The sequence below is a fragment of the Liolophura sinensis genome, chromosome 8, assembly GCF_032854445.1.
Source record: "Liolophura sinensis isolate JHLJ2023 chromosome 8, CUHK_Ljap_v2, whole genome shotgun sequence".
Lineage (NCBI taxonomy): Eukaryota > Metazoa > Mollusca > Polyplacophora > Chitonida > Chitonidae > Liolophura > Liolophura sinensis.
The window spans coordinates 17,532,163-17,604,251 of NC_088302.1; the positions used below are offsets into that span (position 1 = coordinate 17,532,163).

Genomic DNA, 72,089 nt, shown 5'->3' on the forward strand with positions numbered 1-72,089 from the left:
ATGTAAAATGAAGACCGCAGTACAAATAAAAAATAGGACACGATGCATTAGGTTACGGAATAAACTCTTTTGTCCTGATTTCAATCGTTAGATATTCACGAAAGGAAAGAGAAAACACCTTTTCCGCTCAGCAGTCATAAGATAAGAATTACTTGAGCGTTAAATTGAGAGCTGAGTTTTTGGTCGGGCTAAGGGTGAAGGTTGATGATCCACAGCAGGCAAAGTTCTATTGCTGGAATCATTCTTTTGCTCTACGCTTCCAGCGATTATACCGACTGCCCGAATCCAGATCAAACATTGGGCGAAGAAACGAAGCTGAGTTATTTCTACTCGAACACATTTTGGCTTTCACCTCTCTCTTCAATGTGTCTCTTAATTTTATTTGAACTGTTCGCGCTACTATTCATAGCCGGAAATGACATGGAATCAGAGCGAACGAGTTTTCCAAGAGCGTTTGATTCTCAGCACGTTATTACGTCGACGACAAGGGTTTTTTCAGGTTGTCGTAGAGTGAACAGTCGCAGTATATACAGCGAACTTGGATTCGAAAGCGGGGAAAGTCTTTTAAAACCTCGGACAATTTTAATAGGCGACAGATATACAGATGGTGGGGGAAATGGAACTAAGAAAAAAATGCCAGTGTTAAATCGCGTCATCGGAAATTAACGGATCACATTCTTGCCCATCTGATTTTGTTATACCTTTAGCACATTGGGTTAGCATGAGGCAGTCACCCCATACGACACCATGGGCAGTAGTACGGCAAAAACACACCAGTCAAATAAGTAACCACATAAATAACCATTGTCAGTAATCCCTCCCACATATTAATACTGAGCTTATAAAAGTTAATGCTAAATAGTGCAAGGAAGGAGTCATGGATGGGTCATAGGGATGTTTGGATTTCAATCACTAAGACGCACGATTTGTGTCCAAGCCCGTCAGTGGACAAGGAATTACCTCCCTCTCACAGTCCGGGTTGCCTTGGTGACACTAAACAGTCGACAACAACCCTTGGGGCAGTTTGACGACCACGTGTCCTCCACCAATATAAGGTCTGTGTGTCAAACTTCAGTAATGTACCAAAGGTCGGTGGTTTACTTCGGTTTTACATGTGGAGTATGGCGTTAAACAACAATAGACTACTCAAGTAAAATGCGCAACATTAAAGTTTAGTTTCCAACAGATTTCGATTAAACACATGTTTCTTAATGGTAACCCAAGTCGATATAGTTCACTAGTTGACACAGTTCACAAGTTGCTATAGTTCACATGCTGATATAGTTCACAAGCTGATATAGTTCACAAGTTTATATGGCTTGTAGTGTTATCGACGGTGTAATCCCTAATATAAATGGGGTATATTCGGCGGTATGGCGTTCCAGTGAGAGAGCGTTACAAATGTCTCAACTGGGGTCAGAAGTTTACATGAAGACATAGCCGTGGCTTGACCGAAGTAATGTCGAAAACTACCTTACCCAGTCAATCAGTTACTCAATCAATCAAATGTCGTTATCATTTTCTGGTGTGGTTATTGCATCTATAGTCTTTTCCTTTTAACTTGGCGCCTATACTCAGCTAACACGACACATTGATATGTTGGACGTCTACATTATTGCCAGGAAAATGCAGATAGAACACTTTATCTAAATCGTAATGTTGAACTCCGTAACCTTGTGTTCGACACGCAGTCTTCATTGTCTCGAGTGACTTCATAACTATTTAAAAACATGTGGCATGTGTTTTTTAACTGAATTACTGTTATAAATGTATCTCGTCCAGTGTGGCCTGGCCTTTTAGTGCGTCAAAATGGACGTATTCAGATACAGAGCTTTTCGTTGTAAAGCTGACAACAAACGTACCCATGTACTGTAACACAACCTTTAGATTAGATCATATTCGCTGAATAAGCCAGCCCTTTTGGACATCCGAGAGTACTAAGTGTCCATAATGGGTATGGTGCAGACTGACATGTGCCATTGTCTCATCGTCCATCACTTGACTTGCTAATGCTTGATAGAAACCGTTCTCGGTAACCAGTATTGCCCTGTGTTTTCAAATACATTTACCCGGACCACATGTCCCTATTAGCTCTCTGGAGAAAACCGTTGTCTCGGGTTTCCCGGCATTACAGGTGGAGGCATGGAATGTGATATGAGGTACTTACCTCACCCACACAAAGGTGATATTAATCTCTATTTGCTTACAGGGGAAATGTCGCATAGAATTATAAACCTCTGTGGGGACACAACCTGTTTCTCATCATATCTCTGCAGTCTTCGATATATATACTCCACCACAGTGGCCGAGTGATTAGAGTGTCTGGTGTCATGCCTGGTGTCTGTCTGTTTGGTTGCACAGTAATCCTGGGAGACATCCCCTAGCTCAGGCATACCCATTACGAAGAAAGCGACCAAAACAAACAAAAAAAAGTATCGAGAATACTGACCGTTCTTTGTAGATTTGGTTAACTGGCCTAGTTGTATTAGATCAGAAATCCGTGTCTCGCACATTTGCAGCTAACCAAATCACCCACCCTCCATTTTATTGGACGTGAACCGCTAATACGGATAATTAAAATAAAAATCCTAGACAAATGTGTATGTGTAGAGAATAGGAATAAAGTAGTTCCTAAAGTTAGTTTGTTAGGGTTGCCTTGGTATTTTACTTATTTGATTTTTCAGCTCGTCTTATCTGTGTTTTGTACCGTGCTACTTCTACCGAGGCAAAGAGCAGCGAAGTGCTCTCGAGAGTGGGAAGGATGTCACGGTTGAGGAAGTACAAAATAAATCCTATATCTCAAGCGACTAGTAGGTTTGCGTGCGATTGACTTGACTATAAGACATATACTGAGGATTAAAGTCATTGTCGTCATTATCTGCTATTTTTTTTTATTGTTTTGAGGGGGTTTTCTTTGGGGGGTGGGTGGAGGGGGGGGGGCGCAATTAACATATATGGAACCAGACAAAAAAAACGGAAGAAAGTGTGTCTGTTATGCATGTTAGGAAGAGCGGCCTTTCACGGCAATGATATATTCATCAATTTGTCAACTTCACACCGGATCCTGGCCCCAGTACAAATGGCCCGCTCGCACGCGGCAGCTGTTCAGGCCGGGTATACTCGCCTGGAGGAAATGTAGGTGATGGTGCACTGGAGATGGTTTCACTGACGATGGTGTAGGTATAGCGATTACCACAGCCTGTCGTCTGGCCAGCTTACACTGATTCATATAATTGCCGTATACACCCAGAGACTGTCTCCCCGGGGTAATGGTTATTATTGCTTCCCAAGATAGAAATTACCAGTTCTTTACTTCATTAACCACCAGGTTTCTACCAATGATCGCTCAGTACACAAGGATTATTTGTCTTTCATGTCCGTGATGAAACCTTAACTTTGAATTGAATGCCAATAACGCCTTTGGTTTTAAGACGAGCTCGTAATTTCATTGTCCGCAAGCTTGTCCAGTGTGGCGGGACTTCGTCGTATAAGCTGGGCAATGGCGAACACCGCGGATTCATTGGATGTTAATGCTATTGGTGAAAAAAAGACTATACGGTATGTAACATCCAATCAATTTCTGGAAGCGTGGTTTATTGGCCATGGCCGTAAGAGCTGCCGTAGAGTAGCCGCCTGAGCCAGCACGTGGATGGTCGTGCCTAGCCTTCCATTGGTACACATTTAGCCCGTGGTTGAGGCTCAGTACGCCCGCTGTTGAGCACTGCCGATTTCGGCAGTCAAGATCTGATGGCCTCATGATGTAGGCACGGACAGTTGTTGTGTGGAGATCGGCAAGGACCTTCCGCTGGGGAAGGAAATATTACCGTTTTGACAAATAATTAAAGGGAATGGATTTGAATAATAGCCGAAGTTTCCCAGGAAAAACGTTGTAACCACCATGCGGTTTCTGTGATGCTGAAGTTTTTTTTGTGACGAAAACAATCTGTGACGCTTTCTATGATTATTAACCGTGGAGTAATTAGGAGCCTGCGCATTTGAAGTCCTGTTTACTTGGAGTTTGGGGGAGTTTTTAAGACACAATGGTTAACCAAGCCTGGAGATTCATTGTTGCGATTGTGTTTCTAACACTCTTGGAAGTATTGCAAGGTAAGGTGTAATCACACGACTTGTGCTTTGATTTTACAGAAATTTTGAAAGTTCAGTGACGAAAGGGATAGGCATAAGTTTATAAGCTAGTACAGGAAAAGTTCCTAACAAACTAAAGTACTCCTGACAAACTATATGATTGTGCAATTGTTCCAAGCCTCGTAAGGTGTCTGCTATAGGTAAATTAAGGTTATCGTCTGAATTCTGATTTTGCTTATGGGTTCTATGGAAATACTGTCTTGTATACACTAAAACCCTCCTGTAAACGTTTGGTGTTGCTTTAAGTGTTTTTGCTTATGGGTTCTATGGAAACACCGCCTTGTATAAACTAAAACCCTCCTGTAAACGTTTGGTGTTTCTTTAACTGTTTTTGCTTATATGTTCTATGGAAACACCGTATACACTAACACCCTCATGAAAACGTTTGGTGTTGCTTTAAGTGTTTTTGCTTATGGGTTCTATGGAAACACCGCCTTGTATACACTAAAACCCTCCTGTAAACGTTTGGTGTTGCTTTAAGTGTTTTTGTTTATGGGTTCGATGGAAACATCGCCTTGTATACACTAAAACCCTCATGTAAACGTTTGGTGTTGCTTTAACTGGGAAATGAAGTTTCACCTTTTGATGAAGTGATTTAGAATAAATTCACAGGAACCATGTGGTTCGATGACAGCAGAACAAAACTGTCAGCGGAGTTATTGTCATATTTTCACACTATTACAGGAGATTTACGCTCAACAGGCAGTATGTTCCGGTTGGCTCTTTCTGCTTTAGGTTAGGAGGTTTACCAAGTACCATTTGAAGGGCAACGTTAAGTTTGTACACTCCGGTTTTTTTCACCCATGAACCTGACTGCGACCGTGGGTATAAATTTATTTTGCTGAAGAAAACTTCTTCAATACGGCGTTAAATACCAATCAAATAAATAAAAATTACAGTATACAGGCCTGTTTTGTAAAAGCTGTTTTTGCGCAGTTAAGGAAATTTATTCAGCTGCTTTTGAATAGGTATGGAAATTTGCTCAGGCGGATGAGTTTTGTTTCTTTGTAATGATTTCCACGTCCTTAAAGGGTCTCAGGATAAGAAGAGGGTAAGGTGATGGGTTTGAATCTAAAGGAGTGGATATTTGGAGAGTTGGTTCGATGGGTGCTTATGGTTTTGGTATTAAGCCGCCAGTAGTCCGGTGAACCCCTTAATGTCCTCAACAGGTATCCGCGTCTGTGGATATGGGGATCGATTGATAGCATTGGTATAATGGTGTTTAAACGGCCGCCCTCGAGTAGGTCTCTATGCTCGGGCTTGAGAGGACAGATTTCGCGCCGAGGGGGTTGTGATGAGACAGTAACATAATAGGACGTATAGATAAAGCATGTATTGAAAAGACAGAAAAAAATTCATGCTATTGTTCCCCTTCCACATACGCCCGACAGTTCCCCCTAGATAATGAGCTCTGGTTTGGATGAGTTTTTCCCGTTGTTTTCGTCCCAGTGGACCGGTGTTACCTTACCTAACTGTGCCTTTATTGATTCCTTTAGGGTAGTATAAAAACAAAGCAGCAATATATGGTGTAATTCTAAACGGCTAACTTCTGGTTTACAACGGCTCTGAAAGCTTTGACGCATTAATACACGACTAAAGCCGTGTTAACTGTATTGTAGGGTTTTTTGTTTTTTTTATTTGCTTTTGGAGTGAGAGGGGCTACAACGCTTTAGAAAGGGCATAAAAATGTGGAGACAAATATAGCAGACTTTTAAAATGAGAGAGCAGGGTAGCGGCAGTAAGTGTCTCTTCACGACGATCCTCCCTTACAACTCACGACAGGGAAAATGTTCTTCACTGCAATACTGAAATGGATGGACAATAACTGTAAAACATGTAAATAAACTTAATTCATCTGCATCAGACACAGTCATCAGAAAGCAATTTATAGAAATACATGGAGCAATATCTCGGCCTTGTGAAAATGGATAGCATCAGCTAGTCTAACACATTGTTCATCGCCATAAAGCAAATAGTGGAGTTGGAGTTGAATGCAGTGTTGAAATCTTGTCCCAACTTCTGCTAACTAAAGGCTTCTAACAACACCAAGAATATGGCCTGTTAATCCAACTTTAGGATTTAAATACTGGGATAATTTAATTCTAGCGAGTTTTTAAATATAACGCATTCTTATACATGCAGTTTTTACTTATCTGTCTAGTGATAATGTTTTCGCCTCCTTTTTGATATCCATGCTGTTCAGGCACAGCATGTTGAGTGTACACTTTCAGGAGACAGTTTGAGAATTACTTTAAGTCTTAAGTTATTGGTAGTGTGTTCATTAGTTGGTACTCAGCCTTATCAAAACTTCACAAGTTCTGGAAACCAGATGTCAGCTGAAGCCAGACGTCAGGGACTAGGTAAGAGTAATTTAGACAGATTGCTATGTTGTTTCTGGGAATATTTTATACCGAGTAAGGTAGCCAGTGTATTTATAACCTGAAAACATTGAGCAAGTTTGGAATGAAGACATTATTGAGGTATCCAGACAGAGAGAGATTACTATTTCATTATCACAGATTTACACCTTAACTACCTAGGCGACGATTTAGCCTGGTGTTTGCCAATGGTCATCTGCGCAGGAAAACGTAACGCTTGCCGCTACACTTTTCCGCCTTACAGACCATATATCACCTCTAGCTATCGCCATACTCCGGCTTGTTTGCAGGATATGCGTCAAGCTCACAAATCGGCACTTTGTATGAAGGTTCACCGTAGAGCATTCCTCCACTGATCAACAATATCAGTGAGTGCTGGAGCTCTGTGTCGTTAAACCATGAGCGAAGGGAGACGGGGGCAGGGACGCGGACCGCGGAGAGAACAGCCTACAGATGATTTTAAACGATCGATGACAGTCTCTTGCCACGTGGGAATACGTATAATTCATGAACTAATGACCCATCTTCTGCGAAAGTGGCGACAACGACATTCCGTCAATATGGCTCTAAGGTCGTTTTCAGCTTTATTTTGTGAACAAGATCTAGCAAGCCACATTCCTAACCAACGCAATTTAAAAGATTAAATCTCTGCACAGAATGTGATGTTTTCAGATTTTATACAAACAAATTTGAGTGCCTTTTTTGTCCATGAGCTGTTTAACACGTTTATTAACGTTGATTTTGTTTTTCAACTTTGCGGAACAGATTTTGTCTGACAGGATTAGTTTTCGAACAGTGCATGATGGAATCATCCCGAGCCGTCATCCTGCCGAGCCGAAAAAAAGCAAAAAATTGGATGACTGATCAGAGTCTCGTGCCCTTCGCGAATTAAGGGACACTAAGGATTATTAACCCTTGTCGTTCACCCCCACCCCCCACCCCATAGACCAATCATATGCCCATAACCAGAGTAATTTAGATAGATTACCTATTGTCGGAGTAACGATGCCGCATGACTCTCACACATTTCTAACACAACCTTCTCGCCTCCCGTCCATCCGTAGTCAGGTGAACCTTGTACAGCATTAGGAAACAGGCCTTGGCCTTGTGGCTTAAAGTACACTAGACGCGGGTTCAAACCGCGGGAAATCTCCAAATGTGGGGAATTTGGAGATTGCTCTGCTCTCAGTGACAAGAAGCGGTCTACGACGCACGCGTGGCCGTTCGCGCAGTTAGGCATTCGCTGAAGATCACCTGCCTTCCACAAATGCGTTGTGTATATCTGTGCGTCACTCTTGGGAAAGTTTATCAGCTATTAGCCAAAGGTCGGCGGATTTATCTCGCGCGCTCCCGTTTCTGCCTCCCATAAAACTGACAGCCATCGTATAAGTGAACATTTTTTCAGGATGACGTTAAACTATTTTTTAAATAGTCCAACTGGAGTGCAGAAACCAGGATCTCTTACGTAATTTTCCTTCACCATGTACGTCAATAAGAGTGATTAGATAGACAGTTACAATCAAAGCGCAACAGAGATACATATTTTGACAAATCTGACTTAAATTATTCGCCTACAGCATAATTTCAGAGCTTCGAGACCTACAGCATAGAGAATAAAATCAGAGCAACGACGACCGTGTGATAGCTGGCAAATAGTCACACATAACCCGTGAAATACGGCCTCTTTATTTTTTTACCTCAGCCAGCCAGGGTTCTATTCTGACTGTTCATGGAAATGCATAAATCGTAGCAACTTACACACCACCTAACACCATGACTTAAGGGGATACAGAATCGATGCTGATTGATTCACAGTTGAGATAGGGTTTCCTGGGTTAAACCCAACAGATTTGGTCAGGCTTGAATAAGTCTGCCATACCAAAACTTCAGCTTAGGCTAGGCTCTCACATCAGCCAATCAGAATCGATTCTGTTTGACGAAAGTTTTCTGAAACTCGTCATGTTATTACACAATCTACCCGATTATACGGCGTACGTACATTATCTGAATGATTTCTGCTTTAAAGTACACTAATGCCTAAACACATAAAGTATAGCTAAGCCATTGACGGACCACTTTTAATGGTGAATGGTCAATACATGGACACGTTTATAATATGGAAGGATATAACAGTTAAATGTGTATCCTCAATGTATATTGTCACTCCTACATCATGGGAGATGGATAACGGTTATAGACCTGAAGCATTAAGGTAATGGTTGCTACTTTTAGCTGCGAAGAACAGGGCTACATGAAAGGACGCTCTGTTGTTGTTGTTGGTTATAATGTTCGTTTTCTTGTTTTTAATGATTTGGTGCTTTCGAAATACCAACGCTTCGCAGCTCATGACCACAAATGGTATTTTTTTTTGTTGTTTTGGTGCTACTTTGGGCCAGTATTTCATAAGGATTTCATGCACCAGCTTCACTGTCACAAACCTAGTCTATAGCTGTTCATTGTCCGTCTCTGCTAGTGGTTAATACTTCTGTCTATCTATAAATGCAAATCTTCTTGATATCAACACGTTTTTATGTGTTAAGTGTTTTAAACATTCGGAATTCATCACGGTTGGAATACGTTTGGGACATTTCCTTTGGAATTTAGGGCTGATTAGTAAATATGCGGTTTGTAATAGTTTCACTGGACTTTTCGTCTGTTTTTACTTGCGTTTTGCTAGAAGCCTGCCTTTATTCTGGCGCAAAATACGCGCTGCTTTTCGAGCGTCTAATTGGCTTAAAACAAAATGTAGGGATATCGGTGAACGGGGCAGCATTGAGACACGGAAATAGCGTTTAAATATTCATGAGCGGAGAAATTACCACACGGTAAAGCATCATATACTTCACTGTAATGGGCCATGTCTAGCGATTGTAAATGTTTGGGGAAGAAATGTAATTGTTTGTTCTAGGCAAAGATAGATTTTTATAGAAAGATGACTCATTTGTCACGATATCCAATGTTCACTCAGGCTAAGCAGTTCTATAAGTCAGTCCTCTTGTCTGTCGGTCCGTCCACTGAAGAATCATGCCAAAGAACCATGTACAGCAAGACGTACCATTTTTAAAGTCTTTGGTATGACTCGACCCGAGTCAAATCTTAGGTTCAACAACTTCTAGGCGGTCGCTCTAACGATTAGGCCCACAGAAGTGATCTGATTATTACATTTGTCCTTAGATAATTCCTTTGTTTTCCTTTGATAATTCATTGGGTCTACCTAAAATAACTCGACTGTAACAAATAGAAGCTATTGTTCAAGCAGCTGTACTATATACTGCAATAGCATCCACCGAATTAACGAGGTAAGAAGACGTCGAGAATCATTACCGTTCCATACAGCACTCCAATATCAACCTTTGTCCTCTTATAATGTAGAAAGAACTCATTTCTTATAGCACATTACTTAACAAACAACGAAGCAAAAAAAACATGACATTAAACCTAAAAAGAAACTTTTCAGATTTGTCAGCGGATGGTAATTATCGATCACATTGATGTATGATGTGAAATGGAATCTGACTAAGCTTGCACTGAAGCAAGATTTAATGTATATCCTTTAGTAATACTTTTTGCACGGCATCTGGCCAGTGAGGTCGCACGCTTCAATCCAGCCCTCGCTGTGTTCGATGCTGCTGTAAATCAAGATGTTTTCTTAGGTAGGCAGCGAAGAGCGGAGGTAGTTCCTCCACCCAGAAACCGAAAAATTCTCGAACACATCATTTGGCACCTTAATATGATAAAATATCATATCAGTAGCGAGCTAACCAGGAATACTGCAGTGTGATCCAAGGGGAGCGATAGTAAAACAGGTATTCCTGTACATCCGTAACCAAACTAAGCCATGAGATACTCAAATAGAGAAGCTATAGGATCAAGGCTAGTTTTGCAGTTTTAGAAGTTTCAGATATCGTAATTGGATGCGGATACTGATATGGTAACAATAACTGGTCACGTCTTGGCGAATTTATGAATCTGTTTCCTTTAATAACCACAGTTCTCTTGAAAGTGTAAACCTTTCGACAAGGTTTGAATGAGCAGACGAGTAATGGATTCCGCCTATACATTATTAAAAAAAAAACATAGTGTTTTAATGCTTATCAAACTTGGCAACTCTGATATATATATGTATTTATAGTCTGAGCCTGGGTTTTCTATCTTATGAAATCTCGCTCGGCAAAGATTGTGCAACATTGTTCAAATAGCTTCCGTTGCATTCATGTTGTTTATACAGCCTTATCAATTATAACCGTTACTTTCAGCTTAACGATGAACTTCAATGAACTTTGCGCAGCTTTCAATCCATTTGACTTTTTTTACTCGTGTAATTATCGTGGATAAAAAGAATTCATTCAGTTAACGTGAAACTTGGGGGAATACGAGTAAGAGACTTGTAAATGCCAGCATGGCATGTTGGCACCGTTGGGAATAGATCGATCTGCCTGCTGTATGAGGGTTTAATGATTTGGATCATGATGTTAGTTACCTCCATGTGGTAGGCCATACATGGTGACAGAATTCAAATGATTGCACTGATGATTCTATCACCTTCGCCTTGGTCCCACCCTTCTGAATGCACATCCGATCTGCACCGAATAATAATCAGTTGTGTGATGTTTCTAATTAGGACATGTTTTTTTCGGCTTCAGGTGAAGTCTCGCTTTGGCAGAGGTGGTGGACGTACCGCGGAATATCGGGTAAGATGTCTCACATATACTCATTTTTGACTTCAATTCCAAAACTTGCTCTCACTCTTCGTGATATATTGGTAACAACAAGTGCTGGTCGACGGTCTTGTGGTCCTGTAACATTCGCTGGCGCGCATTCCTCATTTACCAATATGCGCTCCATATTTATATATAACAAACAACCTGCAGCATAGACAGTAAAAACCAGAACAACGACAACAGTCTGCTGGTTGGCAAATTGGCTCATAACTGTTGAAATGTGGCACACGTGGACACGTTCGTCAGTAACTTGACAAAGGGCGGTTTTTTTTAACACGGGCACTCTCTAACACTGGTCACTAGCGTATATAAGTGAAACATTCTTTTAGAATGGCGTTAAGCATCGATCAGATAAATAAATAATTCATCGGCCTCAACACAAGATATGCCCATCCATACGCCTGAACACCATGCTATAGTATATTCGTGTTGTATCCAGCTGAAAAGATAAAAACAGACACACAAAATGTATCTATACACCCTAATCCAGTTGAAACGTATGTCATCGGGGCAGGAGATAAATCAAGTGATTCTCAAGGGAGTTAAACCGATATCTAATATTACTTTACACTCTGTTTGTTAACACGACAAGCGCAAAGCAAGAAGAAAACCGATGGTGGGCCTTTTTTGTGTACTTTGTTGTGGTCAGGATTAAGCTATCGGTTTCGTGTGCGAGTTCTTCTGGGAAGTGTTTTCTCCTCCGAAGAACAAGTTTAGAGATTATCCACCAATGTTATAGATTGCTTATCGATTGGGCAAGTCTCTTGCCCTGGCATGTGTAGGCTCAATTATTGAGGGTTTAGTGAACCTTATTACTCGTGTGGCTCAGCCTAAAAGCTTACGTATTAGCACAGCTCTGCCACAAAGTCCCTTAAAGCTCACTACCAAACAGCTCGCCGTGGGACTATCCAAGGATTTTGTTCATATTTTAGGCGATTAGAATGAAACCCCTGGTCTTTCCCTGGATTTGTCTCTCCCAAACTTCAGTCAGTGCGCCATTAGAATTTACACAGAACAGACTTGCAGGATTTCCAAAGGACTGAAAGAAAAGAAATGCGATAGTGAGGCTGAAGGACTTTCGGGCAATTTCGAACCTAGCAACAAGCCTTATGACTAATGCCCTTCAAAGATTATTCCGTAAGTCCTGAGAATCCTTGGGCTAAGTAAGCTGGTAGCATATCTGAGGAAAGTTTGCCAAATTACCTTAAAAACGCAGCGTTACGCGGGTTTTTAATGCTAACGGAAAAAGGCATAACTTTCTGCCGCACACGGGATATTTTATGCCTAGTATCATTGATAATAAGACAAATTAAAAGCCAAGAAAAGATTCCCTTTGGAAAATACAAATGTGTGTCGCTGCCCCACTGTCAAGTCTGTACGTGGCCTCGAGGAGAAATTCAAAGTCTTTTCATGAAAAACGTCGTGGTCTTTCTTTGTCCTATACGCTGGTTTATACATCAAAGGGAAACGTGAGCTCTCATTGATGTCAAACAAAATGGCATGATATGTTTGCTTTTCAGGTATTTTCCTGTAACTAATGATATAACAAGGCCGTAGCGCTGTTGGCCTGTAACGGAGCATGTCGTTTGGAAATACTGACCCGGAGTTTCCGGTTATTTTTTCCCAATTATACCGATCCATATTATACTCTATTCAGCCAGGAACGTTGATTGAAATGTTGGGCTATACTAAGCATGATATCTTACAATAACATCTGATGTTATCCCACTAGTCTCTCGTTGCGTAACGACTAAGACTCTATGTTAATAATTCTCCCTTTAAGAACTTTTCCCAATAAAACGATATCATGCATGTATTTACGTTTTAATCCCTTATAACCCGCTGTTTTTGTTCGGTAAGAAGTACGGTTCAGTCGACCAGATCTATATGAACAATTGTAAAAGCTTTTCCAATAAATCAATCAATGTTTTATTGAAATGTTCTAATTTTATCGACCTCAGCGAAGCGTCGACCACGAGAAACGGCGCACGACAGGCCGTTCAACACGTAATATGCACGAAGTGCGACAAAGGATATCCGAGAGTTAAGCGTCTGGTTTTAGCCGAGAGCAAACATGGAGATAAGACACCAACCAGTGGGGGACTAATGCCATGCAGCGTAAAGCAAACAAATCTCTAGGTTGTCATAGGAATTCATTTGTAGCCGGAGTGTCTGTGTTACCAGACAAACCTCACACAGATGATCTGAGGCACAGCATTATCAGAGCGCCCTCGTGTTTGCTGGATCATCGTGTACACAACTGAAATATGTTTGATCTATTGAAAGCCCGACCAATAAAAAATCAATTTGTTCCATTTTTCTAATGGTATGTCTGCAGTATTTATTGCCACACAATGGCGATCTTCTAGCATGAATTAACGCTGACAAATTTAATCCTCAAAAGCAGTCACGTGTGTGTCCGCTCGACTCGGACCTCCTACCCTTTTCGTGTAACGTTTGGGGCCGGCTTTGAAGTTACGAACGCGACAAACCTTGGCTCTAACCAACCAGAAAAAAGCGCCCAAGAGCCCACGCGAGGGTCGACAGAGTAAGCTATACAATCAACCTTGTAAAATAGCTTAGTGCGTCTGTTCTCGCGAGATTAGAGCCTTGACACGTAACTGGCCACAGACCCCCATGAATTTTCCATAAGCGACAATGTTAACCTTTAGCGCTGTAGCTCAGCCCCAAACATTCCTTGGCCAGTAAGCTTTGGTGCATACCTGACCCAGCCTGTGAGAAAGAAGTCATTAAAATTTTGGCATAGGTTGACCGTCAAAATCTGGACCTTTCTATGCCGGCAGCTGGGATGCTTAACAACGCCAAGGGGACGTCACTCGCAGCCTCATCACCACCTATCTCCTTGTGTCCTCTCGCCCAGAATTTCAATCTTTCATCAGTAAAACTCATACCTGCCCACAGCTTAGACAATTTCCAGCATTTTGATAACAAGCAGGCACCTGTACAACCAAAAACGGCAGGCTGGCAGCAAAAAAGACTTTACACCCTAAAATACACAGGATTAAAGCGGAAGTTTTAATGTAGGTCTGTGTCCAACTCGAGTAGGCTAATATAACCCGTAGATCCCCCTAATGACCGCAAACGCTTTATCTGTGTATATCTACTAAGGACAAATTCACCACTCCAAAACATAACCCAAACAAAAGTTCATGTATGTAGTCCCGGAACACCAACTAAAGTTGTCGCGTGAAAAGCCAGCTTCATAAAGCCTAACTGATACAGTTTGTAACACGGGCCAATATATAGGTGGGTTAAATCTTCCACTAGAAGTACAGACACCTTAGATGCATAAGCTCATATGTATTTAAAAATCAAGAGCACCAATTTCATTCTATGAACTCTAAAGCGGATGTAATCAGATTTTTTATAACAGATTTTACTTCCGCCAAAATGTTTTCATGACACACAATACGTCATATTTACGACATTATGTAGCAGTGACAACCGATTATTACAGACGACCGCACGCTTATAACAAGGGATTCCACTGGACCGTGGCGTCCTTCAAGTCCAATGTTCTCTTCACAAATGAGTGAGCGAGTGAGTGCTTGGGGTTTAACGTCGTGCTTAACAATTTTGTTTTTGTATTGTTCCACCGCTCTTTTATCTAGTGCTGTCACTGAGACGCCTTACCGAAGGCAAGTAAGCCTCCCCGCCCGAACCATTAACGTGATACGGGTCAACCAGTCGTTGCACTATCCCCTTCATGCTGAACGCCATCTTCACAATTAGAGATTTTGTTTTACTACGGTTCATGGTGGCTCATCTGCTATTTTTTCTCTCAGTAAGCCAGGTGATGATCTCTTGAATCAGATCGTCTGTTTCAGGAAATCAGTTGAGGCATGACATATATTTAGTGTTAGTGTATCTTAAACAACAGGTCACCGATACCGATACCTTATCCTGTCATAAAACAGACTACAGACTAAAACAGACCCTCAGTTAACAGCTTTCCAATCCTACAAACATATCGCATGGCCTGTCGTATAAAACAATGCCACTCATCCAAAGCATACAAACACACAAAATTGTCTTCTAAAACAAGTCAACCATCATTAATGTCATTGCAACTGTTTACACTAAAAACCCGCGGTAAATCTTCAGCCTGTTCAGTTGGACCTACCAAGTAACTGGGCGAGACACAGTATTCTTCTTCGCGTTGTTTCCCAAACTTAAGCTGGCAGAGGACTCATTATTACACAACACAACTACAAAACGGCGAATCTGTCGGACGAGATGATTAAGAAACGATTACGGCAGTACAAAGTTTTTAAGAAGCACCCTGCTTCGTATAAAGCGGTAAAGAAGCAGAACCTGTCGTACAAGGTGGTTAAAAGCAGAACCCGTCGTACAACTAAGGTGATTAAGAAGCAGAACATGTCATACAATTGAGGTGCTGAAGAAGCAGAACCTGTTGTACAAGGTGGTTAAAAAGCAGAACTCGTCAAACAAATAAGGTGGTTAAGAAGCAGAGCCTGCCATACAATTAAGGTGGTTAAGAAGCGGACTATTTCGTCCAAAGTTTTTAATAAGCAGACTCTATATGACATTGTGAGCAAGAAGTAGACATTTTCGTACAAAGTGGTTAATAAATCCACTCCGTCGTACGGTCCTCATTGTTTTGGTGAGCTGTAAGTTCCACAGTGGAAAATTAAAATCTGCAACAAGAAGCAATCAACGATATAAGTTCATTAAGTACTTCCAGCAATAAAATGGTAATTTTAGTACGTTGAACTGGCGATCCTTTGGCAATATATATGCCTTTGCAAGTAAAGTTTACAGCTTTATTACATAAATAGCATTTAAGGAAAACCAATTTGCGCGTGTACCCTAAAGAAGAAACCTCCGGCCTGAGATCCTGACTTGCTGCGGGGCGCTTAACACTAAATGGAAACTGTGCAAAGTGGTCGTAAAATGGACCATTTCATACAAGATTGGTGTAATCGACTTTCCCACTTCCTTGAGCCTTTAGTGTGGTTTATTTATTTATTTATTTATTTATTTATTTATTTATTTATTTATTTCAATGGTGTTTTATACCATACTCAAGAATATTTCACTTATACGACGGCGGCCATCATTATGGTGGGAGGAAAATGGGCAGAACCCGGGAAAACCCACGACCATCCGCAGGTTGCTGCTGGACCCTAGTTCGGTTATCATGGAAGCTAGTTAACAATTCTGCATACACAATTATCAAAAAACATCACGTGTATTCAGTGTGGCATATCAAGGAGTCTAGTTAACATTTCTTCATATGTAAGTACCAAAAAGCACCACGTGTATTCAGTGTGGTCTCTTGATGATTCCAGTTAACATTTCTTCCTTCACACGCAATTACCAAAAAGCACCACGTGTATTCAGTGTGGTCTCTCGAGGACTCCAGTTAACATTTCTTCATAAGTAATTACCAAAAAGCACCACGTGTATTCAGTGAGGTCCCTTGATGATTCCAGTTAGCATTTCTTCCTTCATACGTAATTACCAAAAAGCACCACGTTTATTCAGTGTGGTCTTTTGAGGATTCTGTGTAACATATATACGTAATTAACAAAAATCGCACAATGTCATCAGTGTGATCTGTCAAGAAAGATATAGTTAACATTTCACATGAACATACACTTGCTTTTCTAAACATGATGGCACAGTCACGCGTTAAAACTTAACATTAGTCAAGTCTACCATTATTGACGTTATTGTCATTATTCCTACATTGCACATACTTACAAACCTGTTAAGCAGGTTTCGGTCGCGTATTCTCCTGTCGATGTACGGACATCATCAATCTACATCTACAGCAGAATATGTTTTAAATGGTATTTACGTCGAACAAGTTTAGACAGAGGAAATCAGACCGAGCCTGGCGAAAATCGGTGCACCCCATCAGGTACCTAACAAACCTGGTGGTAAGCCACATTGGAGCCAACGAAGGCTGGGGCGGAGAATACAACCTCATTTTGGCCAGTGGTTAGTCGTTTTCCGGTAGAACACATTAAATGGCTCGGCTAGCGAGTTCTCACTGTATAAGCTACAGCCGAGTATTGCATCCCTCTTCAATGCTATGCTTGCTGGTCTTGCAGAAACCGTTGGTGGAAGGTCATCGTGTTCTTTGCACGGGTAATGGATCAAAGCGGTACACCCAATCTCGCTAAATGCTGATTATGTTGTCACGGATGGTTAACCAACTGAGTTTTGTGCACGACTAATTAATAAAATGTCCAATTACCTTTGAGCTACAATTACAAAACCGTTTGAGAAAATGTTTATGTGCCCCTTTCTGCACGGGTCTAATGTGAAAATGCTGGAAGAACTGGAAAGTCAAGCCGCCCAGTCGGTGTGCTCTGTTACAGGTGTCTTTTGATTGTTATTATTAAATGAAGGACTGACTGGCAAGTAAATTGATCTGTTTCTTAATTGCTTATTTATTCATTGGAATGGCATGAAAATTTTTTCCTCACGAGGTGTCGGTGACATTATATAGTGAAGGTTAATTAAGTTATGCACAGAACACATTGCCCGATAGGAGCTCAAAATTTTCTGTCATATGATTGTGAAGCTACTGGTGCTATAAGATAAAAGTAGAAGCACTATCTCATCACAAAACTGCCACCAGAAGATGGAAATCATGGTTTAATCCCCAGTCAAGTTTTATAACTTTAAAGCAAAGAAGTTATAATGAGACCATATTGAGACCAGTTACTTCACATCAGGTTATTGTCACTTAACACAAACAGACAGCTTGTCCTAAACACGTTTTACTTGGTTGGATAAATAAAAATTGTTTTCCTGGACAGTGTTTAGTGGACTCCATCCGATATATACTGCAGTCTAGTGTCTTCTTTGCCTTCAAAATTGGTATCACTGACGCTCAGTTCAAGGCGATAGGGCAATGCAAACTGTGATACTGTGATTGTGGTAGTGTATAAGCATTTGCCCACTGTGACACCGCCATCCCTGTAATGGCGTTACTCTCGATGCTGTAGTCTTATATTCCATATCTGAGTACTAAGGATTCCTTTGTCGTCATATGACTGAAAAATTGTTAAGTACGACGTTAAACGCCAATCTCTCACTCACTACCCATACCTGAATACACCAGGTTTCTGCTGGTGGAATAAATATCACCGAGACTTTTGCATAGTTTTCTCGTGATTGCTTATTTAATGTGATGACAACACTACATTTTGAGCAATTCTACACCAGTAACGTCTGATAAATAAATTAAATTGCAATTAACATCTCTGCATTTTTCCAATTATTCTGTTTATTCCATGGTGCAAAGTAATGTATATGATGTGCTCTTTAAGAAAGTACGTAAACAGTTAAACTAAAACCCTAACTGAGGTAAACCTGAAAAAGGCCAGATTTCACCAGTTACGTGTGACCATTTGCCATCGTTAATCTGGTTTTATCCCCCATGTTGTGGTCTTATTATTATTTACCTTGTACTTAAAAATTTACATTTGCCAGTACTGCAGCCAGCTAGCCGCAAAGCCATGCTATGACCGAAATAAAGGTTGGAAATGAATTTTTTCTGCGAGATTGCTTGACATAAAATGACAAAATTTGTCTCAGAGGAACAATTAATGGAATACAATACAACAGACGTTAGCAACCAGGGTAAAACTAGAACATCTACCATGCATAAATACAGTTTCAAAAAGTTAACATTACTATATCCTTGTCATTTCATATTATGGCACTTACGACGGGATTTTCAAATCCCCATCCCGTATCTTTCAAATGATATATGTTTTTGTGAAAAAAAACCTACTGTGTAAGTGATAACCTCTGAATTGAATATCATCTTCCCAAAACTTATTGTTCTTGCACACGCCATGCAGTGCATTAATGATGCCATGGCGAAATTACGTAACTGAACGACCTTCAAACAGGCTGATCAACTTCCAGTGATGGCAAATGACTACTTGGGTTCCTCAAATAAAAGCATTACAGCTTTTCATCCTGCTGTTTAAACCACATGTTAGAAAAAGTGAAATTGAATACACCTGAAGCCATGGAAGTCACGCCAGCAGTTAATTATTCTTTTCTTCGACTAGTCGTTGTTTAAATAGTTTCTCAGACAGCGTTTCCTTTCTTACAACAGGTCCTAACTACTGGGGACTGCTAAATCCCAACTGGAAACTCTGTTCTGATGGGAAACGCCAATCTCCGATAAATATAGATCTGCAAATGTTGCTGTTTGACCCTACGCTTTCCCTGGTTCATATAGGAGGTGGAAAGGTAAGATAACCATTCTTCTTGTAAGTTGCAGCGTAGACCGGCCATGGTTAAGATGTGGTAGGTCATTAAAATTGTCCTTATCCATGTTTTGAATTGTGTGCTGTCTATTATACGCATATGATGATTCTTGTAGTTGCATGTGCAATCTCGTAGAATCTCGTGTTACGTGGTTACTTGGTGTCCAGCGGACAAACCTGTAAAACAGGAACATAGGACCTCACCTGACGTCGACAGACTCTGATTGGTTCTACCCTGTAGCACTTGCGCTCAGGCGTTTTCCTGGTCTCTAAGGTTAACCGTTTGGAAACTTTGAAAGTAAACGTTATCACTACAAGACTGTCCACACGAAACCAGATAATGAGAGGTTTACGAGGCCATATAGCTATACAGAGAGTAGCAGCATCCTAATATAGAAATGACCGTACTTCTTTGCTTGAGATTCTGGATGGCCATGTTGAATCTCGGTGAAGTGTCACGTTATATGCTCACAGGTTTGACATTTGAATGGCGCAATCTTTCACTTTTCATTTGTCACTTCCCTACCGCACAGACCGTTCACCTAATGAAATGAACGCTCTTATTCTTGTCTAGTGTTGTTGATTTCTCTCGTTGTTTAATTACAGCAGGTAATTAAACGTTTACAGTATGTTTTACTGTACATGTGATTTGAAAACCAACAGAAATGTCGCTATACAGGTTTAAGAACAGGAAAGCTCATACCACAAAAAAGTGTGGAAAATAACAAGGTGGCTACCAAAACAGACCAAACCTTTCGATACCACAATCTGGGGTCGGTTTCGCGAAGCAGTCGCAATTTGCACCTATCGTAATTTCCATGATAACGCATGTTGAAGATATATGCCATCGTGCTAAATGGACTTGAGGTAGCGTTGTGCCAGCTGTGTGAAACTCGCCCTCGACCCGTAACTAGACATAGGTGTCACAAATGAATCCCCATATGAAACCCGTAATGATGGAATATTTAGGCCCCACCCGGCCGATGTTAATATAAAATAGAAACTCTAGATAGCTCGACCAGCGATTCCACTGTCAAACTCTCCATAATTCTAAGTCAATGTCGCTATTACAAACTGCCCGCAAGATCACGTACATCAAAACCAATCCATTAGACACCGCGATAAAATATTTTTTTAGTGATATCGCATTGCGGAGAAACAGGGTTGTACGTCCGTCACAGGACGCCACAACTTCTAGACAAATTATTAATCATGAGGAATTTAGATTGTGGAGGCTTATATTTCATCATGGAAGCGCAGATGTTTTCAGTAGCTCCAATTTCCAAGAATAAATTTAGGGTATATTCCAGAAGCCTTAGCACGACCTTAAGCCTGTTAACCACACATGTGAAAAATCATAAAATCCTGATTCATCCAACTGGTACCATAATTAAAAGCTAATAAACAGCACACACACTTCACCGTATCATCTGCCTGTGCTGACATGTATAAGACGGAATCTGACGCTGCCTTTCGGTTGAAATGTATTATTCCTCGCTACGGCTACGTATACTCTCAGTTTTACGTTATACTGTTAAAAGGTGCTTTGATTTCACTGACATTTCCTATGAGGTGTTATATTCTGGTAAGTCGAAAGTTTAAAACATATATTTCAGCTATGTTTTTACTTGACAAATTTCCTGATAAGATCTTTTTTCTTGTAGAGTTAAAGAGGCCGGTATTTGTGCTGAACTATCTGCATGCGGTCATTGCAAACCTGACCATATGTTTTAGCTGCTTTCATTTTGTGTAGTTTCCATATAAGGTGTTATTTTCTGGCAATGATGAAGCAACCAAAGATTAATGTAGATATACTTTTACTTGATAAGTCAAATATTTGTATTGAATGGTTTGTGCAAGCGCATTGAACGTCTGCACATACTATTGAAGCCGCTTTCATTTCCCGTAATTTCCAATCATGTCTCTTGTATGTCTCACACAATGTATTCTATTGTGGCAGAAGCCTCCACACGACTCACCCTCACTGATGATTTTTATTTCTTGTGTGAACGAAAAACGCCTATAAGTATATTTGAAGTATTTGTGTCCTGTTCGTTTTCCGAAAATTGTCGTTAACGTCCCTCAAATAATCACAAGGGATTATTCCCTATCTGATTTCCATAAAAAACGAGATTCTTTTTCTCCCACGCCTTGACATACCGCTGATTTGTTTGAAGAATAAATCCCCGATGTTTATGGAAGATATTGGAAATTACATAACACATCACACAAGCAAGAATAAATATAGCCAAGCAACCTTGTGGGGGCGGGTCTTTGTGGAGTGGTTGTGATACTTGCCTGTTAATCATTCAGACACATAAGAGTTTGGTTCAGTCCCAGTCTTTGACAAGGAATAATCAAGATCACTGTTCTCAGTCCCTTGGTGACAGAAAATGGCGGACGGTGATCGTGTTATTTGCTGCTATTTAAGCATTTACATGAACAGTTAGAATAAAACCCTAACTGAGGTAACTTGACAAGAGGCCGCATTTCACGGGTTATGTGTGTCCATTTGCCACCTATCACACTGTCGTCGCTGCTCTGGTTTTAGTCTCAGTCCTGTTTTATGAAGTCTTTAATTATATCGTATGGCTGTATATACGTTATCTTACATGCAGTTCGACGGATATTATTTGTTCTCTACCAATATGGTTTACATACTTAGATCGATCTATGGGTGAAATCCATTCAGTGTATTACACGGGGGAAAATTTTTCAGTTAGTGGCAAAGTAACTCACTCCGCCAGTTATTCCGGTTACCTCCATCCGTAAAACTTAGTGCCGTCATATACATGAAATATTAGTATGTAGCAGTCAGCAAGCATTAACTCGTACACTTGATAGTAAATCTGTATTTTAATTTATTTATTTGATTGGTGTTTTACGGCGTATTCAACAATATTTCACTTATACTACGGTGGCCAGTTTTCTGGACCGAGCTTAACTTCTTTAGCCTACGAAGATTATCTTGTCCAAACTATCTGGTCTAACCCCACCTGCATCTGAAGCCAGGTACCTAAGGCTCTACCTGTCCCAACCACATGATTCTTTGTTGTCGCCGGTTATGTAATACTCAGTCAGGTAAATACTGTCAAACCCATCCTAAATCATAGTTCATGTCTCTCAGTAGAGAGATTGGAATTAGCTTGCAACAACAACGTCAGTCTGATCTGATCTCTTTTTTCGATTTAATCTGAAACCACTCCATGTTATAACATACAGGCCCTATCACGGTAAGAAAAATAATTTTCTATACCCTTAGTCACTTTCTCAGAATGTTTCTTACGTGAGAAAAGGCTGTTTTTGTGTAGTCAGATCCGACATATATGTACTCACGTTCTGTTAGAAGCAAAACATTTTTTTTCAATGGGGCCAAATACGGCGGCAAGTTTCCACGAGGCTAGGTACAAGAGCCTCACTATGGAAGACGAACGCGGCCACTCGCTTTCTCTTGTCGCGTGTTTTAACAACCCGCGGCCCGAGAACTCGAGAGCGCCACAATAGCTAAAACTGCGCGAGATTATAACGTTTTCTTGTTTTTCACAAACGCTCGTCTCCTCAATTTTTTCCATCGTTCTTCTATTCTAAATCACTCTTTGTTGAACTTATTCCCGACCACTATCTTATAGTAAATGTATTCAAAGATAGTTTATCACATGGTACAATAGTAGTTTTTTACCTTTAGCGACAAAAGAGCTCGAATTCGAACCACTCTTATTAAAAACACAAAGCAATGTTGTCTTCAACAACAAAAAAGCAGACAATTCTCTTATAATGCATACAAAACTTGCCTGAATACCTGTGTCTCTATACCTTTTGTTTCTGTCCTGCTTCATATATAGTGACGAATACTTCACAAGATAGCTTTTGTTAAAGATGGCTTAGCAGCCAATGTATCCAATATCCACTGAAGTTCAGCTTCTTCTATTTCTGAACTATCTAAAATATATATATATATATACCTGTGCGTATGTTGTGCGGAAATTGGATAGCCGCCAACTAATACTGCTGAATTGTTGTCATGGACCTCGTGTTACCCGTCAAAACAACAACAGAAATAAACACCCTGAGTTAAACAAAAGCCTCGTGTTCATAGAGTACAATACAGCGTACGGGGCCTTAGAGAATTCTTTTGCTGTCATTATCATTGAGTTGAACAGTATATAAAATATAAGGCTCCTCCTTGAAAACCTTATTCGTTTACTGCATTAAAACGATATAGAAATGGAGGTAATATATCAGAAAGATAATACATTAAAATGTAATATATAAGAAGGGCTATAAAATAGCAAGGTAATATATCAGAACAATACATCAGAAAGGTAATACATAAGAAGGGTTATAAAAATAGGAAGGCTATGAAAAGACATTCATTAGGAAGATAATGCATAAAATGGGTAATACATAAGCAGACTTGTTTATTTATTTATTTGATTTTTTGTATTTGATTGGTAAAACCGGACAGAGCCCGGGGGGAAACCTACATAAGAACAGTAATGTACGACAAAGGTAATGCATAGAAAGGAATCTCCGAGTGTATGTAGGGCAAGAAAAGACCTAAGGTGGTCTCTCGTTTGGTACTGCATGAATTTCCGTGGAGATTTCTTGGCTTCCACCAATGACGAATACGTCAAGCGTGGGAAAAGTTCACCAGTACTTACAGTACACATTACAAATGTGAAAGAACGTCATCGTACAAGTAAACAATTTTTGAACATGGCGTTAAACAACAGTCAACTATTAAATAAATCACATCAAGGGGTAATACGTATGAAGAGTGATATATAATAAACTTAATACATTAGAGCGGTATCACGAAAAAATGTAATGCATAAGACGTCCAATACATACGACCAGAAGTCCATTATCTAGTAGTATGCAACTTCCCTATAGCTAGTCTCCACGGCACGGTACACATATTACGTCATCAGTAAAAGATCTCGCCACCTGGTGGAGATATATGCCAACCTCTTGGGAGGAAATTGTGAACTGAATCAAGGGAAATCTAACTGTAAACTGCTGATACAAGAGCCAGCCACACCTTGAAACCGAAACTCTGTATGTCAAAAAAGACGATTTCGATGATCATTGTTGGTATGCAGTCATGAATCCACTGACTATTTTCATATTTCCAAGCAACTGTAAAACAATTACTATCAAAGACATTGTTGTCCTTTTACAAAACAACCGCGTCTTTCTAACCGGGTCGCAATAGAGATTTAAAAAATACATGGCTGCACAGATACGTCACATAATGTGTTAGAGATGAAAAAAGTGTAAAGTGCCGTGGGAACTAGCTATAGGGAAGTTGCATACTTCTTGGTAATGGACCTCTGCTACGACTCATGGCATGACAAGTGTAATCAGAACGTCGAAGTGTTGGTAGGTAATATTAGCTGCCAATTAATCAGGCCGTTGGGCAGTCAAACTTGCACGCAGGTCGACCAGTGATTCAGGCGTCCCGTATTTCCTCATGCCGGGCAGGTTCTCTGACAGTCAGGCATTCTGCCAGTAAGTTAGTCGGTCCACCAGGCCGTTGGACAGTCAGACTTTCAGGCAGGTCGACCAGTGATTCAATTGTCCCGTATTTCCTCATGCCGGACAGACTTTCTGACAGTCAGGCATTCTGCCAGTCAGTCAGTCCGTCCGCCAGACTGTTTGACAGTCAATCTTTCAGGCAGATCGACAAGTGATTCAATCGTCCAATATTCAAAACGTCGGTCAGGCATTCTGCCAGTCAGTCATTTGGGCGGTCCGCCAAGCTGTTGGACAGTCAGTCTTTCACACAAGTCGATCAGTCATCCAATACTTCAGTGTTTCAGCATGTCGGTCAGGCATTCTGCCATTCACCACTCTGCCAGTCAGTTGGTCGATCCGCAAGGCTCGACAGTGAGTCTTTCAGGCAAGTCGATTAGTGATTTTATACCTCAGTCTTTCAGTCATTTAGTCAGTCCGTCAGTTAGACTTCTTCTGGATCCTATAGTCCACTGGTATCCCTCTAAATCCATATTTCAGTGAGTCATAGAGCCAGTAAATCATGCTTTGGGCTTGAATGTCTATCAGACAAAACCTCAGACATTCGCTAACGTGGCTTCGTGCTGTTTTATGGCTTGTCGCTTTCGAGATACCCGTCTTTCAACCACAACAACGAGTGATATGATATCATATATATGACATTCAGCTTTCTATCGGCGAGCTGAACTTCAAAGCTTAAAGGTTAGATCAGGAATACGGCCGGCATCCTTTCATCACGTTATGGTAAACTGCGTACCACCAAGTTCTTGTTTTGCATAACGCATCTGGGATGAAGGCGGACACAATACTATTGCTTGCTGGAACCTATAGTTTGAATACATTTTGTGGCAATGATACCACTAATCTGCATTATTCAGTCAGGAGAGACAAAATGGGTTAACTCTCATTGGTTGCAAAAGGGGAGATGTTTTCACAAGAATCGTGTGGGGTCGTGTGCATGGCGTTTCCGTGAAACTTCATTCATTCAGACTACCAGAAATAGACACAGCTGTGCCTTGATTGAAAATAATGACGAAAGCGACATGAAATGATAAGCGAACAAAGCTACAAATCGTATTAGAAGGGACGAGTTCCAATACCTACCTATATCAAATCGAAATATACAGCGTAAAATGTGTTGAATAAATGATCGATTAATGAGTTAAGAAATCAATCAACCACAGAAGCAGAACAACATGATGACAACGACATGATAAGGACAGTGTTGTTGTTACAGGAATCCGTTCTTATAAATAAGAAAGAATTAACGTTGAAAGCGATGGGCATGAAGCCCAAAATAAGGAATGGGCGGCCTTGCCCGGTTTCCTTCCACCATAATGTAGGCCTCAGCCGATTGAACGAAATATTCATCAATACGTCGTAAAGCACCTATCCAATAAATAAATATAACGCCTCTTTTGATCCAAGTTTGAAAGATCTATAAAGATAAATATCTGTCATAACATAAGGCTTGCTGGATGTTTTAAACGTTGCCTCATAAGGTCCCTTAAATAAGATCTTCAATTAAAAATTCTTCCCAGACCGTTGATCTAGCCGCAGAAATTCACCCCTGTTCACTTCAATGATACCAGTTGGTGCCATTCACATGTTTTCTTAGATCTGTGTTGTTGTTATGGTTACAGTTGCGTTGGTTGAAGACATATATTGCAGAGGCCAGACAATACCGTTTTTATGAGTTGTTTTCCGAATACAAAGTTGAAAAGACACCTATTCGCAGAACTTGTAGATCGTTGACCGCTTGTGGCCCGCGGGCTTACATTTAACTGCTGGCTTTAACCAATTATATCTTATACCTCAAGCACATTTCATATTTTACCTGACATTTATGTTTATGGCTTTCCCTCTATTTTCTCATACAACCTACAATAAGATGGACTGTGTATTTCTCGTAGTGATTATGACGAAACTCTGCTCATAGAAAAGAATCCACAATGTCCTCATTAGCAAAGTTAAGTCGCTTCGCCACAGGAATCTAAAGGAATTATTATTTCCGGAAAGACCGAGTTTTTCTTCATTCTTGTATCTTGTATGTGTTTCAAGCCTGCTGACAACTTGATTAATTCTTCCTATCCCTTTGGTGTTACAAATTGCACGGTCTGTTGCCGAAATTAAAAAAAAAAGAATAAAAGGATAAAAATTGGTTTAGATGCGGAACTCCTTTCAGACATTTGTCCTCTTAAGTCTCCTGGGGAAGGGACTCTTGAGCAAAAAAACATCTTCCACTTCCGCTCAGCATGCATGAAGTCATGCGCATTAAAGGGATAGTTTATGATCTTCCACCACATGTCAGACCACTGCTTTAAAATCTCTGCTGTAATTTCACGGTTTTTGGCTACGTCGGAAGCAAGGGATTTATCAATTGGTTAATAATAACTCTTTTCGAAGTTCCAAGTTAGAAAGCTGGATTTGGAGAAATTTAAAAATCGTTCCGTATCATAGTCCCCCAGGCACTAGCAGTGTGAATGTCGAGTTGTTGTTCTCAATTAATCTGCTAGTGTCGACAGCCAGTTGGATGCCAGGACAGCGATTCATGGCCATGATTTGCTTTCTTTCTCGGGATTTAAATTGATTTTTAACGTTATTTCGGAGCCCCCTTTGAATTAGGTATTCTGCAATGCCGAAATGCGACGTGTGTGTAATGCTATGCCATACCAAAGATATTAGGCATGACGCACATTGAGTCAGAATAGATTACAGGTAACACTGTGGAGACTCATGAGTAACGTCAAGTCAAGAATCACGAAAATCTTAAGGAGCTCAACCGACACGGTTTTTGCATCATTCCGTTCTATTTTCGTACTTTATATACTTTCATAGATCTTTGGTAGTTTGTGTTAAACGTCGTTTTAGGAACTGGCCTTGCGAGTATTGGCCTATAACGTCCATCTTGGTTGACGGCAGGAATACGAATGTCTGTTTTGATGCCGGTGTTCAAAATATATACTCTTTAGCATCATATTAGTCGCCAAGAAACTGAGATCCTGTGGTTTAGACAAATCCTTATAAACACTGCCAGAATGGTGTTATTCTGAACTGGATTTCAGCGAAACATACGGAAAATTTGAACGTAGAGAATATTAGTCACAGTACATATTATCTCGATTTCTTGAAAGGTACCCATTATAAGATGCCCCTGTCCCTCCGTGTCTTTTCTGGCCGAGAAAACACATGCCTTTAGTTCTGCGGACAGCTTCCCAACATTTGCCCTCTTTTTGCCCAAATATGGCTCTCGCGTTTTGTTTTGTTTCTTTTTTTTTTTTTGTTTCTTTTTTTTTAATGTAATGTAGTATCTCAGTATATTCTTCCTGGTGACCTACACTCGTAAACCTGACCGACAAAAGTCTTTGTGCTCGACATTAGAAACCAACCAAATAAATAAAAGAAGTAAATTACCAGACGGACATCTTGGAACTTGGCCACCGTAACGATCTTACTACCACGCTGATTTGTTTGCTTGTCGAAGACGTCAGATTTGACCTCCTGCTCAATAAGAGTATTGGTGACATCGGAGCAACAACTGCTTGGTTCTGAGAAGGTACCTGCATAGATTGCCAATTTTTATGTCAGACATGACACAGGTATGCAGGAGGCCTCCGTGGCCTAGGCGTTTAGAACGCCAGCGGGGCGTAATTATCCAGGAGCCTCTCGCCAATGCGGTCGCTATAAGTTCAAGTCCAGCTCATGCTGATTTCCTCTCCGGCCGTACGTGGGAAGGTCTCCAGCAGCCTGCGGATTGTCGTGGATTTCCCCAGGGATCTACCTAGTTTCTTCCCTGCATAATGCTGGCCGCCCTGGTATAAGTGAAATATTCTTGAGTACAGCGTATAGCACAAATCAATTCAATCAAAAAATAAATAAGCCAGTATGAGCTGGACTTCAACTCACAGCGACCACATTGATGAGAGGCTCCTGGGTTATTGCGCCGCGCTGACGTGCTAAATCTCTCAGCCACGGAGGCCTCAATATACATGTGCGCTTCCGTCTCAGGGTTTACAATCTCTAACCACGTGATCCTCGGTCGTATGGCCTGATTACTGCAGTACTGCCTCTTATGTATCTCCAAGTCAGAGTAGAGCGTAAGTCAAAAGAACAGAATGAATGTGCTTTCTTCATAGAAGAAAACAGAAAACATGGTAACAGAAGTATATGTCACGCACACAAATATCATATTTCTTCGAATGACCAATATACAGCAATAAAAGAAATTTTAATTGAGTGAGACTTAACGGGAATCTTTGCCACCTGCAGTACGCTATGTAGTCCTTCATTCCTGCCTTTATGATGACTTTTTGGAGAAACTGATAGTCCATTAGTCATGCATTGCAGAGCAATGGTCAGTTCAGCCTGGACATCGGTCGCCATTAAGCAACATTAAGTTGTTTGTTTTTCTGTTCATCATATATAGTATACATGTGAACCGTTTTTCTTTCCACAAGCACCTGACTCACCCCAATATAGCATTAGTGGCGAACAAATCTAAATTAAGATACAATCATTTACACCAGCTGGTAAGTTCTCTAAAAAATTTGTTAAATTTAACAGGATATCTGTTGTCTGAGTGATGCCAGAATGTATTCTGCTATCGCATCCGATTATTCTGTTAAATATAACACACAAGATTTTATTAAGCTAACAGAATATTCTATTGAAGATATCACAGTAATATGTTATAATAACAGAATACATTCTAGCATCAATCAGACAACAGATATCCTGTTAAATTTAACAAATTGTTTTTTTAATGTTTGGAGTGGATTTGAAAATTAAAAAGGATTTCTGTTCACGTTTGAACAGTAAGTTAGCCGTCATACAGCACCAGCACAGCTGTGAAGACTCTTGGGATTGGCGCTGCGGTTAGCCGGCTCTTGTCTTGTGACTTTGGAATCGTCTTGGAGCGCCCCTGAAGCTACATGTGCCATTCACTGGCAATTTGAGTAGGCAGATCAAAGGCGCCTTTATGTTGCTTCTCCGGTGTTTTTGAATTCATCTGCCAGTTTGAATTAGTGTTTGATTTCCATCAAAAACCTTTGGTAAATGCCTTAACTGCAAAGGCATCAAGACTTCAAAACGCGTTTTATTCTTCTCTGTTCTTAGTTATTTGATATTATATGTGGCAAAGACAGGAACATTAATTCTCACGGGTAACCGTCCGTATTATGTTATCTCTTTAGAGACAAAGGGGGATGAAAAGTGGGGGAAATCTTTATAAAGATATCTGTACGTCCATAAGATCCATATACGAAAGACCAATGTTCCAGTCATGTCCATCATATCCCAATGTTCCAATAATCTAGCCCACACCATGGAAACAGGCGACTCCAATAGTACAATATATTGTAGTCTGTTATGATGACTTTGAAATGTTCGAAATCTAGAGGAAAAGTTTTTTAAAAAAAATTCAAAAACATATATATTACTACGAATCGTGCTACAAAAGTCGCTCGGGACATTTACGTTGTAAGCGAGAGGTAAGAGACTGGAGATGAAAATGTATCACGGTTATTCATTTATTAGTCTGACTGTAAATATATATCCCTCTTGACGGCATTTTCGTGACAGGTGTAAATCATAAAGGTCGTTCCAGATCAGTAACTGAATCATTTACTTCGCAACGTTTAGTTCATAAGTTGTTAATCAAAAAATCAACAACAAAAAAAGCGCTCTGATTTGAACTGTTTTTTATATCCAAACTGCCTAATTTATTCAACATTCTTAGCAGATTCCTAATGGCTTGTTATAACTGCGATATTATTGAAGAAAGCCATTATCAAATAGCTCTTGATAACAATAAAATAAATAAACTTGAAAACATTTTGACAATAAAATATTCCTTTTACATGAAATTCGACGGCTTTAACATTTTTCTTGGAAAACATCAAAACGTCTTACGCTGCCCCGCTTACAATAAAGGAATTCACGATAATGCTTCAGTTGAACCCAGCTGGATATGTTATACCGCCCAAGGGGAGGTGGTGTGCCCGGCACCGTGTGACTGCACTGGCTTCCTCTATACAGGCAGCTTTAGCAGCGTTCTATATCAGAGGACGTCTCTCAATGAACAGGTCGGATTATTGTCTGGATTACTAGTGAGTCTATGTTTTATTAACATTTTCACTACAAATGAGAAAACAAGGACATTGATTTTAGCCCATGGCGGTGGTATGGGGGCAGGTTATTGGCTCAAGTACTCAGATCTTCCTCAACACTGTATTAGTAACGCCTGAACTGTACCTAACCTTTCGCCAATTGCACTACAGATTTTTACGTCCTTGTCTTGGCTGTTCCACCCATATCCCAAAGGCCAGACCAGGCCATTCCCTTGCGACTTTACTTTTGAGACATTCTTGGATAATTACATTGGAAATGGCTACTGAAAGGCACTTATTTGGTTTTGCTTTTTCTAATCTTGGTAATTCCTTTTTGTCATCTCTGTTTCGTGCGACCACTACAAACTTCGGAAAGCCAGCTTGTTGGACTCGGCTACATGGGTGCTTTTTTCTCATTGTTATACAAGCTAATCGGCAGGTGTTTCACACAAGGATTATTTGTCATCCGCATCTGTATACTGGCCGGTTTTTGTATGTTACCGTCTAAGATTCTGCTGACCTTTTCATTCTTTTGTCTCCAGTGACAATCGGAATCATTAAAGTCCTTCAGAAAAACACTGCACACATGCCCATTTGTCAACCCTTTTGTACCACGCTAACGTATGCATGTTTTCTTGCGTGTGTACTCAGCGATGATGCAGAGGTTCCGTCTCTTAACAAAAACTCCCTTTAACAAATTGGTTTCTGTCAAGTCAGTCTCTAGAATGAGAATGGAACAAACAACTGATTACGTAAAGAAAAAAGTCCAGAGTATATGTATGCCGCCATCCTTGCTGTTTTTATGCCGTAATATTTTACCTTTCTCGTCTGTATATCTCTGGTGGTAAACAAGTTTCGCCAAGAATATGCACAGCTAAGAACTTTTGAAAAGTACTTTTAACGGTCATTGTTTTAAACAAACGCAGCCTCTCTTTACTTATAGGACTAGGTATTTGAATTCACCCATCAACATTTTGGTGTCATAAGGCACCGTCATAAGACGATTTACACAAGTGATAACTAGGTGGGACGTTTAATTCTATTTTCAATCATCGCACGCCAGCACGATGCAGTGACCGAGGAGCTCCTCACCAATGCTGTCGCTGTGAGTTCAAGTCCAACTCATGCTAGCTTCATCTCCGGCCGTAAGTGGGGAGGTCTTCCAGCAGCCCGCGGATGATCGTGGGTGGTTTCCTCTCACCATAATGCTAGCCGCCGTTGTATAAGTGAAATATTCGTGCGTACGGTGTAAAACACCAATTAAATAAATAAATTAATAAACCTTCTAATTATTGTGAATAAATTATCTACCTGGCTAATGGTCAAATCAGACAATCAAAATAATACTAATCGTGTGTACACAAGAGCTATACTTGTATTTGCGTTAGGGACAGAGCTAACCCAGCCAATGGAAATTGTTTGCTTTGAGGAACGCTACGTGTCATTATGTTACAATTATATACTGGACACCAAATCAATAATCCGCTACGTGATGAAACAGTATCATTTCAACATGACTGCGTTTTCTTCCTAAGAAGATGTAATACTTGTTGTTACATCATAAAGAATAAAATCACCAACTGATAATTGAAGATACTCACAAAAAATATTATTTCAAGTTAAACTTATTCATTGAACTTTTTTCTTTCTCAAACTGCAATACACTTTTCCACTTAGTTGTAATAAATGATATTATGCCAATAAACAACTGTAGGTCTATGTAACGCTTTACTTCCAGCGCCAAGTTTTTGTCTCTGTTGCGTTATGCAGAGTGTCTTTTGATCATCCAGTCTTCAGTTTTCTAAATGCGGATGGTTATGTAGCTGTTGGTTATTAAGTTGATTTGTTTTACAGAATATCTTTCTTTATCGATCGGTACAGCATGATATGCCGTATATATCAACAAACCAGTCAATAAACGGTAATCGCTTGGCCATCGTCTCTAACACTGACACATTGATTTCAGGTCAATGGCGTCCTGATGAACAACGGCAATGAAGTAACGCTGGAGATCAATGACTCCGCTGTCCAGAACCTCATCATCACCTCGGGGCCTCTCTCTTACAAATACTGCGTCAAGCATATCAAATTCCACTTCGGCAGCAAAGGTTTCAACGGAGGAGAACACCACATCAATGGGCTAACATTTCCCGCAGAGGTAAGACTGGTATCGGTTTACCGGAAGTACACTCGTACATTGGCAAGAATCACTGATGCTAATCGCCCCAGCTCGCTGGTACAAGTAGCACTTCATAAAATGCTTCTTAATCATGTTTTGATTCATTAACAAACAAACACACTTATTATTCTACCAAAAAAACCTGTGATTTTGAGGGAAAATCATTAGTGTCAGCCATGTATAAATTATTGCACCAAAGCTGTCTAAAAACGTTGCAAAGATTATACAGCTCTATATAACAAATCTGCAGATGATTTGTGTTCATATTACACAATTGCAATCCAGAACCTGGACTCGAAGACAGGACACCATTGACACTATTTTAATGTTAGTATATGTTAAATTACAATTAGCATCACTGCCATCATTTTTTTACTTAATTTTCCTTAAGCCATGTTGCTGGGGAGCGTGTAATTTACTCTTACTTAAACATTTACGTTCACAGTTTAAAAAAAAGCTTAGCTGTGGTAAATTGACAAGAGGCCTTATTTCACCAATTACGTGTGATATTTGCCAGCTACCTGAATCTAGTCGCTGCTCTGTTTTTTCTCTGTGTGCTGCACATCTTGATGGTCCTCCGGCAGAGGCTTTAGATCATGAAGTTGTCATGATCGTTTATAAGATAAATTGATTGTAACCAAAATTGCAACAAATATTAATGATAAAGTAAACATAATATAAAAGACTACAGCAGAGAGAAAACAAAACATATCAGCAGCGACATTGTGATAGTTACCATAAGGTCAAACGCATTACCGGTAAAAGCCGGCCTCTTTTTAGTTCACCTCAGTCAGGATTTTATTTCAATTGTTCCCGCAAATGCTTAAGTAATAGCGACGCATACATCCACTAGTGCATGGCTCAAGCAGAATTAGATCAAAAATGGCAGTGATGTTAGTTGCAATTTATTTATTTTATCACTGGTCTAGAACCGCTGTAAAAAAATCATATGAAGCAATGGGATTAAAAATTTACTCTTATAGCCTACGATGGCTTTGTGAAAAGGGACCCTAACAAAGTGCGGTGGGTTACAACAAGCACTCCGATCCCACCCCCATAAAGGTACAAGTGAAAAATTCTTCAGTTAAACCTTTGACAAGTTACTGACGAACTTTACCACGTGTGCACAACGTTTTGTTGGAAGACAAATGGTCCTAAGCAAACGCTAGACTTCAAACTGCCACGACTGCGCCGTTGACTGCTTACCCCCACCCCCACCCCCAAACACACACAAGCAGAGAGTGAACCGAAATCTACAAATTCCCTGTCGAAGGCCGGTCGTAAGCCTGCGTCTGGTGTGTCTTAACAATTGATAGGCAAGCTCCTCTAAAGGTCCGTTCTAATCCAATAAACAAATGTTTCGTCTCCAACGAGTTCTGCCACTGAGCCAGCTGTATGACTGTTTTTAACTCGAGTCTTCAAAATAAAAAATGTTCAGCTCATCGTAAAAGTTTTGAACATTAAAGTTACAATATCTGGTGCCTCCGTGATCGAGGTTGTTAGTACGCCTTGGCGGCGCAATGACCAAGGGGCCACTTTTACAAAGATGTCGTACTTGTAAGATATCGCACATATAGGACAGTGGTACGTTAACAGTGTCGTACAAAATATCGTACGACAAATGTACGATCAGAAATGTCGTATGCCTCTTTGTGAAAGTGGTCCCAGGAGTCTGTCACCAATGTGGGCACCGTGAGTTCAAGTCCACCTCATGTTGGCTCCCTCTCCAAGTGGGAAGGTCTGCAGCAACCTGCGGGTGGTGGTGGGTTCCCTTCCCCACCCCCCACCCCCCACCCCCCACCCCCCACCCCCCACCATAATGCTGGCCGCCGACGTATCGGTGAAATATTCTTGAGTACGGTGTAAAATACCAATGAAATAAATAAGTAAATACAATATCCTCTTTACAGTGGTCTGACATTGTACAGAAATGTCATCCTTTGCTGACAAGATGATTTCAGATTTTCACGAATGTGTTTCACCGCACGTCATTCTGTTATCAACAAACTTACTCCCATACATGTAAAACCTCATGGTGTACAACATAATTTGGATACCATTGTTTGATTGGGATGCGTAAATCTTACCATGTGTGAGTTCTTAGTGTTACACTTTTGAAGAAGAAATTTTTTTGAAAGTAAAACTATCCAAAACTCAACTGTATTTTTTTCCATCTCAGTGTTCGTCTAATGGCTTTTGTTTTACCGTGTAAGGTGAAAACAGATGACATAAGATATTTACACCTTTGTTCCTTCACCGACAAAAAAGCTCACTTTAGCTTTTTTGGATTCAAATTCGTTAAAGCAGCTAGGAAGTCTTGTTTTGCAGATTTTGTTCTCGATTTTAAAGACCTTTTTCGCTGCCTATGTTTGACGATCCCCATAAAACTTAGCGGCTTATCTAATGCCCGGATAACACAAACCTAGTGAAGTACAGCAGTGTACCGGTATATATAACATACCGTACAAAACAGACCTAATAATGTAGAGTGGTTACATAATACCCATGCTGTACTATAGATCTAGATAGGCCCAAATGAAGTATATCAGACCTAAAAAAAAAGTAGATCACGTGGACAAAGTACCCTGACAAAATACACCAAATAAAGCACATCATCAGCTTACATAATGGCCAGACAAAAAACCTAATACATGTGCGTTATATACAAAATTCTATCCAACACCCAGACAGAGTTAAACACTTCATGTCTTTTGCCAAAGAATGCTATCCATGCATATTTTACTGCATGGTCTAATAATGGCGGTCATAGAATACCAATACTGATATCACCATTATTGTTTTACCCTCTGTCTTTTCAGCTATAATTAATGACTTACAGCTGTGAATAATAATCAGACAAACGACATAATGGGTTATATACAACATTCAGATTTATTATACCTCATAGGGTAATTCTCGGTATCCATTGGTGGAGAGATGGTTACATGATATTTAAAACATGATGTACAATGATCACGCGCGCCAAGGAATGCGACGTCACGCTCACAAAGTATTATCCCACGTTCACGAGGCAATATCTCACGATCTCGTGCTAATATCCAACCATCACGTGCGTTTATTTCACAGTAGTTAGCTCCTTTTGAGAGCTCTCTGGCGTCTGCTTGTTCCTGAAGTAAACAACCTGACGGTGATTATAGCTCCGTTATCGACGTACAAATTCGGCGATTTAAAGTACAACTCGAGGTACTGTTTATTCGGTGTAATAAAACATATGGTGCATACTGTGGGGTGGGGCATCAGGAATTGAAGGAAAATGAATATCACTTGTCGAGAACTGACAATTCCTGATGTCCCAGCTCACAGCATACACTATCTGTATAATATCTAATACCCAGACAAATCCAAAAACTTCATGTTTTATTGCCAAAACTTTTACCCATGCGTGCTTTATAGCAGGGTCTAATAATGATTGGTATAGATAACTATTACTGATATCACCATTATTGTTTTACCCTCTCTGTTAACAGCTACAGTTAATGGCTTACAACTGTGAACTGTACGACAACTTCACACAAGCGGAACGGTCGCCTCACGGACTGTCTGGTTTGGCTATATTTGTACAGGTATGGTATTATGACGTTTACAGTGAATGGTATGCGTTCTACGGCATACGTAACAATTTTTCAGTCATATGACAACGAGTAGGTGTGTGTACATATGCTGTGTCTTCATGTGACTGGGCGAGTCCATGCCGCCAAAGTGCTGCAGCCACTGAAATATCATACCGAAGACACCATACATGACACCCCACCTAGTCATATCATGCTGACATCGAGCCAACCAGTTATATGACACTTCTATAACCTCTCAGTGCTGAACCCAAAGTGAAGCAGCAACAAGTACCATATTTTAATCTTTGGTATGACCTGACCCGGGTTTAATGCGAACGCTTTAACCATTAGGTCCCAGAAGTGGTCCTTAAGAACTTTCAGAGCAAATGGTGAGCTTGTTTAACAAGGACAGAGACTACGGTTGGTTGCTAATGTTTGTAGCTTTTCTCTTTATTAGCGTGAGAATAATTTAATATAATATCTAAAAGAATAAATCCAGTTCAGTATATAAAGCTGCTGATTGGAGGAAGCTTCCCCACGTGATAAAACCAGGATTATCATAAATGGAACAAATCCTTGAACTCAAATACTGTTTTATTCGGCTTTACTGGGATTTATTTTTTCGTGGTGTTTTCCTGGCGACTCGCAATATGATGATACTGTAACTCCGAGATCGCTTAGTTCGGAAATGGTTTATTTGATTTCTTGTAATTTTAATGAAAAGCTTTTTAAATTCGTCTTCCCGGCATTCATCATAAAAGTCCATTTAATGATTGCGGGCTTTTAGAACCGACACCTATAGATTCCTTATTCCTTTTATTGCTAAATCCTGAACGGGAAAGGAGCCAAACTCAATTTTCGATCACTAAGAGCCAGGCAAATCCTCCCATATGCCTTGCCAGAAATCCACCAAATATTTCACTGATGTTGCCAAAACACTTGATCTTTATGGCGTCTGTCGAATCAGTAGGACTTACATGAGGAAAGAATTAGTTGTTGTTAGTTGTATATTAAATGGACCTTCCCGCAAACTATGTGATGGAGAAATCTGTCACAGAGCAATCTCCTGCCAGATGCCGCCAATTACCCCTCCGACAGTAACGGTTCGCTTTTAATGTTGGAAAGAAACTCTTCTTAACAAGATTAAACCTTACATCTGCCATGAACAATGAGATATTTTTGCCTCGGATGGTAAAATAAGGTAAAATAGGCTTGTCTGTTCTGGATAATGATTTCTTTACAGCAAAATCATTGAAATTGTGAATTGCCTAAGGAATTTCATAGGTACGTCAGAGATTGTGAGCAACAAAGACGTCTTCAGTTAAGTGCAACTGCGTTACAACTTGTCACAGCGTTATTGCTTAGGTTGACCCGACGATGTCAAGTTTTTGATTTCTAGAGAAAATCCATGCTCTGAATCATTGATAATGTGGTAGGCATTAATGTTTATTTTTTAACTGCAGACAGATAGAGCAATGTCTCCTTGTCGAGACTGCATTACGGCTAAGTGCATTTTCTATTACCTTAAACATTGCCATTTTTATGTAGTGGTAAGAGAATGAGATGTGTTAATAATCCAGTAGACTCGTAACTTGTCTCACAGGAATAAAATGCGCTATCAATCCTTCTAACTCTCTAAAATCATTGGATGTCGGCATAAACAGAGTTTTTATTAAGATCTAAAGAGTTGTGGCCTCCTTTCTTACGATATGACGTAATAGTCGCCTTCCTTTCAAAAATATTACAGAACGATTAAAATTCCCCGATAAATGGATAGAGAGCATTACAGATTTTAGTTTTTGTCAGGCAGAAGAAAAGATAGCATGAACTCAATCCATTTGTTATTGGCATGAAAACCCCTTCGGGCTTCAATTTGTCTTACTCAAGTTTTACTCACTATTTCAAGAGTTATTGTGTTGAAAAACAGGACGATTTTACGGGGTTTTTTTTTAATTGTTTCGGCATGTCTCATGCTTAGCCTCGTTATAGTCTCGATATTCTTAAACTCAATAAACTCCCGTGTGCAAACTTATTTTAGGGCCTTGTCTATGGGGGGAAAAACATGGTTTTATCGCTTATATCCAAGAAAACCCATTATGGAAATCAAAAACGTCGTGTACAAAGAAAGTACACACTCTTTATATATCGTCCATTACCTTCGTTTTAAGTAACACCTATCAGTCTGTAATAATTATATTAGCGCTAGTGAAACTATACAAGTATGTAAGATATAGATTTTGGAACAACCTTGTCAACACGGAAGTTTAAAAATTCAGGTCAGAAAATAAGTCTGAACTGTATTAAGATATGAGAAAATAATTCTCCCGTAGAAAGAATTAAGTGTGTGTAAACGCGAGCTAACTAACTGATCTAACATCTGGGTTTAAGATGGCTGCTGTGCCTCCGTGGTGCAGTTGCTCATAGTCTCACTGAATATCACAGCGGCTAAATACTGACACCAGAACATAGCATCAATATCTGTCCCTTCGAGCAGAGACAAACTACCTGAATTTGAAATGTTATTGTCTTTTTCTTTCTTGCTTTCTTTCTTTTTTTTCTTCCGTGTAACCTGATTGTAAGTCCATTTCCCAGAAGAGCCTAACCTCATTTCTAAGGAGTGGACCCGAGCGATGCCAGGGGAAAACATTCTAGAGCTACCCAGGGAACTTACATCAAAAAGATACACGAAGCAATTCGACGACACACTCTCTCTAATCTTGTTTAACACCTTCGGCGTACCGCTCTGGGGCAGTTACCATCTGTAGATTGTACCTCTCTTTCATCCTTCACCATAATAGCTGTATACATGTACTCCTTAGGGTATGACATGGACAGAAAAAAAATTGCAAATTTTAGGTGTCAAATTATCATTATAGCCTAGGCTGTCAAGAAAAAAGAATGTGTACACACGCGGCAATCTGTTTTTCAGAGTAAACAGTCAAAAACTATGGAAGACTAATGGTTGTGTGCCCATTTGAAAGTCACAAGACACAAAAGGCTGTGTGGGAGTCATCCTCTGCAGCAAGCGTAATCCCATCAGCTGTAAATGCAATGTCAAGAGCACATGATATAACATCACAAATTAACCAAGGTAAATTGTAAATCTAACTAGAAATATTTAAATAAAAAAAAAAAAAACACACAAGGATGAAACTATCAGTTTCTTTTACTAAATTTCACTGGCAGTAAGTCTCCGTATTGTAACAGGTTCTATTTGGTATTTAAAAAAAAACTTCGACAGCCTGTAGTAGACTTCAATGGCGACGAAGAGCCAACTCTAGCTGTGCCTTACATCATATAACCAGAAGTATGTGTGACCATTGAACAACTGTCACACTGCCGTCATTGCTCTGGCTTCTGTAGTCTTTAACATTCAGTAGATTTCAGTTGCAACAAAGCGACATAACTGACTGTACATTTTATCAGTCCTCAGTAGATTTCAGTAGCAACAAAGCGACACAACTGACTGTACATTTTATCAGTCCTCAGTAGATTTCAGTTGCAACAAAGCGACATAACTGACTGTACATTTTATCAGTCCTCAGTAGATTTCAGTTGCAACAAAGCCACACAACTGACTGTACATTTTATCAGTCCTCAGTAGATTTCAGTTGTAACAAAGCCACACAACTGACTGTACATTTTATCAGTCCTCAGTAGATTTCAGTTGCAACAAAGCCACACAACTGACTGTACATTTTATCAGTCCTCAGTAGATTTCAGTTGCAACAAAGCGACACAACTGACTGTACATTTTATCAGTCCTCAGTAGATTTCAGTTGCAACAAAGCGACACAACTGACTACATTTTATCAGTCCTCAGTAGATTTCAGTTTCTGCCTTGACTTTATCTCACTGAAAACAAAGAGATACCTAATACTATGACAGACAGCAGTTATGAGTAGGTTCTAGCGACAAGATAAGAGTGTTACTGACTGTTGTCGTAAAAAGTAAAACCGAGAGAAGATTTAAAATACAAAAAGACATGATGGAGTCTTCTCGCCTGAACACAACAGTTCCAAGTTTTCTATCTCTTCTCCTTTGCTGAAAAACTTACATACTAGCATGGCGCACGATTTGAATATTGTGTCAGCATCACTGAAAACTGTCCACTGCTTCTTTTTGCGTGATTTCGTCCTAATTTCGTACTTTCTATGCTTTCTTGGCTCTTTGGCAGTTTGTGATAAACGTCATTTTGGGAAATGGCCTTGCGATTATTGGCCTGGACCGTCCATTTTGGTTGACGGCTGGTATACGAATATCTCTTTAGACGCATAGCTTCATGTGATATACGTCCAGTTTTTGTATATGTGTGCTCATATCACAGTGTGACCAAATAGTTTGTGATTTGGTGAAGTAAAAACTTGTCAAAGATTATGATACATATAGCAGTCAATAGCTTTGGCTTGTGGGTTTTCAAAAGCATCGAGGAAACGACTTGGTTTATGGGTATACTGATTTATCGATATATATAAATATATATGATAGAAGTAAAAAAAACGAATACGATGCACCTTTCCACTTACCTGGCAAATGGAAAAGCTTTATCCGCCTGAAATACATGTAATTCGGCGCAAAGGTGTGTAGTCTTTTCTTCATTTCTACCTTATCTGTGACCAAACTGGCTGCGTATAAGTAGCCTTGTATTACAAGAGAACGATGGTCAATCCGAGTTTGAACCCGAGTCGCCATTTTATGCAAATCCGCCGGCAATACACCGGAGGCTGGTAACAGGAGATCCTATTGATCAATGGTTTATTGCCCTAACCTTGGCGGCTCTGCCATTTGGTGCCCTAGCGTTGTTTGGAAATTATTTGTTGGACAAAGCTATCAAGTATAGGCTCTAAGGCGTTTGTTTGCGTTCAGCTGGTGCAGTGAGGAGGTTATGTCCAGTCATATAAACTCAATGGAAACAGCGGCTTTTTAATATTTGGGCTTTCCTCACAGACCAAATCGGCATCTGCACGGATAACTGCCCATGTTAAATAACAACATCCTTAAAAGTAAATATTAAGCTTTTTGTATGCACTTCTATAATAAAGACAGTTACCAGTATATATCTTTATCTGTTTCAGATTGGAAAAAAAGAACATGAAGATTTTGATGTGATAGCACACGCCATGAAGAAAGTTAGGTTTAAGGGTAAGTGGATATCATTGTTGCTTTGAAACTTTTGTATTATAAAATCAACTCTAAATCCCATTATACCTAAGACTTGGTTATCTTGATATTACCTCCCCCTGTACTCAGTGTTAAAAGATAAGTGCAGGTCAACCAGTATTGTCATTACATCGGGATTTCAGCCCCAAATTGAGTCATGTCCATGACTTGAACATTGGTAATCATTGTATTATCTCGTTTGGTGGTCTGTATTAAAGCAAAGTATATAGATTAGTCCACTATTGTCAGTATGTTGAGAGTAGATGGAGCTCCATGTCTGCTGTCTTTGGTGCTTGGTTTAGTGAGGCAGCACTGTACACTTATGTCTGCATGGGATCATCCTGCTTCAAAGAAAACCACATGATACGTTAACGCCCACGTACAGGCAAACTTTCCAGTTACGTCCGAAGCCAACAAAAACTTTCGATATGTCTTTGGTGCTTGAAAAAAGTCGACCTAGCTAACCAAAATACCCGAGCTGACATTTGGATTCTTTTAAGCACAGTCGCCAATGTTTTCTTCATTATTTTGGCAGACCGACATTACAATCAACAAGACCTTAATCAATGTAGACTATCATTGGTACCATTATTTTAGTTTCGTAGGAGTCAAAAATACAATTGATCCCAAGAAAACTTTACCCATTAGTTACATTCCTAATTAAAGTTTTATATATGGAAGAGGTATATTTGTGCTTCGCTGCACGCACATTGATTAATCAAATACAATTAGTTTGGTTACGTGAATACGATGTCTTTCAATATTGTTTTCGCTTTTATTCAGCGTTTCATTAAATCTAATTACACCTCTAATCTAAAATATATATTTCCATGTTATGTTTAATAATTGGTTTAATTATCGAATCCATGTGCACTATTCGTTTGTTACCGTTCGACATTTAACGTTTGACATGAGCTCATATGCTCGTATAATACAATCATCCGGTAGTGGCATTGCAAATATATCAGAACCAGGCTGGCGTAGATAAGCTCTTCACAAAATTCGTATTTGATTTCAGAATAAAAAGAGTAGAAAAAATAATGTACAATACTGTTATTTGTTAATTCTAAAGGTGGTTTATATGTAGATACACTATAGCGGCATAGTATAAATTTGTGGACTGTGAAATATAGTCATTGGTTATTCGCCATTTGTCTCGCATTTTAATACCACAATTCTCTATGTGAAATCGAGTGGATGCGTTGGACTTTAATAGCACTGGGCTCCCAATGCATTATATGTAGTTTTACCCAAAGTATGAAGGAAATCATTGGTGTATTAGACTGCACATTATGTTCTTGTGTAGATGAATGATGAAAACCGTGAACTAGTTACCTGAAGAGGGCGAACTTTCAGCAGACTGACCGAGTCCAAAACCGGATGCATGAGAAATGCATATGCCGCTCTTTGAGAACAGACGATCTTGTAATCCGCCCTTGGGCGGTCCAGAAGAACGGAACGAAAGTCAGGAATGCACAGCACATGTCTGCTTGGCTTAGGGATCTCTGACTTTTGATCTATTTCCTAAGCATTAATTAGTTATTGCAAATGTCATCCACTGATCATTAACAGGCGTAAGACCACGCGCAGCATCAGACATTCATCTACCAATCCTCATCCATAATGGATGTTCCTGGTGAAAAGTCGCAAGATACGTTAACAGAATAACACAGAAAGTGTATCATAAAGTTAGGCGTTCCAACAAAGCCATGTGAACGGAAGAAGTCATCAGTCGGAAGCTCAACACTTTACATTAAAATGATCAGCGGATTACATGTATCTATTTATTTATTTATTTATTTATTTAACTGGCGTTTAACGTCGTACTCAAGAATATTTCACTTGTACGACGGGGACCAGCGTTATGGTGGGCGGAAACCGGGCAGATTACTGTCAGACCTTCCTACGTACGACTGGAGAGGAAGCCACGTGAGCTGGGCTTGAACTCACAGCCACCATTTGTTGAGAGGCTTCTGGGTCATCGAACTGCACTACAGTGGATTGCTTCCACAATTAAATTCACACAGGCACGATGTCCTGGTTTTACATATCTGTATCATTCCTGGTTTAGTTTATTATAATAATTCTTATCTTTTACAGGTCAACGGAATTCGTTAGGCCGCTTAGACATAAAAGGCATTTTACCAAATACAACACAGTATATAACATACGAGGGTTCGCTAACACAACCCGGATGTCACGAGACGGTTACCTGGATCGTGTTGAACCGCCCAATTTATGTTTCTAAAAAGCAGGTAGGTTTATCCCGGAGTCAGGGTATGATCCTCAGGGACCACAGTGCGCTTTTATCCAATGAAACAGAAGTAATCTAATCTGATAAGTGTAACAGGCTGTCAGTGAATATCCCAATGAATAATTACTGCAAACTTTATCTGTCCATTGGGAGCATCCTCGTGTTTCAATGAAGATATACAGGAATCACCCGTCAATGGATATCTGAATCTAGTTGAGTCTCAATGAAAATCTTCAAGCGACCACAGCATTGGAAAGTCTTGTGTTAACTTTTTGGCCACATTATCTATCCGTTTGAATGAAGCCATATAAGTATAGATTATCAGATCAAAGAACAAATTCAGGAGCCAAGTGGAAATATTGTCGAAGATGGACACAAAGTAGTATCGGTAAACCACAAAGCGAATGGATTTGTATAGGTATTCTTGAGCGGATGAGATAATGCCATTTGAAAATGGCACATCGAATTTTTACAAAATGTTAAATCAGATTTTTTTCAAGAAGAAAGGGGTTGTCGAGATCATTGTTTGCCCTTGAGAATCTCAGTATGACTTCCTTTTTGTTCCTTTTTTTTGGAACCTTGGATAACCATTTTGTATAACTATTTTGTTTTTACTATTCAGCATTAATCTCACCAAACCATGATGCCCTTCTTTGCCAGAAAATGTTGACATTGTAAATATCCTTTGAAAAATATAGACTTTGATATATGTCTGTGGCAAATGTTTGGTGCCCCAGTGGTGTCTACTAACACAGATATGGGCATGGTACCACAATGTGGTAACAAAATTCCATTTCAACTGGAGAAAGCTTTTATTATAGGTGGTGTTTATAGAAGGAATCTTTGAAATTCAGTTTAGACTGGCGTCTTTTCTGTAATTCAACCAATTATGGTTTATTTATCTCGAAGATAGAAAAGCTGCATTTTTAATGGACGATTCAAGACGTTTATAAGGCTGACAATAAGAAAAGTTTTACTCCGGTGTGGCTTTTCATATATTGAACATTTGCCAATCTTCAAGTTATTTATTCATCAGGGCATTTCGGATGTAGTGCTGACTCTGTACGTCTCGACTTAACCCATTCATTCCGAGACAACTTCCAATACACTATTTTTACTGGAAAGATGATCGTCAGAGAACATGGAATTGAATGAAAAGAATAACTGCTATTGTCTAGGCGGGGGCAGGCTATCAGGATCGGTTTGTAGACAGTTCGTGTCTTCGCATAATTCCAAAACAAATACGTAGCATGAATAATGAAAAAAATTCTATTCATCTTAAAAAAAACCATGGAGTATTTGAGTTTCCTCATAAATCATGAAGAAGTTTTTATTGTTTATTTGCAGTGCTATTTTCATCAATAAACATACGCCGTGTGCTCTTCTTTTTCAGATTGACTTACTGAGAGCTCTGACAAAGGTGGCTTCGAGAATCCACAGATGCTCTTGGAACGAAATAATCGCCGTTCGACCTGTAAACCACAGAGTTATACGGACAAATATAAACTTTGTAAGCACAGGAAGTGAGGGATATTCCTGGGGCGGGAGGGAGAGTGGCGTTTAACAAGAGTGATGGGCTACTCTACACATAACCCATCCTTATTTTAGTAAAAAAAAAAAACAAGATATTCATAAAGTAAGAAGTGTTCAGCTTTTTGCAACGACCGCTGCAATTATTCCGTAAAACCTGGCCCTGCCACGCGGTACTTGGCGTCTAGTGAACAGCTCTGTGAAAATCTCTTTAAACTTTCCAAATTACAACAACTACATACACAAAACGCCGAAGTGCTGAAACAGTAAACGAATCAGAATTCACTTTCATCGTGATTTTAAACAGTCAAGTGTCCTTGATGTATTGCAAACTTTTTAAAGTTTCTGTCACACTTTCCGCTGGACTCCAGGTAACACGAGACTTGCGAGATCACATTTAAACGACACTGGAGCCAGTTAGAACGGATACATTTAGCAATGTGACGTAGTAGTTTAACAAAATTTATTCCCAGTACCCTATAATAAACACACCAGAAAAGGCATTAATCAGTGGTTTCCGCTATTGGCCAATTAATGTTACCTGATATACTTGAGAGTTGCATACCGGTTTCCTGGGCACGTGACCCCTTGCATTATATATATATATATATATATATATATATATATATAATATATATATATATATATATATATATATATATATATATATATATATATATATAAGCTGATTTGTCGTTATTCCTCAGTACCGGTAGTTAGCACGCTAGCGCAGTGTAATGAACCAGAAGCCTGTCACCAATGCGATCGCTGTGAATTCAAGTCCTCCCTTTCCGGCCGTACGTGGGAAGCTTGACAGCAATCTGCGGATGGTCGTGGGATTCCCCGGTTTCTCCCACCATAATGCTGGCCGCCGTCGTATAAGTGAAATATTCATGAGTTCGGCGTAAACTGTCTGTCTGCTCCAAGATCAAATGTTAGCTTTCTTTTCTCATATGTAAGGCCTATCGCATTTAACCAATCTGGAATACTGTACATATTCAACCTTTTCAACCACTTTCTTCAGTGGAATCTATGCATACAATTATTATGAAATTGATGCCAAAATGACTTTTTTTCTTTCACTGCAAGCTTCACTGTTCAGATTTTTTCTCTACCCCCAATAGTTCTGTCAGAATGTTTTGAAAAGAGAGGTGGTTGCAATTGTTGAAGGATTAGGGTGCTGGAAATTTAAAACATTTCTTCAGTTTATTTATTTAAATATCTGTTTTATTACAGAATAAAGGATGCACAATGAAAAGTGATATGTTTTATGAAGGTAAGCACGAATGCTAGCATGAGAATAGAATGATATACTTACACCATCGACAAAAAAACTAGAGTACCGACGACATTGTGATAGTTGGTTAGTTGTCACACATAACCACTGAAATCCGATTTCTTTTCGTTTTACCTCAGTTAGGATTTTATTCTAGCTGTTCACGTAAAGACTTACGTAGTAGCAAATTAGCCCCAACACTACCACCCTACCCCCACCCCGCTTAATACTCTCCTTCCAGCACCATGGTTTAAGCAGAGCTAGGTAAAAACAAATGTGGTGATGTGGGGATGATTTCAATTTATTAGGCGTCAAGGTTCTAAAATTATTCGAAACAGTTCTTTAAATTTAACGTGTTCCAAAAATTTACAAAAGAGATACCGGACTTGTTTTTAACATTAGCTGAAATGCTTAGGTAGAAATTGCCTACGACTGGCGTCCTCAAGCTCCTGTACTGAACCAATGTTGGGCTGCTTGAATCATGATGACAGGTGTACCTAATATTACCCAGTTGCCTGTTCTGTTTGTGAGTTTTCCCGAAATGGTTGACCTTGTCAGAGAAAACTCATTTGGGTGAGCTTCAGTCAGGCGCAAAATTAGCTCCCAATCCCACCCGAGTACCACCGTTTTTCCCACTTATGTAAATATTTAATGCGTAAAACTCTGATGGCTGTATGGAATGTTTGTGGAATCATGTTTTTTGTTATACAATTTAGTCGACGTTAATCACTCTAAGATGAAGTCAGTATTATCGTGTAACCTGGCAACATTTCTCAACGCGCTGAGGTTATGATTCAGCCAGGATAGAAAATGAAAGGCTTAAGACAGCCAAGTACAACTAGGGCACTATGTTTTTTTTTTTTTGTTTCGTGCATTTTTTACCGCTTTGTTCTGTGCAGTAGAATGGATACATTCATCGTACAATAGTGACAGCTTAACTGGTTCTAGAATTGCTTTTTTCAGGATTTACATTTTTAGGTTAAAATAAGTAGTAATATTCATACCACATTCCATTGTGTACAGCAGTAGCGGGCATATGCACTGAGTAAGATTATGACTTGGCTTTCGAAGTCCTATTTTAAAGGATCAAAAAGACACCGTATTGTCACGTCGGGTTGGTTCAGCGGTCCTGTTTTCTCAGGCTATGTCGTGAATAAACCTAATGTTTCTTGCATTCGTTTTCTCTCAATTATGCAAATGCATCCTTACTCGCTAATAGAACCAGGCCCCGGGATCACAAAGCGATTATACAGGTAAATTTAAGTCAAACATTTCAAATCACTTTAAAATTGTTATTTGTTACGTAGCAAGATCAAAATATTGCTTGACAAAGTAAATTCTGAGTAAGTTATTGTAACACAAATTTCAGTTAAAATAACGGAAAGAAACATCCCAAGTTTAATGACTGAAATTTTGACTTAGGTCTAAGATTGCTGCCTGATTGGGGCCTGATTCTTAAATTAGGATTTAGATGCTCTTGTATTGGCAGGGATTTTGCTTATCGTATCTAATTCAGCTGTGAAATACGCTTCGACAAACATGCATACAATTTTCTAAAAATGCCAAAAATTGCAGACATATATGTATTTCATGTTGCTCTTATTCCATTCTTACAGTCAATAAGCGTTATAAGGACTGAGTATATAGCTGTGTTGTTTGGGATATAATTGTGAAGCCATAGATGTGTGCTGAAAACAACGCCATTGATTGATATCTAGGTAGGTAAACATTAAATATATCAGCAAGTTAAACTCTGCCATTCTCTGCCGCACGGGGGCGTATAGTTTTAGTCGGTTTGCTCTTCCATTATCTCGGGGCTTTAGTAAGCTAGCTGTTTGATTAATAGCTGTCCACGAGTCCAGACATGCCGGCAGGAAGACATTGAACTTTTGGCTGAGTCTTAAAGACGAGGCGTATTTGTCTCTGGCCGTATAGGGGGAAAGTCATCCATGCAAATACAGGCCTAAATGTGAAGTAATTATTGCTTGTCCAACAATTCCCCAATCGTCCCTATCCATGACTGATTGATTGATTGGTTAATTCATTGATATCTTTGCGCGGTAGCTGACAGATGACTGTGACATTTTTCTTTTACTCTTCCCACACTAAATCAATCCGTTCGTTTCCTAACTTGCCGATTCCCTCACCGTTTCACCCCTTTAGTTATGCCATCATTAAATGAACTAGCTCTATTCACTTATCCTGTGTAAGAATAGCTCACATCAGCCTTGTTTAATCGATGTAAATTAATTCTGAACTGTTCTTCTCTGGCATTTCAGGTACTGTCCGACGTCCAAAACATTGATTGAACTTGTCCAAGGACTATGCATATTACCAAAGTATACAGAGAGCTGAAACCTTGTTAAACAGGGTTTTTCCATTACTGGCAGACATGTTTGTATACACCGCTTTCCCAAACTGTCTTCCAAAGACGATATTGGCAGATTTCTCTCCAGGGTGTGTGCGGTGGTGATGTTTGACTACTCCTTTAACTATGCAGACATATCTAGCCTATTTATATAAGTGTCTTACGGTGTGAAAACAGATTGTTCCACTAGTCAAGGGAGGTAACTCGTGTGCTTTCAAGACCAAAGCGACTTTTTGGACAAAACTCATTCACTTTTGGAGAATTTAGACCGGCCATGGACGAAATGATCCAAGAAATAAACATTATTGAATAGCGGGAAGACGACACCTCTTGCTCCATGTGGATTATCGGATAGCACAAGCAACAATGTAAGGCTGTATGTTTGTGTCGACGTTGGTGGATTTCGTAGGAATCTGTGCCCCTGAGGCAAAGACCGGGAGATCAGATTAATTTTAGACCTCTCCCAAATGTTTGCCAGCCCCCTGTGACGTGTGTGTGTGTGTGAGATGGGGAAAATATTTGAGGCGGCAAATCAGAGCGCGGTTAGTTTATCCGACAAAAGGATGTCTGAAACATCTTTTTATGATATCTATCTTTCTTCCGTTTTATTTATGCCTGTAAGTAATTTTATCAAGTTGCCTTACCTATATACCGGTATCTATTTAGCTATTGAAAATGTGCTTTCTGTCCTGTTGGCTGATAAATGTACTGCTGTCTGCCATATTCATCATGAGCCTCAGTTGACCGGGTGAACCGCGGTTCACACCGGAAGTATTCTCTTCCTACCACCAGATGGCGCCTGTACAGAATCCAAGTCCTTCTAATGTTGTCTGGTGAACAGTGTCAGATACCGTGTTTTTAACAGATTGTTCATCATTTTTCTTTTACTTCATTTAATTTTATCTGGAACCATTGTGACAAAAAACATTTATTACAAACCATCCGCCTAGTATTTTAAAAGGGAAAATAAGAGGTGAAAATGAGTTCCAGTTGAAAGGAATGCACCCTTTTTTGTGAAAACGACCACGAACTCTTGCTGCTGAAGGCTGCGCAGCTACAGTGTAAAATATACGACTGACTAAAACACCTTTTAGTTTTATTTATATAAAAGTGAAATATCAATACCTCCAAGCGGAGTAATCCGCTTGCAAGGTATGTTGAATGCCACGACCTTTGGCTGTAAACCGAATGTTACCATGGCTATAGTGAGAATCCAGGTTCTTGTAAGTTTGGGGAAAAACTGCTCGCTCTAAGCTTTACGTTGTCCTGCAGAAACAAAGCAAGTTGTGGTAAATTCGAGAAAGATATATAGTTGAAATTGAACTTATTCATTTATTTATTTGATATGTGTTTTACACCGGACTGAAGAATATTTCAGGTATTCCTGCGTCGTGGGAGTAAACGGGACAGAGCCCTGGGAAACTCACGACCATCAGCAGGCTGCTGGCTGACCTTCCAACATACGACTGGAGAAGTTGAAACTGCAGTTTAAACCGATAATTTCGTTTTATAATTTGTTTAATCCTTTTTGTTTTAAATTCTGTCAGAGACCTTAGGAATCCACGACATTACACGATTCACGTAACAAACCTTAAAAGTCACAGCCGAACAAACAAAAGCTGGATTCGAACACATAATCTTGCTGGTTAAGAACTATAATTGTGTGAAGCACTGATTAAATTTGACTGAAGAATTTGTAGGGGAACAAATAACTTATAACGACTTGATAAACTTGGTAAGTGACTACCACTTTACAGCAATTTTGAAATGTGACACTTTTTCCCGCGCAATAGCGATTCGAGTCCAAGTTTAATTGGCGTTGTTCTGTTTCATTGCATAAGTGTAATACGTCACCAGTCTGAATACAAAACGCCATAGTAAATGAAAGAATGAACAACTGACTACAAAACTTAAACCCGAATTAGTTTAGGCTCCCTTTGCATACAGTCTACGAACTAAACAGGTCTGGACATTTGAGAATTCAGTAGGCTACTGAGCACTTTTCGTCCCGCGTAGTAATCAGTTTATTGAGAAACACAATGTGTGTAAAAAATGCCCGCTTGCTTAGAAAGCTGCTTCTCTTCGAAAGTCATTCAACAAACATTGGAACACTGGCTGGCAAAACTGAACCAGAGACAATTGCTGCTGGTGGAAGGCAAGTTATCTTCAGTGAATGTTGGACTGCGCAAACACACGGGCATCGTCGACAACTTATTGTTACTAAGTTTCCATTAACAAATTAGAGCTCGGATTATAATATACTATAATAGTAGTAGATTATATAACACATGTTGATGTCATCTGTTTGATTTTGAATTTATTTCGATGTAATCTTCTTCTAACAGACAATTTTAATGGTACACATTTCTAGCTTTTATCAAAGATTATTGTAAAAAGCTGTTGACACCGTCTTTTAGGCACGACTCATTATAAAAGTCATATTTGATTTCCACAAGTTTATCTGATTTACCGTCCGAAAAACGACGCTATCGCAAATACCAGCACAACCTAATAACGCAAGCTGTGTTTATTGGTTTATCGACATCCAGACGAACAACCCACATATCTGACATTTTCAGAGAGTTATTCATACTGTAGTATTTCTTGACTTCCCATTATTTATCTAGGCAATAAATAATTTCTACCATAGACACAATAACATAGGATATCAAATGCACCGACAACGTCAGAATCTGCGTCAAAATTAATCCATAAAAGCTCTTTATTTATCTTGGAAAGCTTCATATGTCTTATGACATGAACTAACACTGACCAAGGTCTGCTTTTCCAGACCACTTCTTTTGCAGATAGGGAGGTGTGGCGAGTAATCAGGTCTAAAGATTGTCTACTAAATGTCGTCTGCTTAGACAAGCATGCTCCTCCGCGATTCAAAAGTGACATAAAGAACTCGACAGAACATCCCCTGATAGTTCTGAATACATCCGGGAAAGGTACGAGACGAAAATACACATTCAGAAATCGAACTTATTCTACTCTTGACTTAAAGATAACCAAGGAATTACTAGTCAACCGTACAGATAACGTTCTTCCTCTCGACCATTTGGAAATTCGTCGTTGATTCTCATTTCCTCACGAATGAAATATTAATGAAGAATTTGACACTGCATTATCTACTCGGAATTTCCCACATGGTCCGTTATAGTCAAAGATGTAAAGACTGTCATTAACTTACTCCGTTTGTGAATTGTTTCGAAAACTTTTTCACTCAACCGGTACAATATAGTGATATTTCTTCCCGTTATTACCCAGAAAAATGTTAAAATTCTTGATGTCCCAGCTAAACAGTTAAAATTGATCCACAAAATGTCAAAATAGGAAGGTTACGTTCAATCACACGCGAATTCAACGTACATATCGACCTACCATACTCTACAATATCTATTAGATGTAAACGTAGGAAACGCCCAATATCTTCAAAACTCGCGAAACAGTGTGCCCAGTCATCAAAATTTGCCCTCCTTTCTCTATATTGATTTTCTTTTCTCCAAAAACTCAGGAAATTTTAATTGCAAAAACACCTGAATTTATTTTAATGCCTAAAGTGTTGATCAGTCTTGTCGATCCGCCATGTTGGCTCTGTTGGTATCAATCCCGAAATGGACAATCAACATTACTACGCAGTGTATTCCATGACTGAAAATCACAGAATAAAGATGGACGTAGTCTAGTCGGTTCTTGAATTCCAAGAAAGCCTTGTTGTCGTAAAAATCTTCCTATATTGAACATTTACCAATACGGTGGGGTGGGGGTGGGGAGTGGGGGCTTTATCACAGGTAGATTTTGGGCCTAGACAAATTATTTGTCAGATTTAAAAATTAACGGTGTGGATCGAAGTGTGTTTAAAGCCTTCAATTCTTAAAGAACTTGTAGGGTGGGAGAAATTTAAAGCTCATGTTAGCGCGACAGACAGGATTCGAGCATCTGTGCATTCAAAAGCCTTGTCCAGAATTTTGACGAACACGCATCGATAACCAGGAAAGGACAGCCCAAGAGAATAATTTTACGTTTCCAAAACAGTGTTGAATACAGAAATGCGTATTAAAGAACGACAGTAAAGGTACCGTGACAAAAGTTTTCTTTCAACCCAGAAAGCGAATCAGTAGCCTTTTAGTGTCTTGCTTGTGTACCATAGAATAACTCCAGATTTATAAACATGTTTCATCGGTGTTTTACGGGCGAATGAAACCAAATATAAACCCCATGCCCAGGGATCACGAAGCGATCTCGAACTTCAGTCAAAATTTCAAAACACTTTGAAAATGTTATTTCTGATATAACGAGGTCAAAATATTGCTCGACAACGTAAATTCCGGTCAAGTTATTGCGCAACAAATTTCGAGGAAAATAACGGAAAATAATAAATTTCTCCCACCCTACAAATTCTATAAGAATTGAAGGCTTTAAACACACTTCGATCCACACCGGTAATTTTTAAATCTGACAAATAATTTGTCTAGGCCCAAAATCTACCTGTGATAAAGCCCCCACTAAATTTAGTGATTCAAATTTGGACTTAAGATCGTTTCGTGAGCCCTGGGCCACATCCAAAACAAATGAATACTAGACGATCGTATTAGGAAGCCTTCAGCTTGATTGTTAGATTTATTAGTTATTGTGTCACAGAGAATTTTTCATTTATAGGATGACGGTGAGTTTTATGTGTGGAGGAAAACCATGTGCACGGGGTAAACCACCTATGCCTTTGGAAGGTTATTGAAGAACTTTCCATGAGTGACGTACTAATATGCATATCAATATGTGAAAGAACAGAGATAATCAACAAACGCTAGGTTGCACACATGGCCACATGAGTGTCGTTGTTCACTTACAATCACGAAGAGACCATAAGCAGTGGGTGCAAGGTGTCCACAAATTACATAACCAAGACTAGGGTTGAACCCACATACTAGTGATTGAGAGTGAGTGAGTGAGTGCTTGGGGTTTAACGTCGTACTCAACAATTTTTCAGTCCTAGTGATTGAGAGGCAAGAGCCTTAAACATTCGTCACCACACACACCACGCGAAAGTAAGGAAAGTAAATACACTTAAGGCAGCAGCTTTTCGTTCCTCAATCATATCGGAGAATTTTTGGCCAATATTCCAGGCACGAAGCCTTTTCAGAATTTCAATTTCGTATTCCCGGAACTCATCTTCGTGACCTTTCATATTTGTGCCTTGGTCTCATGCCATGCAGTTAGCCAATTAAACACCGATGACCATATATAATTAATAGTTCAGGGTTAACCGTTATTGGACGCTGCTATGAAACACGCCGGGGATCCTGAAGATTCAATTAATAACCATTAAAAATAGTATAACAATTACTTTAACATACCATCCGTATAATTCCTGAATCCATACCGCCTATGATTACTAAAACGGACAGTTGTTTTTGTGATACCAGTGCAGTGTGTATCCTAAACTGATTTTTGCATTTTCATGAAACCGAGAAAGATTCTGGTATAGCGCTCTAGAAGGATGGAATCTTTACACTTTTATATGCAAAAAGGGTTTGTGTTAACTTTGTATAGCTTTGTGATTCCACTGCCATTGATTGATTGATTGATTGATTGATTGATTGATTGATTGGTGATCAACGCAGCGATCAAGAATATCTCACTTATAAGAAGAGAGTCAGCGGAAGTGAAAGAAATCGGATTGACCCGAGCATAACATCACAAGGCCTATGAACGTATTTTCATCCGTAGAGCGAGCTCCAAGTGTTCGCCATGTTGACTGACAACAGGGAAGAAGTAAAACCGAGCAGCAACGGTAGTGTGATAATTCGCAAATTGTCGCATGTAACCTGTGAAATACAGCCTCTTGTCAATTCACATCAGTAATGGTTTTGGCCTACTTATTCCTCTAAATATTAAAGATTACAGTATAGAGAGTAAAATCCAAGCAATAACAACAGTGTTACCGGTGAAATCCGGTTCTTGTCAGTTCAGCTCAATAAAGGTTTTATTCCCTTTTGTCCATGTATATGTCCATCTATGTGCTTATAAAGTAACAACGTAAACGCCCTCTAGCGCTATGACTTAAAGAAAAATATGCGGTGATGTTAGCTGCAATCTATTAGAACCCACATGTCTACAATTACCCAATGCTTAAATAGTGGCAAATGACCACCCCCCACCCCCACTTCCCCACAACAATTTGCACCATGTCTTATAAGCAGAATTAGATATATGCAGGAATGTTTATTACAATATATAACACGTCACTGATCTAGAAGTACTCAAAAGGACTGTCGGAAACATCCTGCGATGAATGTCAACCTTTTAGGATATACTGCCAACAAGGCCCAAAGAACTGCTTTCTGGGGTTTCGGTAAAATTCCACCAATGCCACGTAAAACCTTTGTAATGTCCTTTGTAAAACTGGGAAATATAAAGGTCGTCAGTTTTGATATGATATAGTGTTGAATGTATGTAGTCTTTGAATTGCTTACAAAACATTTCTCTTATAAATCGATTCGTTGCACGTTCAGTGGTATAGAACGTTCAGTCTCAGACGAAACTGCAGCTTCAATACGCCTACGTCAATAGTGGCCTTCTCCACCGAAGTTGAACGCATAGAGGTGAACAAGAACTAGTGTAGGATGTCTTCGACCTGGTCAATGGTCTGGACATTAGGGCCATATTGCTGCAAGAAACCGCCTTTACTATAGGACCGAGATATTACTCAGTGTCACAGTAAACCTAAAGCGAGTTTAAATCGTGCGCGTTTTGACCAAAAGGCGAAGTGAAAGTGTAAGGGAAATAACTCCGAACACATCCAATCCGAAAGCTAAATCCTCACCAATGACGTCTATTACAACAACAATTCTCCTTGGCACTATTCAGTCGTCGTCTCTCGCCATTTTAATACAGCTGCTGGAGTTAATTTGATTTGATCTTGTTGATGTTTCACGCAAAATGTATACTTCACAGTAGGGTCTCAGAGGTTTTTTTTACGAGAGTGGCATGTAATGATGCTCCCTTGTGAAGTTCGCAGGAGACCATTTGCTTGTCACCAATATGACATAAAGGTACATGAATATTAAAGTCAGGAAAAAGCCAGTAAATCAGTTAGATGGGGCAAACTTCAGCGTGCTCACTAAAAGGTTATCCCCAAGGACAAGCGGCCCTTGACAAATAGGCCTAGATGTCGGTGTCACGGGCTCTGCTGGGAGTAAAAGCCAGGAAGTTGTTACTATATTAGCATGTAAATAATAAGACGTGAATCCAGTGTATCGATTTAAAGCAAAGGAAGCAATAAGGGCACTTCCTTGTCCTGGAAATCCTAGTCAGCTCTCGCAAAATATGTGCTAATACGCTTAATTGTTGTAAATATAAGACTGCAGCATCAACAGTAAAACCAGAGCAGTGATGGCAAATCAAGGTCACATGTAGGCCTAACCAGTGAAATCCCACCTGTTGTCAACTTACCTCAGGGTTTAGTCTAACTCTCATGTAAATGACCCTAACCACCATGGACCGGCCCCGATAGCACAGTCGGTAGAGCGGCCGCTTCAGGAGCGGTAGATCCAGGGTCAATCCTAGGTCGAGTCACACCTTGGCGTTCAGCATGAACATAGTGCAACGACTGGTTGACCCGGGCGGGGCAGGCTTACCTGCCAGTAAAGCAGCACCAGTTAAAAGAGCGGTGGAAATCCGTCCTGCAACAAGGAGGCACATTACATGCACTCTAAGGACTCCTTCGTAGTCAAATGACTGAAAAATTGTTAAGTACGACGTTAAACCCCAAGCACTCACTCACCTAACCACCACGGCTTAAGCAGAATTAGTCCACAAAACGCAGTGATTATCAGATGTCACTGGTCTATAATATAAAATACCACTGTGTGGACAGTAAACCAGAGACGCGCCGTGTTAACGTGTAAACACTAAGAAACAAATCGATTGTAATTTACAGAAAAAAGACACACCTTGGGCAGTGCATTTGTCCTGAAAACCCTGGTCAGTTTTCTCCAAATATGTGGTAATAGGTCTAATCGTCGTAAATATGAAAGGCCAGGGCATAGAGAATAAATCCAGAAGATCGATAATAATGTGAAAGTGGGCAAATTGTGAAATCCGTCCTCGTTAGTATACCTCGGGGTTTTTTTTAACTGTCATGTGAATGCAAAAAAATGGTAGCAACTTACACAAGCCTTCGCACCTTGACTCAAGCAGAATTAGGTAAAAATAAGCAGTTACAATTCAATAGACTTCGTTAATCTACAATTAATGGGAACGGTGTGTTTTCATCACATTTCATCATACCAGATCTTGGAAGCTCTTAGCAATAGATTTTATTTATTTATTTATTTGATTGGTGTTTTACGCCGTACTCAAGAATATTTCACTTATACGACGGCGGCCAGCATTATGGTGGGTGGAAACCGGACACAGCCCGGGGGGAAACCCACGACCATCCGCAGGTTGCTGACAGACCTTCCCACTTACGGCCGGAGAGGAAGCCAGCATCAGCTAGACTTGAACTCACAGCGACCGCATTGGTGAGAGGCTCCTGGGTCATTACGCTGCGCTAGCGCGCTAACCAACTGAGCCACGAAGGCCCCCTTAGCAATAGAAAACAGTAATATGAGCTTGGAGGTAGAATTCCAGCTATGCCATGCATGGCCGGCTATTTGAAGGTTAATATTGTTTACTTTGCTTTGAGTTTATAACGACCAACTTTTAGGATATATCCTCTATCGAAAAACTTTCATCAAATCACTGAACGTGTAACTACTTTCTTCCAATACGCGTGTGTAAATAAGAAAAATACACAGTCCGTTTCATTTATGGAGATTATCTTTGCAAAAAAAGATACGATGTCACTGAAGTTTTAGTTTCATTCTCCAGGCCAATGAGCAATATTGCATAGAGCTAGGACTTGTGATAACAATGAAACAACCTGTATTAAATCGTAAATAAAATATAGGATCAACCTAAATTGCATGTGATTGTCAAACCAATCTTTGTCCAAAGTCCAAAGATTGTGTTGAAATCATGTGGCATTACCCAAGGGAGATAACCAAAATTGACGCTTAATGTAGCGTTCTCGGGTATCTGTGGATAATGCGGCGACTTTCTCAGCATGGTTAATCGTGGCCCAAAGTGTTAATAAAAACAGTCTATTTAGTTAACGTTGAATGTTTGCTTATTTGCTGTAAACATGCTATAAAACAATGTATAGTCCTAGAACGTGCTCACTGTAATATGGTCAGTATAATGTAGAAACTCAAAGGCGCAATAATATTTATTTATTTATTAATTTATTTATTTATTTATTTATTTATTTATTTATTTGAGTATTTGATTTACAGGCAGGTAACAACCATATTGATAACTACTATGTATCTGATTAGTGTTATACGTCTGTACTCACTGCACGACGGCGGCCAACATCATGGTGGGAGGCGGAAGGCAATCGGGCAGAGACCAGGAGAAACCCATGACCACCCGCAGGGGGGATACCAGACCTTCCCGCGTTTTGCCGGAGAGGAAACCAGTATCAGCTGGACTTAATTCACACCTATCACATTCGTGAGGGGCTCATGGGTATTGCGCCGAGCTGGCACGCTAACCACCTCGGCCACGGATGCCTCCCGCATATTTCATGTTTGCACACTAATCACAGGCCACTGGGTTTTCGTTAAACTAACTGATCTAACCGCTCACAACCATTTTGCTCTGAAGTTCTTCTTGGTGACTCTATAAATCAACTTTTGACCCGGAATTCTTATGATGAAATGAGATATGCCTACGATATGACAAAGAAACAGGAAATACAATGTCGAGTCGCTCAAATTGTATTGTCTTTTCTGTGAACCTGCTGGTGGTATTCTCGACTGGTTAAAGGTTTGTACATCTTAAACGTGTGTTTCTAATTTTATTTAGTTTCACTTAATTCTTAACGTAAACCGTACATTTAAAAACGAAATCTATGATAAATTAAATGAGGTATTTATCTTCTTACTTCTTTCATTAAATCACACATACAGAGTACGGAATCATGTTAGAGGCGAGCTCCGAGATCTGTACGCCATGTTCCCAGCTCAGCTTCCACAATAACCGCTCTGAATCGTTACGCTATCCTCAAACTGCCAAAGCTGTACGTCACAAAATAGGGTTCCCGTGATATTTAAGTAATTGTAAATTCATATCATCTAATTATCAGTGAATAATATAGAGATCATACACTAACAATTTAGACAAATGTAACCAAATTTATCCCCTCGGACAGCATCCGAATTTTACAACCAACCCTATGGAAGAGTACAGAATAGATCTGTATCCTGAAAGTTAAGTGGGAAGAATAAAACATATCTCCGATCTAGTCATTGGCAGAGATCAAACGAACAGTACAACGAAATCTGAGTGCAATGGTTGAAGTTATTTGAGTTCAACAAATAGAAAGTGCCATCCACAAATTAGTGTGCACCTCTGTGAGTTAAATTCCTACAGTCTTAGTTGACAAAGCCACAGGAACAATTATTTCGTGTCTGTCAAAACCACGTTCACTGATTATCAAGTTTACATTTGCTGAGGAATTTTCCAAAAAAAAAAGTCAGGTGCACTCAAAAAATTAATCTGTACATTTTAACAGAAAATCTGTGATCTGAGTGATGTTATAATGTATTCTGTCATATAATACACATTATATTAACTCAACATAAAATGCTATTAGACAAACGGGATATTATCTTGAATATAACACAGTTTTATGTTACAACAGAAAACAGATTAACAGATTATTTTAGTGTATATATACTTGCTGTCTGTGTTTTAACATAATATGGTGGCATCATTTACAATGAAATTTTTAAGAAGTCACCCCGGATGTTAATAAGTTTGTGGAATACATATATCTTTGCATATTTGGCGCAGTGGTACACTATTGATGGTGTTATCCTGCAAAACACTATTTGAAGTTTTTTTTTGTAGAATCTTTCAGCCAACAATGACTTCACCACACAGTGTCTCCCACGCTTTGTCCTTAGAATTGCTCGTTATGGTACTTCCGTCGTTAACGCGCAACCCGATCCCGCGTAACCACGTTCCGTCTCGCGTCACCTTTTATACAATAGCATACACATTACCCTGATTGTGGTCTCTCCTGCATGACGAGAGCTGGGACGTCTTCTCGTTATCCTGTCGTGTGTGAAAAAGGTGTTTACCCAAACTGCAGAGTGCATGCACAAACTAAATATTATCGAGTGAGTCGCGTACACGTGTACCCGCGTGTACATCATCATAATCTGGTCAGGTGTTTACCACAGACCCAATGCATATCGAAGTCGAGCAAAACAACAAGATGTGTCCATTTAAACTGACATGGACATCAGTGGTACTGCCAGCTTTAAATTGTCAAGAGATTACAATACTGTCAGCGGTTGCGATGTGTCAACCGGAACGAAGCCTTAATTACATAGTGAAGCGGCATCATGTCATGACCAGACGAGATCTATGTGATAACGCTACTGACACTTTTGCGAGAGTGCGAGCGAGAAGCTTAATTCTGTAGAAAAAGTACTCAAAAGCTCTGATATGTTTGACAGCCTATTATAATTATAAGGCCCAGTTGTTCGAAAGTGTATTAGCTAATACTGGTTTTAAGTCCTGTTTTATATTTAAAGTTTTAGTCAAACCCAGTAACCATTGCTGGTGTCCAAAGTCAAAGTATAACAGCAGCAGTTTTAGTTCATATTTAATATACTGGTACACAATTCTTTTGAGGCTAGGTGCAAAATTGAAGACATGACTTAAAGTTAAATCTGATAAGTCTTCAACCAGTTTTGAACAAGGGGGCAAAGTGGTTTAATCCCATACTAGGTTCACGCTGTCCAAGCGTCCATAAAACGGGACCTATGTGGCCTAGTGATTAACGCGCTAGCGCAGCACCACGCTGTCGTACGTTGGAACGTCTGAACGTATTCTTTGGGTGGTCGTGGGTTTCCTGCGGTCCCTGCCCGGCTATCTCCCATCATAATGCTACCCGTCGACGCATAAATAAAATATTCTTCAATAAGACGTAATATACCGTGCAAATAAATAAATAATAAGAGTGAGGTCGCGTGTTTGAAATCAGGCCATGCTAGGGCTTAGGGTAAGTCAGGACGCTATTCCGCTACCTGGCAAGGTACGATGAACTACATCCGCTTTGCGTTACCTTTAAACCTGAATACCATTAGACAAGAGAAACATTCTTGGGTATGGCGTTCAACACCAATAATACAAATAAATACAGTTGTAGTTGTCGAACAGCGTTGGTGCAAGTCTGCAAAAAATTGCGGGCTGATATGTTTGCCAGGACTCACTTTCACAAAGCTTCGTCAACCAAATTTCTTGCAAAGTTTTCGTAAATAAAGTTATCAGTATACCGACCTAGGTCATTTGGTCATAAAGTAGCCCTGAAGTTTTAGAAAACTACGAGAACTTGAACCACGGGGGCCTAGGACCATAAACATATTGATATTCCAACACAGCATTATGAGTAATTCTAGATCAGTGACGTCTGATATATTGCACTTAGCATCACTTCATTTTTTTGTTTTACCTACTTCTACTTAATGCATGATACTATAATGGGTCTGTAATTTGTGACTGTTGAAGCATTCACATGAACAGTTAGAATAAAACCCGAACTGAGGTAAATGATGACTCAGTTGTGGAGTAATTAACTCTAGGCCTGGGACTGAATCATTTACCTCAAAAGTGACAAAAAGTACGATATTTTAAAATAAGAATCCTGTTACCCACATTTTTCTCCATGAAACAAGACTTTGACTCCCACCGCGCCGTAATATAGAATAATTTTACGAAATTGCAAAAATTTTAAATCCATTTGGGGCCTCCTAGCTAATGTGACTCCAACATAACCTCACTAAGGAAATGTGGTATCAGCCACGCCCACAAATGGAGACGTTAAAATCGTAGGGACTATTCTACGGTCTGTGTTTTCATCACGAGGTGTATGACGTAATGGAAATGACGACCCCAACAGCCAGAATGTCTCCATTTCTCCTTTACCCTGTTAAAAACGAATGACAAATATAGAGGTAATTTTAACCTCGTGTTAGTGTTGACATAGATATAGTGCAAACAGAGTGTGAAACATTTCTGCATCAATTTAAACATAAATATACTCATATTGTTAAATATCAGGATTTCCCACCATGAAAAAAGAAACATTCACTCAGAGTGATATTCCATTTTATATTACAGTTCTGCTGACTAGGGATTGATTCATATCTTGTTACATTTATTTATATATTTATTTATTTATTTATTTATTTATTTATTTATTTATTTATTTGTGTTTTACGCAATACTCAAGACTATTTCACTTATACGACGGCGGCCAGCAAAAAGTAGAAGGAAACCGGACAGAGATCCGGGGAAACCCGCCACCATTCACAGGTTTGTTTCATTTTATTCAGACGAAATCCTCGATTATACATTAAAATAGGGAGTTGTAACTTCCTCGCTTGGCGTTCAGCATGAAGGGGATAGTGCAACGACTGGTTGACCCGTATCAGTAAAATGGCTCGGGCGGGGCAGGCTTACTTGCCTTCGGTAAGTCGTCTCAGTGAAACAGCACTAAATAAAAGAGCGGTGGAAATCCGTCCTGCAACAAGGAGGCACATTACACGTATATGCACCCTAATGATTCCTTCGTGGTCATGTGACTGAAAAATTGTTGAGTACGACGTTAAACCCCAAGCACTCACTCACTCACTCGATTATACAATTATCTGAATATTAAACCGTAAAAGTTGAAGACTGTGGAGCCCTAAGCGGACGTTTCCACCTTTGAAAAAATATTTATGCTAAAGAAAAAATAGTTTATCTATTTAAAGTAACGGTAAAAAGTCTGTCTGTGTTTCTAGAAATACCCAAATTATTTACTATTTGTCATTCGGCTCATGATAATCTCTTTCTTGCCATTGAATCAAAAATGTTGTCCTTTATTATAAATAATCAAACTATTTATCTTTCCGTCATAATGATACAAAAGAAAGCTGGATAAAAAATAATGACTATTTTCTGGTTTTCTGGCTACATTCAGTAGACAAACCTTTTTATCTGTGACATAAACAGTAAAAAGAGGAGCATGCCAGCTAAAAGGCTGCCGAGAAACACAATGTTATCTGGAAATGTGAGAACAGACCTCAAAGTACTACTAAACTTTCGCTGAAATATTTCAAAAGGGACACTATCTGCTATGACTTCAGTTAACAGACAGTAGGTGCATATACTTGAAGACTTCAGTAGATAACGCTTTTATTTATTTGATCATGTACTATACACCGTAAACACGGATCCTATAGCATTGATTCATACCGCAACAGCACTAAATCGCAATACAGATATTTGTAAGCCAAATGGCAATAGAACAGAGACATTCACACTCCATGACAGCTTCGCGAGAACAACGCCAAATGGCAATACACGTAGAACAGAGACATTCGCACTTCACGACAGCTTCACGAGAACAACACCAAATGGCAATACACGTAGAACAAAAACATTCGAACTTCACGAGAACAAAGTACGCCAAATGGCAAAACACGTAAAACACAGATATTGGTCCTTCAAAAGAACAAAGTACGCCAAATAGCAATACACGTAGAACAGAGACATTCGCATTTCACGAGAGCTTCACGAGACAAATGTCCATTAACGTAAAACAGAGAAATTCGTATTTCACAAGAACGACACAGACTGGCAATATACGTAAAACAGAGACACTCACTTCACGCTTGAGTATTCACATCCTATGTTCATGAATACTGAGTTTACTTACTTTAATATATATTCTTCCTCGACTTTGAACATCGAATTGTCCTGTACGGCTTAAGATGTCTGCGGTTGCTTTGCTCATATGAACCTTCAACGCTGTGGAATTTAAACAAAAAGTGGTATGACATGGTCAAGAGGGTATAGCAGCGGGCCACTGAGTTAAAATTCTGAAAAGCTATATAAAATTTGTTTGAAATGAATAAATATGCGTATAACCGGATAATAATTACGTCACAACAAAAACCAGTCTGTTTCAAACACTTTAAGTAATATATAATTACTGCAAAGTGAAAAATCGTGATTTTTCAGCTGGAGACAGTCGATTTACAACGAACACGTAGTTCGTGCTTCTCTAATATTTAGTCTAGAAGGCTTACGTAAAACATTGTCCACCGCGATCGTCGTACCTTTATGTATCACATAGAACGACATCCTCCCGAACCATCCTGACTCGGTCAAACATTCGGAATACGCGAAAGACGCCTATCCGCGCTGTTCGCGCCCGCCACCCTCTCCACGCGGGCATGTACACCGCGGGGGGCGCGGTTCCGGGTGTTCTGCGGGCACAAAGATTTCGGTCAAAAATGGACGCTATCGACCGGCCACCGTGGTTAGTGGACATATAGAAGTAGACACAAAATTGCTTTACTCCTGCTGATGAATAGTAAAAGTCAAATAACATACACGTATAGCATGATGCAGAGAGAAATGTCGTGATTTGTCAGTGCAATTGTATATCACCTGTCGGACAAACCACGACATTCCACTGAACTAGCTCTCTTTGGCCCTAACCCCGATGGCTCAGTTGGTAGAGCGTCCGTTTGGGGCGCGGTAGATAAAGGGTCAAACCTAAGACTTTAGCTTCCATGGTTGCGTTCAACATTAAGAGGAGAGTGCAACGACCGTTGACCCGTATCAGTATAATGGCTCGGGTGGGGCTGTTTACTACCCTTCGGTAAGTCGGCTCAGTGAAGAAGCACTAGATATCGATAGAAATCCGCCGCGCAACAAAAAGTCACATAACATACAATATAAGGAATCCTTCGTCGTCATGTGAGTGATAAAGATATTAAGTGCGAGGCTAAAACCCTAAGCACTCACTCACCCCTAATCGATCAAATCATTGGTAAAGCACAAAATAAATAACTTGAAGGCGTGTTCAATGAAACAAAGCCTCGCGACAACATTGTCAAGAACATTAATCGTGTGACTGACTTTGACAACTCAATGGGAATTAAACCACATTGTGTGGCAAATACCGCTAGGAGAACTTTGCTTTAACAGATAGGTATCACATTGTTGATAGTAATCACATTGTTGATAGTAATCACAATTCCATCACAGTACTGGCATACATTTATCAACCCATGGGAATACTAATGCGGAAGTGGACGGCTGTAGACCGTCAGTCATCACAGAAACGTTAAATTAATGTACACAGTATTTAATATGACTGAGATAGTTTGGTAGAGTGATAAAGGCGTTTGTCTTTCAATGGCTATGTCACCAAAGTCGTGCTTCAAACCTATTTTCGGACAGGAAATTTAAAGATTCTCCGGATTCCATTGTTCTCGGTTTACTCCAGACACTCTGGATAAAATCCGTCCATCAAACTGGCCACCTTCGCACAAGAGAAAATCAACAACAATCAGAAAACAATAATACTTTCTAACCCCCTGGAATCCATGCTGTATACCACCTTCTTTTGCAATACACCTTCGTTGAACGGAATATGATACAGGTTGTATGCCGATCGGCCCGGTTTTTGACATGGTGTGTCAGTGAGACAGCACTATACATTTGTCAACATTTAAATCGGCATGCTCCTGAGGACTTCTGTGACATACCAGGAAAGAATCAAACAAATAAACCAGAAAGTAAAATGCGACTGTTCATAATCCACGATTTTCCTCAGAGGGTAGCATAAAAATAGGATAGAGAATAAATCTGCCCAAACCCTGTGGGGCAATTAGTTAACTACATTGCTACAAAATCTTATTCATTATACAGCAGTCAAATTGATCTGAATCACTACCAAATATTTTTTAATTGTTTCGCCCTGTATTTATTTAGGTCTGCCAACTCCGGAATCAGGTGAACCTTTCTGTAAATTTTTTTAGGTGCCCTAGCTGTCTTATCAACCCAAAGTGTCTTAAACGTCACATTTGACCGTTGTGTGTCGTGTGGTCGTGTGTTTCGAACCCAGGCTCCACTGCTTTGTGTTGACTTTTAAAGCTTTCGCATGCGTAGTAACTAAATAGCGTTTTGAATAATCGGCTGCTGAGGCCACTCTTTAAGTCGTCAAGAACATTGTGGCAAGCGCATATTGCGGCTGATTCATAATACTTAACCAAGTGACGATATCCGATTGTCCTAGAATAGAATTCTATTGTTCAGTTGGTATTTGAAGTGAAAAAAACCTTGTGTAAGATCAAAATGGTATCTGATTACTCCGGAGTGATGTTTGGTTAATTCACGCGTCTTTTAGTTCTTAAATGATTCTGGATTGTTCCAACAGAAGTCGGTTGCTGTTCATTGGTATTTGGTTGTTCTCAAATGATATTTGGTTCTTCTCGAAAGGATACTATTTGTTTTTGAATGTTTTTGAATTGATGCTGAGTGGACTTGACTTTTTATTGAATGGAATTAAGTTTTTCTCGAGTGGGTACTCAGTTTCAAACGTTAAGAGCCCTCGGTTGTGGGCATAAAACAAGTGCAGCAGGGTGAAAATGAACTCAAAGTGCAATCAATTAAAACGAATTAACATACATATCTTGCTGACAGACAATAAATACCGAATAGAAAATACGACGAACAATCTTGAATGAACCTACAAATATTCTCATGTAAAAATCTCTATACATCTTTCCAAGCTGATGATGAATTCACGGGAAAAGACGGTTGGTAAAGTCACTGGTCAAATGGCGTTTCACTTTCAGAGATTTGGAGCCTTGTAAGTGATCCTTGAAAAACTGCGTCTAACCAAGCACGTGTCCTGAAGACTAGGAAAATAACTTTCGCTGTATCTTTGTGCAAACACTGCACAGAAAATTCCTCTAAATCATGTAAGAAACATTTATTTATCTATTCATTTATTTCATTAGTGTTTTACGCCGTACTCAAGATCATTTCCACTTATACGACGGCAGCCACCAAGATTCCAGCATGTAGGAACATCAAAGGAAACTACACTCAGGTTATCTATCCATGGCATACGACTATATATAGGCTTTGTTCTTCCTTATCACATTCAACAAACATTACTTTACCCTCGAACTGTGGTGTTTCGCATAGCCTGTAATGACAACAGGTTTTGTTTTCGTTTAGCATTTGTCAAGACCTGCTGGTTCCAAATGACCTAAGTGATCGATGAAGCCATATACCGGTTGACTGGTTAGCTGAAGTCTCTAGGCGAATGTTGAGATCGGTGAAGATCAGCGTTGGAGGTAGAACTTGGCTAGAAATACGGGTGTAAAAGTTGCGACTACAAGTAAGACTATGTGAGAAGTGTTTTGGTGATTAGTGCTTTACGCCGTACTCAAGTACATTTCACTTATACGACGACGGCCAGCATTATGATGGGTGGAAACGGGGCAGAGCCCGGGGCAGAGCCCGGGGGCAAACCCACGACCTTCCACAAGTTGCTGCTAGACCTTCCCACGTAAGGCCGGAGAGGAAGCCAGCATGAGCTGGACATGATCTCATAGCGACCGCATTGGTGAGAGGGTCCTAGGTCAATACACTGCGCTATCGCGCTAACCAACTGAGCCATGAAGGCCCCTTAGATGGACGTAAGAAGTGTAGCTAACAAAGTAGAACAAAGTGGAACTACAAGTAGATGGATGGAGAAGCATACCTGCAAGTAAATGATTGTGAGACGTGGGACTACAAGTAGATTGTTGTGAGAAGTGAACTAAAAGTAGATAGGTGTGAAAAGTGAAACGACACGTAGATGATGTGTAGGTAACAATATATGGGTGTGAGAAGTTACAAGTACGTTTATGTGAGCATAAGGGTGGAGATACAGGATGGTTGCAAAGGGGGTAGATACATGTAGGTGTGCATAATGGTGGAGCTACAGGTACATGTGGGTGAACATAAGGGTGGAAATTAAAGGTAAATGTAGGTGAGCATAGGGGTGGGAGATACAGGTATAAGTAGATGAGCATAAGGTGAATATACAGGTACATGTAGGTGAATATAAGGGTAGAGATACAGGTACAAGCAGCTGAGCATAGGGTGGAAATATAGGTACAAGTAGGTGAGCATAAGGGTGGAGATACAGGTACAAGTAGGTGAGTATAAGGGTGGAAATACAGGTACATTTAGGTGAGCATAAGGGTGGAGATACAGGTAGGTTGCAAAGAGGGAGACATGTAGGTGAGCATAAGGGTGGAGTTTCAGATACATGTAGGTGAACATAAGGGTGGAGATACAGGTACATGTAGGTGAATACAAGGGTGTAGATACAGGTACAAGTAGGTGAGCATAACGGAGGGGAATACAGGTACATATGGATAAACAGAAGGGTGGAGATACAGGTACATGTAGGTGAGCATAATGGTGGAGATAAAGGTATATGTAGGTGAGCATAAGCGTGAAGATACAGGTACATGTAGGTGAGCATAAAGGTGGCGATACAGGTATATGTAGGTGAGCATAAGCATGGACTAACAGGCAGATGTAGGTGAGCATAGGGTGGAGGTACATATGGGTAAACATAAGGGTGGAGATACAGGTACATGTAGGTGAACACAAGGCTGAAGACACAGGTACATGTAGGTGAGCATAAGGGTCGAAATACAGGTACAAGTAGGTGAGCATAAGGGTAGAAATAGAGGTGCATGTTGGTGAGCATAAGGGTAGAAATACAGGTAAATGTAGGTGAGCATAAGGTGAATATACAGGTACATGTAGGTGAATATAAGGGTAGAGATACAGGTACATGTAGGTGAGCATAAGGGTGGACATACAGGTACAAGTAAGTCAGCATAAGGCTGGAGATACAAGCACATTTAGGTGAGCATAAGGGTCGAAATACAGGTACAAATAGGTGGGCATAAGGGTGGAAATAGAGGTACATGTTGGTGAGCATAAGAGTAGAAATACAGGTAAATGTAGGTGAGCATGGGGGTGGAGATACAGGTATAAGTAGGTGAACATAAGAGTGGAAATACAGGTACATGTAGGTGAGCATAAGGGTGGAGATACAAGCACATTTAGGTGAGCATAAGGGTGGAAATACAGGTAATAGTAGGTGAGCATAAGGTGAATATACAGGTACATGTAGATGAATATAAGGGTAGAGATACAGGTACAACAAGCTGAGCATAAGGGTGGAGATACAGTTATAAGCAGGTGAGCATAAGAGAGGAAATACAGGTACATGTGGGTAAGCATAAGAGAGGAAATACAGGTACATGTGGGTAAGCATAAGAGAGGAGATACAGGATGGTTGCAAAGGGGTGAGATACATGTAGGTGAGCATAAGGGTGGAGCTGCAGGTACATGTGGCTGAGCATAAGGGTGGAGATACAGGTATATGTAGGTGAATAAAAGGGTGGAGATACAGGTACAAGTTAGTGAGCATAAGGGTGGAAATACAGGTACATGTGGATGAACATAAGGGTGGAAATACAGGTACATGTAGGTGAGCATAAGGATAGGGTTACAGGTCGGTTGCAAAAGAGTAGATACATGTAGGTGAGGATAAGTGTTGAAATACAAGTACATGTAGGTCAGCATAAGGGTGGAGATACAGGTGCATTTAGGTGAATATAAGGGTGGAGATACAGGTAAATGTAGGTGAATATAAGGGGGGAGATACAAGTACATGTGGGTGAGCATAAGGGTGGAAATACAGGTAAAAATGATTTTGTATTTAGTTATTGTTCATACTAGAATGTCCATTTGTCCATTTTTTGTATTATAGACCTATTGCCTATTCTCTGACTATCCCGTTCCACAACAATCAAATAATCAATCAACCAATACATTTGCCTATGCCCAGTAAATCTAGTTTTAGCTACCCTCTTACTCTTGGCAAGGTCTCGCTCTAGTTGCTTTAGCCATGATGAACGCCAATTTTAAATAGTGTTCACTACGGCGAAAAATTCTCTGCAATTGGTGAAGTAAACTGGACTACTGTAAACGACTTACAGAATACACAGTAAAACCAAAGCCGCGGCTGATAATTAGAAAATGGTCATGCGTAACCAGTGAGATATGTATATTTACCTCAGTTACGGCCATTCAGCATGCAACAAAGGAACAGTCACTATGTCCCCTTTTGGAGATATGATAAATTTGAGTTTTGTGAACTCAGTCAGCACACCAAAAGCAGTGTCCGCTGAAAAGACTTGTGATGTTATTCATTGGCTAATTTGCACGCGGATTTTTCGATACTCGATACTGCACTCCATTTGGTCATCAGCAATAGACCCTTAAGTACAACGCTAAGAAACTACTCCACGTCTCTGTCGGTTAAGTATATCCCAGTAGACAGACATGTATCAATTGTTTTCTTTACATCAATATTTATCATTCCATGCTGAGTTACTAACGGATAACGATATCTTCGACACAACGCCACCATACTAGCCAAACTATTTCTTTAACAAGAATGCTCTTCTTAATTCTGTACTAACAGACATACCTGAGCGTGCACTGAATAGAATCACTTCACGAGATGCTTGGCACCTGTCATGTGAATTATTTGCTTTACTTACGTTCTCCGCTGGGACTCCATTCTCGACGCGGTGTTGACAGTGTCCCCAAACAAACAGTAGCGAGCATTTTGTTTCCCACCACTCCGGCAACACACGGGCCTGGAAAAAAGAGCACACCACACAGTTAGGTTAACACAAGGAAACAGGGAAAATACATAAGAGTAATATATGCCATCGACCTTTCGGATAACCTAAGTACAGAGTACATGGATGCAATTGTGCACGACACTACTTCACTTATGAGTCGATGGTCAGGTTTGATAATGGAGGAAATCGATTAAATCCCTCACGAGATAGGCCAATCTGACAGCCTCCAGACTTTTCAGTCATAACTGACCAAGCGACAGATGGAATTAAAGCTGACTTGTGTTTAAACTTGCGGGTAGTCGTGGGTTTTCCCTGGGCTCTGCCCGGTTTCCTCCCACCATAATGGTAATCGTATAAGTGAAATATTCTTGGTGTGTTTTCATCACATTTCATCACACCAGCTTTGGAGACTCTTAGCAATAGAATGAGCTCACAGTAATGTGAGTTCGGAGGTAGAATTCCAGCTATGCCACGCCTGACCGGCAATTTGAAGGTTAATATTGTTTACTTTGCTTTGTGTTTATAACGAACAAATTTCAGCATATATCCGCTATTCAAACTTTCATCACTCAGTGAACGTGTAACTACTTTCTTTCAACACACGTGTGCAAATAAGAAAAAAAAGTCTGTTTTATCTATGGAGATTAACTTTGAAAAAAAGGATATGATGTCAATGAGGTTTTCATTTTATTCTCCAAGAGTTCAAGCTCAGCTCATGCTAGCTTCCTCTCCGTTTGTAGGTGGGAAGATCTGTCCGCAACCTGCGAATGGTCGTGGGTTTCTCCCGGCCTCTACCCGGTTTCCTCCCACCATAATGCCGGCCGCCGTCGTATAAGTGAAATATTCTTGATTACGGCGTAAAACACACCAATTCAATATCCATTAACATCCAATAATCCAATAAATAAATCATTGGTGCTTATAAAACCAATGACAAATGGAATTAAACATTGGACCTCATTGCTGT

The 72,089-nt window shown here is 39.8% G+C and overlaps 2 protein-coding genes across 2 annotated transcripts in view; one reads left to right on the plus strand and one right to left on the minus strand.

Moving 5' to 3' along the window:
* Window positions 1-4,040: 4,040 nt before the first annotated feature.
* On the plus strand, window positions 4,041-50,545 carry LOC135473261 (putative carbonic anhydrase-like protein 1). The gene is made up of 11 exons (XM_064753108.1): window positions 4,041-4,107; window positions 11,168-11,215; window positions 19,374-19,510; window positions 33,115-33,306; window positions 36,816-36,911; window positions 41,975-42,041; window positions 44,160-44,314; window positions 45,707-45,823; window positions 47,080-47,119; window positions 48,736-48,837; window positions 49,399-50,545. The coding sequence occupies exons 1-10, from the start codon at window positions 4,041-4,043 to the stop codon at window positions 48,756-48,758; spliced, it is 942 nt and encodes a 313-aa protein (XP_064609178.1). The 3' UTR covers window positions 48,759-48,837; window positions 49,399-50,545.
* A 4,204-nt stretch (window positions 50,546-54,749) lies between these two features.
* Window positions 54,750-72,089, minus strand: part of LOC135473262 (adenylate cyclase, germination specific-like) — a 19,265-nt gene continuing 1,925 nt past the window's right edge. The window contains exons 2-3 of the mRNA XM_064753110.1: window positions 71,036-71,134; window positions 54,750-54,790 (exon numbers count right to left, since the gene is read on the minus strand). Of these exons, the coding sequence (XP_064609180.1) occupies window positions 54,750-54,790; window positions 71,036-71,134 (140 nt within the window). The remainder of the gene's footprint in view (window positions 54,791-71,035; window positions 71,135-72,089) is intronic.

Coding starts and splice junctions, on each gene's coding strand:
- LOC135473261 (XM_064753108.1), top strand. CDS start 4,041: ATGGTTAACCAAGCCTGGAGATTCATTGTTGCGATTGTGTTTCTAACA. Junction 11,216..19,373: donor GACGTACCGCGGAATATCGG/GTAAGATGTCTC, acceptor TTCTTACAACAG/GTCCTAACTACTGGGGACTG. Junction 45,824..47,079: donor TACGGACAAATATAAACTTT/GTAAGCACAGGA, acceptor GTTTTATTACAG/AATAAAGGATGCACAATGAA.